Below are 72,089 nucleotides of genomic sequence, written 5' to 3' on the forward strand. Positions count from 1 at the left end.
AAAAAATTATTATTTTATGTAATAATAGCATTAAGATCTGGAATGAGACTAGACATAAGAATCTCAACAATCTCGAAAAAGACAAGTCAAGTAGAATCAATTCTAGTAAGGAAGAAATCGGGTGGGAGAAACCTAGAAACAGTTTCCTAAAGCTAAATTTTGACGGTTTGAGAATAGAAGGCAATAAGTTGTTTTAGGATATTGTATAAGAGATCATAATGGTAAAGTTGTTCTGTTACGAGCAAAAAAGTGCGGATCAAATAATATTCTTGTTGCGGAAGCTCTCGCTTTAAAATAATATATTTTAGCCACTAAACCCTTACGAATCTCAAAGTTTATTGTGGAGGTTGATAATTTATGTATTATTAACTCACTTCGTAGTACTTGGCAAATTCCTTGGGAAATCTCTAGTATTATCAAGGATGTGAAATTAGACAGTCATTTCTTCGATGAAATGATAATTAAATATTGCTTTCGTGAAACCAACAAAGTTGCTGACTTCATGGCTTCTATTGAACATTTATGTCGAACTCTTTTGAGGTGGTTTGAAAGCCAGTGACTTCAACTTACCTCACTCATTCGAAAGGATAAGATAGGTTGTTCCTATACCCTAAAGAATCAACCTGATTTTTTTACCTTATTAAAAAAACGATCAAATGAGGTAGAAATAGAATAATAAATTAATATTTTTATATGAGAAAAAAAAAAGTAATGGCATGGTCGCACACTCGCATGGATAGGACTTTCTCCAAAATAAAATTATACGATTCACTTTATCTTTTAATAATATTAATTAAAAGCAACTTTTCTTTTGTACATTAATCATGTAAAAAGTATATGTAAACATTTAGTAATACAAGTTTACTAGTGTATGATAGTATACATTTGTAATTGTATAAACGTATGTTTAGGGTGTGTTTGGATAGCAAATGTGGAGGGAAAGGGAGGGGAGAGAGAAGGAGGAAAGGGAAAGGGAGGGAGGGAGGGAGGGGATGGGGGAAGGAGGGAAGGGAAAGGGAGGGAGGGGGAGTGGGGTGTGGGTATTTGGATACAATTTCCTTCCAAATCTTACCTATTGTGGAGAGATTTTGATTTGCCTTATATTAGGCCGTATTAGGCCCGTCTTATGAGATTAGTCCATTTGTATTAGGGTTTTATCTATTCCCTCATTTGCATTGTATTTAAGTGATACATTCACTGCTTAATCAATACAACAATACATTTTCCCCTTCTTCTCTATAGCTTAACATGGTATCAGGTTCTTGGTTCGATTCGAAACCCTAAAAATAATAAAAACGCTTCCGCCTCTTCTCGCCTTCCCCACTTCGTCTCTTTCAAATGGCGCCACCAGAAAGCGAGAAGTCCACCTCCATTGATATCATGTCTCCTTTTTATCTTGGTAGTCATGATATCCCTAGCCTCGTACTTACGGATATTAAACTCGGACCCGATAATTACGAGGAATGGAGTCGTTCCATGAAGATGTCCCTCAAATCACGCTGGAAATTTGGTTTTTGTGACGGCTCCGTTGATAAGCCGACAGACAAGACTCTCCTCGGGCAATGGGAGGTTATCCATTGCACCGTTGTCCAGTGGATTATGCGCACCATCAATCCCTCGATCAAGCACGGCATTTCATATTTCGAAGATGCTCAGTCTCTCTGGGACGATCTAGCCGAGCGATTCTCCACTGTCGACGGTTCCAAAATTCAGGCTCTCAAATCCGATCTCCATGACTGCAAGCAAGCGAAAGGTATGTCCGTGACCACCTATTTTGGTAATTTAAAGGATTTATGGGATGCCCTAGCAAATCACGAACCCTCTTTCGCTTGTAAATGTGGACGATGTACTTGTGGCATTGCAAAAGACGCTCTTGCACGACAGGACACTGAGCGACTCCACAAGTTCTTGATGGGTCTTGACCGTTCCATCTATAGCACCCTTCGTTCTCAATTATTGTCGCTCGAAACCCTTCCCACTCTCAATCGCGCTTTTCAATTAACTTTATAAGAAGAGCGATTACAAGGTGGGACTGCTACTCTCGATGAACCCTCTGATTTGGCTGCATTTTCTGTCCGTTCACCATCGACAGCCGCTCCTACTGATTGGCGGGTCCTTCGTGATCTTGAGCGACAAGAGCGTCGCAAACTCACTTGTGGTTTTTGTACCGGTCCTGGGCATGATGTTACCAGTTGTTTTATAAAGGCACAAAAATTCCCCGACTGGTGGGGAGACCGCCCTCGGACTGTGGAACAGGTGCGTGCTCATGCACGAAGTAACACGGGGTCCTCTGCATCGACCTCGGCTCGCGTAAATGTTGCTGTCGCGGGTCCTTCGTCGAGCTCACAGGATCGCCTTTCTGGTATGTTTTATTCCACTTGGATAATTGATTCGGGGGCCTCTCACCACGTTACAGGCGATATTACATGGCTTACCAACACTTACACTATTTCGGCCTGCCCTATTACCCTTCCCAATGGTAGTCAGGTTTCGGCCACAATTGCAGGGACCGTGTATTTTTCGGAATCGTTAATTCTTACTCATGTCTATTATGTTCCTAGCCTTACGTGCAATCTTTTATCTGTCTCACAATTAGCTGCAGCTACAAATTATGTCTTGAATTTCACTCATAATTCATGCTATATTCAGGACCCTTCATTGAGGACGAGGATTGGAGCCGGTGAATTGCGAGACAGATTGTATTTTTTACGTGTGGTGGGTCGGCCAGCTGTTGTTCATGCCGTTACTGCTGCGGATTCTTTTCCGCTATGGCACAAGCGCTTGGGTCATCCCTCAAATAAAGTGGTGCATCTACTTCCTCAAGTTAGCCGTTTTAATGTAGTCGAATTTCCATGTGATGTTTGTCATGAAGCCAAACAAAGTCGTCATCATTTTCATTTAAGTGATAATAAAGCGTCGGATATTTTTACATTAATTCATTGTGATTTATGGGGTCCTTATAGAACTCCGTCCTCCTGTGGGGCAAAGTATTTTTTGACTATTGTCGATGATTATTCCGGAGCTGTGTGGGTTTACCTTTTGTTTGATAAAACGGAAGTCACTGCAACTTTTAAGAATTTTTTGGCTATGGTCCATACACAGTTTTCTAAAACTGTCAAGTTGGTACGTTCTGATAATGGCACTGAATTCAATGTGATGGCCGATTATTTTAGCACAAATGGCATTCTGTTTCAGACCTCTTGTGTAGGTACCCCTCAACAAAATGGGCGTGTGGAGCGGAAACATCGTCACATATTGAATGTTGCTCGCGCACTCCTATTTCAAGCTCATTTGCCAGTCTCTTTTTGGGGTGAGTGTATTTTGACTGCTTCTTACTTAATTAATCGCACTCCGTCACCGCTCCTCCAAAATAAAACTCCGTATGAGCATCTGTTTAACAAGCCTCCATCTTATGAGAATATCCGAATTTTTGGCTGTCTATGCTTTGTCCACAATCAAAACACTAAAGGCGACAAATTTGCTAAACGTAGCCGGAAGTGTATTTTTGTTGGCTACCCATATAATAATAAGGGTTGGAAGGTTTTTGATCTTGAAACGCGTAAAATTTCGGTTTCTCGTGACGTTTATTTCTATGAGAATACTTTTCCTCATGCTATTCGAGAAGTTCCTGCATTAGACAAAAGCGACCAACCTCTTGATATACCAATTTGTGACGATAATCCCTCACCCACCCCTGTCTCGCCTGTCGTGGTCACGGATACTGACCCTACCAGTGACACACTTGAGGCCGCGACATCAAATGCCACTGATGAGATTGAACAATCAGCTACCACGGTCACTAATGAACAACCTTCGGCTCACGAATTAGACCCTACTGCTTCTTCTTCATCTGCCGCGGGTACCGACACTACTGCTCTTGGCCGTGGACATCGCATTAAAATTCCTTCGACTCGGCTTTGTGGTTTTCTCACGGGCACCGCAGCTGACTCCACCACACCACCGTCTTCGCCTGACAGTTCATCGTCCTCTCCGTCCTGAAGGAAAAGGAGATCTATATACTCAACATATTCATATATGTTTTATTTTAATTTGTCATAAAATTAAATGGTGGATCTTATGCATGCAAACTAATAAACAATATAAAGAAGAAACCATCATCTTACATTGTGATTTTCGGATTTATGGACACAAGTGAGTTCACCTACTCACTTGTTCTTGAGCTTCCAAATATTGGATGAACAAGGTTCAAATTAGAACCTCTCCCAAAAGCATATACCCAAGGAAACTCATAATAACCAATATTATTTAGATCTAGTAATAATATTAGTTTTACTATAAAATTGACACAAAATAAATTGTATTTTTACTCTTGAAAATCTCGGTCAAGAGGGAGTATTTTTGAGATTTTATTTCTCTAGAAAAATCACATATTGTAGAGAGTATCTTTCTTACACTACTAAAAATGTTGTGTGTAAGGATGAATGAATAAATTGAAAAGAAAAACTCTTTTCTTTTCTCCTATGGTTGGCCGAAAAAATGCCTTGGGTAGTATGCCCAATGCATTTCACTTTTGCTCTTCACAAGAGGCTAGGCATGCAACTCTAGGGTTATCATTGTGTTTTATTTAGAATAAAATAAATTAAACAACACAAACCCTTAATGCCCTTCATATTTTCGGTTACCATGTAAAATGGTAGTCCATATTATCTTTGTCATTTGTTAATTGTAACATGTGTGACATGTTACTTGACTTATGAAATTGTGATGTATTTTTAACACATTAAAAATCAACATACTCATAAAATATGTCATTAACAAAATCGACTAGTAATTTGTAATTACTTGTACCAAAAGTGTTCCCGAATTATAAACTACAACATTCTGTATTTATAACAATTTATTCATTCCGTTTCAATTGTTTCTGTAAACAATAATTTCATCTAAGTAATGAAACAATTCGATTACTTAGACCGTGTCTCATTTAATCATATTTACAATAAGATACGTAAATTATACTCACAAAAATCATCCGTCAATTTTAAGCAATTTAATTAACTCGTATCGGTATACGATTAATTAAATAATCAATTAAGAGTATTTCCCTATAGGTATGACCTAAGGGGATCAACTGATCACCACCGTCGCACGAGAGTAATGTCAAACTCTAGTCAGCCAATCATTACCGATATGTGTGGACCAGTTGACTGTAAAATATTACATCCCACATGTATTCTTAAAATGAGATTTAATAGTGATATTTAAATCATGTGATCGCACTATTGTTGAGGACACATATTCCAACAATCTCCCACTTGTCCTCGACAAGTGTGCGTCACCAATTCTCTTGTCCTATTACTATCTCCCACTCAATGCAAGGTGTCTTTCGGGGTACTTGCAAGTGATCATATCGAGAGTGGTTTCCTCGATCTGGAGAATAACTGATTGACCGGAATTTTCTACCATAGAAACCTTCCGAGCGTGGCCACGCATTTCCAGTTCATTACTCCTCGAGTGGCCCTGAGATATTGTTTTAACCCTGACAAGGGGGTGGACAATTCCTATCGCACTTATTCCCTTCGACTAGCCACAACCATCATAACCCAAAATATGCCCATTTGACCCCATTTACGAAGGTCGTAGTAACATAAATCAAAGTTAATCTGAAACTGTGCCATCTTAGGCGAACAGTCTTTAGTCAAAAGAATCGACTCATTAGAATACTATAGTAGCTCCCGCCACGACCAGGCTATATAAATTTGCCAGAACTTTATAAGCGGTCCTTTGCCCGACAAAGTGTTCCTAACGATCGCCTATGTGATCGACTAGTCATCTCACATGACTGTATGGCACTGAACTTGCCATCAATCGCATCACACTCTAGTCACTTCGAGATGTCACCTCATACAAGTGACTATGGGCGAATACTATGTTAATCCGGGTTCACTTTAACGGGGTTCAATATCGTCATACAACCCGTTTGGATGTAACAAAGTATAAAAGGAGTTTTTCAGCTTAAAAACTCGAACGACAAATGTGATTATCACATATTAATAGTCAATACCTGATTACTATTTCATATTCTATAATCTAATTTGATCTTTTATGTAGTTATTAATCTCAATCCAATTGAAATGACATGACTCATCATGTTAAGCCTATGAAAAGGCTTTGGTTAGTAGGGTTTATCAACTTCTTGTACCTAACTCAACCTTACTACATACTCGTTTTCCTTTGTAATGTATACATTTGCATTACAAAACTTTTTGAGTACGTGTCGAGATCCAATCAAGACATAGGCCCTCTAGCCTTAGAATAGCTCCCACTGTTTTCACAGTGTGCGGGACTCATCCTTCTTGCACATCTCATGATTGCAAGTGTACTCAATTTGCGTTATAAATATCTCTCATTGTTCTTTATTGCCTAGAACGATTCTAGAAAATCTACTTCTTAATTAACATTGCCACAATGGTATCTTAACCATCCTAATTGTGTTTTGATTATGGTTTTGTCGGAAACCATGCGCAATCTCAATTGTCAATTGTCACTTGTGTAACACCCTTACACAAAATTGCATCATAAACACTTTGCATCATAGCCTTAATGCTTCTGCAAGCACTTAAGGGTAATCTTTATGGCTTACTTGGTAAAGATTACTTAAATTCGATTTTGAAAACAATTCATCATACTCAAGGTATATGAAGTGTTATACATCATTACTCATTTAATTGATCCGGCAGCGGAAGCAAATGGAATCAATCAAATATGTTCAATTTAATTGAACTAGTCATGAATCTTATCAACATAAGACTTGTTATTGACGCTAATATCATGTAGATTTATCTTCATAAATCTGGATATTAAAGATGTATTATATTACTCCAAAAGTCTTAAATCATTCTCAATGATCAATATGTCATCCACATATCGGTCTAAATAAAATTTCCGTAACTCCCACTAAACTCCATGTATAAACACAACTTCTCGACTTATCGAGAAAAGTTTTATAACATGATCAAAACATTGATTCCAACTCATTGATGTCCTACTTAAGACCATCTCTTAAGTTGCACATTATCTTAGGATTGCAAGAATCTATAAAACTCATGACATGTATTGAATACATTCCTTCTTTTGAAGAAGTGGGTTTTAGATTCACATGTTGTATGCGTATCCTCATAATGAAACACAATCCCTAAGAAGATCCAAATAGACTTAAGCATTTCAATTAGTGCAAAACACTTTGCCACCAATCTTGCTTTGAAATCTCTCTTTATTAGTGCAAAACCCTTTGTCACTAATCAAGCCTTTTTATTTCGGATTTTCATGGCTCTAAGCCTTGTATTGAGTTGTGACTTAAACACTCTTATGTAAGTCATATGTTCATTACTTTCTAGAAGTAATCAACTTGAATCAAACGATTTCTTTTGTAAGATATAAGCTCTTTACTTTCTTAAAAGTAGCATGAATTCATCATCTTTAACAAGTGACGAATTTAACCTCCTAGGTTTTGAAGAAACAATGTCTTACACAAAACGTCTCATGTAGCCAAGAAAGACCAGTTTCTTGCGACATAACATTCTCTGTGGCATTCTTTGTGGCTCTTGAATAATTTCTCCCACTCTGTCTTCTAAAATAAACTTGTATTTTAGAAAGACAGTTTCACGAGCCGCAAACCCGTCGTACTCGAAAAATGAGCATTTGTTTCTTGTGAAAACTTACAAACATGGTACCCTTACCATTTCATATCTCATATGATTCGATTTAGTGGAAAAATAATTTAGACAAAAATGATAAAATCCCCAAAAGGATCAAGTAACTCAAAGTAACTTGATTGAAGTCCAAACCATATCAAATAGCGTTTGATTTCTTATCCAACCACACATTATTCCATAATCCGTGCTAAGAGAGATTAACTTGTGATACTATATCACATTTCCTTTGTCTTATATCAAAGTCTTCACTTTGATAATCCCATCACGACTAAATCGTGATTCCTTGAACTCTTTAAACTTCTTCAAAGATTTTTCTATTTACCTTATTAAGTGAACACATTAGCGTCAACTTAAATCGTTGGTAAAAGAAAATGATTAACCTATTTTGGATCAATGATTTAAAACCTCGATCTCCTTTTCAACCAAAAAGCACGAGATATCTTGCTTTGAATACAAGATACGCATATACCATTAACAATCTAATGGTTTCAAGAGTACTCGATAACTCTTTGCGTTCATCATTCCAAAATTCAAGGTTTAATCTTGGGTTACCAATTTGAGTCTTGCATCATCTTCATGATATATCATTCTAGTTTGGTTTAGAATATAATCACCTTGATAATGGGCTAGCCATACATCAAATCGTGGTGTATAGGGTCACAAAAGTGAAACCTCTTTTGTATCTTAACAAGTTTGTATTCTTATTTAGAGTTTATGTACTTAATAGTCACAATTAAGTACAACTCCAAACCCAAAAACTAGATTTAGTACACAATGACTCTATCTCTCGACTTCACTGTTGCTAGTCGTCATATTCTAATCATCTTATGTGTCGAATACAATGATGAAAACCTCCACTGGTTTCTAATATTGACGAAGTGGTACTAGCAAAATTTATGTTTAATCAAATAAACATTTAAAGAAGAAGGTCCCATTAGATGTCCCACAACTAACTTGTTGATTCTTCAATAATTTGGGGTAGTTTCCTTTCTTGTGTCCAACATTTAAGACAATGGAAACTTTATCGGTCGGGATTGATAGGTTTAGTATCGCTATTCTCAACAACTTTACTTTTAACATTACCTTGTATCCATTCCATTATAATCTTTACTTCTTGAACCTCGTCCTCATCTTAACGGTTTAAGAGAATGCTCACACTTATTTCAATGAGTCTTTGCTTTGAGAAGCAAAATTGAATTCATGAAGATCACTCTTCATTTGTTCGTTTTAGTCTTAAAACTTTCATTGAAGTGGTTGCGTTATTTTGGTCAATTTTGATTTCCAACAAATCTAGTTACCAAAATTAGAAACAATTCATTGTAAGTAGATGTGTTAGTCAAGAATCAAAAACCTGTTTGATAATGAATAACTTTAATCTATACTCTTTACAAGAGATCCTTAGCAATGGTTCATTTGAGGTTTTAGAAGCAAATTCATATTTGTCTTTAGTTACGATGTTTTAAATGGAGATTTGTGTCAAAAATCGAAATGATATCGTATATGAATTGTGGTAAATAAATAGCACAATATGATAACGGAATAATGAAAACAAAACATTCATCGTTATATTAATACTTGTAAACAAGTATAGCATTTACATAGTGACCTCTACCCAACTATGATAAATGATTCCAAGATCCAAATTCATATTAACTTGGGCACGGTGTGGCCGATACATCCCTTATCAATATAACTCGGTGGATTAACTCTTTAATCGATTCTACTTTTAGAACTCTTGGTCGATAAAATTACATTAACATTTATCTTTAGCCCAAAACACATCCGACAAGGGCACGGTGTGGCCGATACATCCCTTATCAAAAACTTTTGTTGAGTTCAACCCAAATTTTGGATCATGGACATTCGAATAAATGTGTCCATGATCCAAATCCACATCAACTTGGGCACGGTGTGGCCGATACATCCCTTATCAACATGAATTCGGTGGATAGACATTTATCACCCACTTCCCATACGTAACAAGGTTTGTACCCCGGTGTGGCCGAGTGCACTCCCTCACGAAATAGGTTTTCATGGTTTCTACTATTTGGTAAGGCTAAGTCTCAATTGTTTATTTTAGCGAGAGGTCATGTCAATTTATTATCTATCACGTTTTAAGTGAACTAAAGCGGTGAACTACGATAATTATAATTGGCACGGTCGATATACTCGATTAAAAGATGATGCATGTTTTAGTTATGGCGATTTAGCGATGCATGCAACATATAAATAAAATGCAAAGCATAAATTAAATAAAATCCTAGTATGGCCTTCCTAAAATAGAAAATCTAATTAACTATTACATATTCGGAAACCAACTCCATTGGTCCCTTGAACTTCGGTTGTGGCACGTATCTCGAGGTAACACCGTCTTTATGTATCGCCATCTTGAAGAAATCCGTCTTTGGGAACTCCGAAATGAATAAAATTACATAATAAATTACATAATTTCCTATTATACATTTGTAACAAAAATAAAATAAATCTATTAAATTACAAAACGGTGATACGAGATCACAATAAAATTACAACCGAATCGATATTCCCATACATTTCGGGAAATACCAATTAAAAAACTAAGGCCATACTAAGTAAAAAATTACATAATTCAAAAATTACATAAATTAAAATTATGACAATCATAAAGAAAATGCAGCATTATAATATGTATGATCATGTCCAATTTTATGCTAAATCCCCTTTAATTAGCCAATATCTTATATTACTCGGTTTTTACGGATTTGCGTGATTTCAACATTTTATAATCACAAAAATTACATAAATTCATATTTATGTATAAGTTAATTACCCTAACCTCTTAGGACTCAAAATTTAGTCTTCACTAATTATTTGACCATAATTAACTCATATTTCTAAAATTGTTCATTAATGGACCCAAAAATATAATAAAAAGCTATAAACTTCAATTAAATCACAAAAATTTCAAATAAATTCGAAATTTGAAATTTAAATTCATGAACATTCTGAAAAAATACCATGACACTCATAATGTTCAAAAACTTAGGTTAAAAAATTTCGAAAGTTATCGGGAAAAACAATGTTGCGGTTTATCGGATTTATCAATAAAAATCATAAAAACATGAGAAAAATTATATTCGTCAACTTTTCAATTTTAGATCTGAAAAACATAATAAAATGCAACATGTGACGTTTTTCCTTAGTCATGAAGTATGTTTTAGCAATTATTCACTAATTAAGTCACTACTTATGCTATTTTTCATCAAAATTCCATAAATCATGCATGAAGACTTCATTATAGCCTATTATTTTACACACATTTTGTAAAATTGCATGTGACAACATACTAAATTTTTATGACCATATTCGAAATATTTCTCATATTAACCTATTTTTCATCTAAATCCGATTTTTATCATGAAAAATCCATTTTTCGAGCATAAGAACTCATAAAATTATGAAAATTTCCAGATCATCTAAAAATTATATATGTGAAAACATATCCAAAAACCACTGGAAAATTCGAAATTTAGCTAATTTTCGTCCAAAAATGACATTTTTATCATAAAAATCACATTTTAATGCCAATATTATATAAAATGAACAATAAAATCCATAAATTAACCAAAATATCCTAAATACATTTTAGGATCAGAAACTTTAACATGCAAAAATTAATTTTGTGATATATCATAATAACACAAATTATACAAGTTTTATATGTTAATCTTTATAACTCGGAAAAACTTTTAACCGATTTGCATGCAAACAACCAAGGCTCTTGATACCGATTGAAGGAAAAGGAGATCTATATACTCAACATATTCATATATGTTTTATTTTAATTTGTCATAAAATTAAATGGTGGATCTTATGCATGCAAACTAATAAACAATATAAAGAAGAAACCATCATCTTACATTGTGATTTTCGGATTTATGGGCACAAGTGAGTTCACCTACTCACTTGTTCTTGAGCTTCCAAATATTGGATGAACAAGGTTCAAATTAGAACCTCTCCCAAAAGCATATACCTAAGGAAACTCATAATAACCAATATTATTTAGATCTAGTAATAATATTAGTTTTACTATAAAATTGACACAAAATAAATTGTATTTTTACTCTTGAAAATCTCGGTCAAGAGGGAGTATTTTTGAGATTTTATTTCTCTAGAAAAATCACATATTGTAGAGAGTATCTTTCTTACACTACTAAAAATGTTGTGTGTAAAGATGAATGAATAAATTGAAAAGAAAAACTCTTTTCTTTTCTCCTATGGTTGGCCGAAAAAATGCCTTGGGTAGTATGCCCAATGCATTTCACTTTTGCTCTTCACAAGAGGCTAGGCATGCAACTCTAGGGTTATCATTGTGTTTTATTTAGAATAAAATAAATTAAACAACACAAACCCTTAATGCCCTTCATATTTTCGGTTACCATGTAAAATGGTAGTCCATATTATCTTTATCTTTGTCATTTGTCAATTGTAACATGTGTGACATGTTACTTGACTTATGAAATTGTGATGTATTTTTAACACATTAAAAATCAACATACTCATAAAATATGTCATTAACAAAATCGACTAGTAATTTGTAATTACTTGTACCAAAAGTGTTCCCGAATTATAAACTACAACATTCTGTATTTATAACAATTTATTCATTCCGTTTCAATTGTTTCTGTAAACAATAATTTCATCTAAGTAATGAAACAATTCGATTACTTAAACCGTGTCTCATTTAATCATATTTACAATAAGATACGTAAATTATACTCACAAAAATCATCCGTCAATTTTAAGCAATTTAATTAACTCGTATCGGTATACGATTAATTAAATAATCAATTAAGAGCATTTCCCTATAGGTATGACCTAAGGGGATCAACTGATCATCACCGTCGCACGACAGTAATGTCAAACTCTAGTCAGCCAATCATTACCGATATGTGTGGACCAGTTGACTGTAAAATATTACATCTCACATGTATTCTTAAAATGAGATTTAATAATGATATTTAAATCATGTGATCGCACTATTGTTGAGAACACATTTCCCAACACGTCCTCCTCCTCAGGTACACCTTATGCCTTATCTAATTATATTAATTGTGCTAAATTTTCCGTTCCACATCGACATTTCCTCGCAGCAATAACGGAAGGAATTGAACCTCCGTCTTTTCGTGTTGCTATTTCTGACCCAAAATGGTGTCAAGCAATGCAAGAGGAAATAACGGCTCTCGAGAATAATGGAACATGGGAGCTCGTTGATTTACCAGCGGATAAAAAAGCACTTGGTTGTAGATGGATGTACAAAATAAAATATAAGTCTGATGGCTCTCTTGAACGATATAAAGCACGTCTTGTCATTTTTGGGAATCATCAAAAAGAGGGGATTGATTATGGAGAAACTTTTGCTCCTGTGGTAAAGATGATCACTGTACGAACTCTTCTTGCTGTTGCAGCTGTTCGAAAATGGGAGCTGCATCAGATGGACGTCCATAATGCTTTTTTACATGGCGATTTATCCGAGGAAGTTTATATGCGCTTACCACCCGGCTTTAGCAAAGGCCACGAGGGCAAGGTTTGTCAATTGCGTAAATCCCTTTACGGGTTACGTCAGGCGCCGCGATGTTGGTTCGCTAAGCTTGGTCAGGCCCTTCGTGACTATGGTTTCATTCAATCATATTCTGATTATTCTCTGTTTAGTTTGGCCAAAGACCAGGTTTGCATTCATGTTTTAGTTTACGTTGATGATTTGGTTATTGCGGGTAATGACTCGGCTGCAATTCTTGCTTTTAAAGACTATCTCCATCGATGTTTCCATATGAAAGATTTGGGGAAGCTTAAATATTTTTTGGGAATCGAAGTGGCTCGTAATTCCGAAGGCATTTTTCTAACTCAACGTAAGTATACTCTCGATATTGTTACCGAAACTGGGTTACTTGGTGCCAAACCGGTCGCTACTCCTCTCGAGCAACACCATCGATTGGGTCTTGATGAAAGTGATCCCCTCTCCGACCCTGAGCCGTATCGTCGATTGGTCGGCCGCCTTGTGTATTTAGCAGTTACGCGACCTGATCTTGCCTATGTGGTCCACACTCTTTCCCAATTCCTTCAGTCCCCTCGTGCAAATCATATGGCTGATGCCCTCCGGGTTGTTCGATACTTAAAAGGCAACCCGGGTCAAGGGATTCTGTTACGCGTAGGTACTGATTTCACGGTGACTGGATGGTGCGATTCCGACTACGCTAGTTGTCCTCTAACGCGTAGGTCGGTCTCGAGTTGGATTGTCTTCTTTGGTGGTTCACCTGTCTCGTGGAAGACAAAGAAGCAACATACCGTTTCTCTTTCGTCCTCTGAAGCCGAATACTGTTCCATGGCTAATATCCTTTGCGAGTTGAAATGGCTTGTTGGTCTTCTTTCCCATCTTGGTGTTACGGTGCCACTTCCCATGCGGCTGTTTTGCGATAATCAATCTGCCCTTCACATCGCTCATAACCCCGTATATCACGAGCGTACGAAGCACATTGAGGTTGATTGTCACTACATTCGTGACGCTATTACATATGGACTTGTCCTTGCTTCTCATGTGGACACTCATTCTCAGTTAGCAGATATTTTTACTAAAGCCCTTGGTTCGGCGCAATTTCATTCTCTTCTCGGCAAACTGGGCGTTCTTGATCCCCACGCTCCAGTTTGAGGGAGGGTATTAGGCCGTATTAGGCCCGTCTTATGAGATTAGTCCATTTGTATTAGGGTTTTATCTATTCCCTCATTTGCATTGTATTTAAGTGATACATTCACTGCTTAATCAATACAACAATACATTTTCCCCTTCTTCTCTATAGCTTAACACCTTAGAGGGGGGAAAATGAATCTCTCCAAATCTCTCCCCCTTCATTTTTCTCCACTCTTATGTGCTATTCAAACAAGAGATTTTATATCCAATACTCTCCCTTCCTTTCTTTTCCCTCCAAATCCCTCAATTCAAACACAACCTTAGTGATACAAACTCATTTTTTATAACATATGGAGTAAAAAAAAATTCAAATATAACTGTACGAAGTACTAGTGTATGTACCTAAAGAGTGTAAAGACGGTACTTCCTCCGTTTTAATCATTTCTGTATATTTTGTTTTGGTACAGAGATCAAGGAAAGGGGAGGAAAATATTTGTAGTAGTTGTAGTTAGTGAATGACAAATGGACATAATGAATGTGATGATCAAATTACTCATAAAAAAACCTATCTATATATAGAAGAGTAAACAAATGAATCAAACACGATAAAATAAAATAGGTTAATAAATAATCGGGGACGGAGAAAGTATTACTTTGGGCTTTTGTTATTTCTATATAACTATATAATCTCAAATTTAAATTATATGAGGTGTGTGCATAGGAGATAGTGATGGATTTAGGGGGGGTGGGGAGGCTAGGAGGAGCGCTCGCCCCCGTTGTAAATGAAAATTTCGCAAGTTTTACTTAAAATTTTTGTTTTTTTTCCGAGTTTGTTTTATAGCATTACTTGTCCGCCTCCGTTAACCTCGAATTTTGGCTCCGGCACTGATGGTAGACAATAAAATTAAAAGTGATTGTTAGACAATTATTTACGTATAACTCAATAGATTTAAGCCGGGCGGCACATTTCTTATTGAGCTGTAGCTTTCCAACGTAGCTCCTTGACGATATAGTACCATGCATGCATGCAATGAATAATTGATTGATGACGTTCATCTTTTAATTTGTTTAAATTGCAGTACGTATTCCACTTGCATGCATGCTTGCATGCATTCATGCTATATATTACGTACTCCGTTAGACGCTGAAATTATGTACTCTTTCGAGGTTAAGCAATTAGTGTTATTTTTTCATAAACCACAACTAATCCTACACAATATAAAAGTATAAGCTTTAATTTCAACAATGAGGTCTACTACCTACATAGTAAAGGTTCTCATACTATTTATCTTGCTCTCTAATGTCTTTTATTGCTGCCAAGCCGTTGCTCGATATCGTTTCGAGGTTTGTGTATATATTAGTTTTAGATTTTCAAATTAATTATATCAATTGAGTTGGAACTGAAAATGATCGATAATATAACAAGCTTTTATTATCATGTGATTGGGAAATACCGAGTTTCAATACTATTAGATGACGGTATTTTACTTTTCAGATTAACTTAAAAGCTCAAATTGAATGAAAGTTTAAAAACCTCACTAAAATTCTCTATGATATTTATTTTTGATGAATTAGGTAAGAGAATCATCATTCAAGAGACTTTGTAAAACAAAGAGCATCCTGACGGTAAACGGGCAATTTCCGGGACCAACGTTACATGTTCATAGAGGAGATACAATTATCGTCGATGTTTTCAACAAAGGCCAATACAATGTCACCATCCATTGGTATACATGCATATATACCTTTTTTATCCTTATTAGTTATGTTGTCTTTATTCATGCAACGTACTCCATCCGTCCAAGTCAATAGTTTATATTTTCATAAAATAAGTTAAACGTAAATTATTCAACGAGACAGAGACGGGGGAGTAATTAATTATGTCAAGTCCAACTACATGTCATTACGAACATGAAATAGTTTCTCAATCGATCTTTTCATTGGGTACGTAACCCGATTGTCTGAATAAATAGGCATGGAATAGCAATGACAAGAAATCCATGGGGAGATGGACCGGAGTATATAACACAATGTCCGATACCGCCGGGAGGCAAGTTTAGTCAAAAGGTAATATTTTCGAAGGAAGAAGGAACACTTTGGTGGCATGCTCATAGCAATTGGACTCGAGCTACTGTTCATGGTGCCATTTTGGTCTACCCTAAGCATCGAACTGCTTATCCTTTTCCCAAGCCTCATTTAGAAATTCCCATTATCTTAGGTATTTTTTATTTATTTGTCAAAACAATTCATGTCCAATAGTATCTTCGTCTCAATCATTTATTTACATTTTGATTAAAATACCCATTATTAAGAATTTAAAAAAAAAAAGTAAATATATAAATAAATAGGACGACGGAGGGAGTATTACAAGGATTTTATTAGAACTTTCATGATTTATTAACGATTTTTGAACATACGTTTAAACGTTGATTGTTTGTACTCCCTTTGTTCGACAGTCCTAATCCACAATAGAGTATTTTAATAAAGATAAATAAATGGTTGAAATAAAAGGAGTAACTTTTACTGATTAATATAAGGAGTAATTGATTTTGATGTTGAATAAAATTAAATTTACGTGAATGGCAGGAGAATGGTGGAATGTTGATATACAAACACTCTTCTATGCATTCATTGGAAGTGGAGGTGACCCAAATAATTCTGATGCTTACCTAATCAATGGTCAACCGGGTGATTTGTATCCCTGCTCAAAACGTGGTATGATTTTATCGGAATTCTCTGTCACATTTTTGTGATATATCTTATATTCAATATCTTTCCATATAATATATAAGAATTAAACATTAAAAATAAATATTTATATATAATAAAAAGATGAGATGCTAGATGATTAAGATATTGAGACACAAGATAGGACATAAGAGTGGACGGAGGATCCGATCGTTCAAATGGCATAATCGGCTGAAATTTTACTGCAGTAGCAAAAATATAACCCTTATGTAAAATCGAGAAAATATTAAATTATACGGAGTATTAATATTAAGATTGAGTATTATTTATCTTTTACCGTAAAAAAATAAAATTATTCTCCGTTCAACTCGTTTAAGGTCGTCATAAGCAAACTAGTATATCCCCCGTGCTACAACACGGTAATTTTTAGATGTAATTGTTAGAAGTGTTTGCATTTAGAGTATTAGTTTCAACTCATTTTCAGTTTTTTGGGGATCATATTGATAATATTTCATATCAAAATAAATAAAATAGGAAGGTCAACACATTTAATCCGAATAAATTAATGAATTTTGAGAGTGAATGAGATAGTTCGTATGAGGTCTTGACTTACTTTGTCAACTTTATTTAGAAAATAAATATTATATTATTATATTCACTAAAGGCATAAATCTCGTGATATCATCAGATCAACACAAATATGTATTTTAATTAACTTTGTTATTCATATTTTAACTTAATACATACAAAGTTTAAGTTAGTGAAAAATAATTATGGTAAAAATTGCATAAGAAGCAGATTTGTGTAATTTTAGTGTGTAACTGATGGATGATAATTATGGAGATGATTACATAATAAATTAGGCAAGTTTTATGCCATGCGTAATCCATAGATTAAGGAGATGATTGCATAATAATTTGAGTGCTTAACAATGGAGATTGTATAATAATACCCTAAATTATCCTAATATAGTGGGATGTACGTTTAACTACAATTTAGTGGGATGTTATCCATTTTCATTCCCATTCCCAGTGATTTAATATCCAAATAAATAGGCCCATATGAGGATTATGCAATTTAGGCGGGAAAATTACTAAGAGTATTATTCTCTTAGTAGTAAGGGGGATTACAAGGAACGTTTTTTTTTTAAAACCTTGAAGTATGTACCATTCAACATCCTTGATAGATGAATATCTCAATCAAAGTCTTAAGATAATTATTGAGGTCTAACTATTATATTTGTTCCTATTATGCCCCCTCACTCGAATACCCACTGGACTTGAAGAGTGGTTAGTACACAGGCTACCCCAAACCATTGAAATTCCACTTTCTGAGTTATTGAAGGCTACAAGAATTTGAACCCATAACCTTCAATCACACGGCTGATACAAAGCCATTCAGAAATTTATTCCTATTAATCCGTTTTATTTGTTGATCTTCTTGAGAAATTTACCATTCAGAATATATCATAATTCTTTTTTTTTTTTACAATGCGTAGACACATTCAGATTACAAGTTGATCAAGGTAAACAATATCTACTACGCATAATCAACTCAGTGATGCAGCAAATCATGTTCTTTGGAATAGCAAACCATAATTTAACAATTGTTGGGTCAGATGGTAGTTACACAAAGCCATTCACAACTAGTTACATTGTTATATCTCCCGGTCAAACTATAGACGTACTTTTGAATGCGAATCAAGCTCCTACCCAATACTACATGGCTGCGTCTGCCTATGAACGCACCCCTAAACAATCATTTGATAACACCACAACCACCGGAATCATTCATTATAGTGGAAATCATCTTATGATTGACTCTCCGATGAAATTGCCTATTTTCCCCTTGTTTAATGATACCGGTGCAGTAGTGAGATTTACCAAATTGTTCAGGAGTTTGTCGAGTAAGGATTTTCCTGTCCGAGTCCCCTTAGACATTACAAAAAGGTTGTTTTACACATTATCGATGAATACTTTCCCGTGTGAGATGAATCATACTTGTCACGGACCCAATAAGACCCAACTCGCTACTAGTATCAATAATGTGTCCTTCGTATCCCCGAGGATTGATTTATTAGAAGCTTATTATCATACAATTACCGGTCAATTTACACCAAATTTCCCTAATAACCCTCCCTTGACGTTCAATTACTCGGCAACGATATTACCATTGGATTTTGAAACACCCGAACGAGGTACAAGGGTAAAAGTTCTGGATTATAATTCGACTGTGGAGATAGTTTTTCAGACGACTGGTTTGGTTTCCGGAGCAGACCATCCAATGCACCTTCACGGTTACAGTTTCTACGTTGTCGGGTTAGGATTAGGGATCTTTAACAAGGATACAGATCCTCTGAACTTTAATCTGGTTGATCCGCCATTACAAAACACCATTGTTGTTCCCTACAAGGGTTGGACAGCTATAAGATTCCGCGCTGATAATCCAGGTAAACCACTTCTATCTTTAAAAGTTACTCCGTATATATACCAAATAAAATGGAGAGCACAGATTACTTAGCATGTACTGTATTTATTTATTTGGTTATACAGGGGTTTGGTTCATGCATTGTCACTTGGAACGGCATGCAACATGGGGAATGGAGATGGCTTTCATCGTCAAAAATGGAGACACACCAGAGTCGTGTATGTTGGATCCTCCGTCCGATATGCCTAAATGTTAATGGATTTCACTCCATCACTTGTCTTGCTGCTGGATTGATGATAATGTGTAGACATTTATCAAGATTTGAATTCTTGTGAGCCAAAGAAATATCGATAGATGGGTGAAGACTGGAGGACTTGTGTAAACAGTTGATCATCTTAGTTGAATGCATAAATAACAGAGCAAAGGAAATCCCTGAGATTTTGCATAACCCATCTTATATCATCTGTCTCCGACAATAGTATTCCATTATTTCCCTCAACAGTCCATGAATGGTTCAATCGCAGTCGATCATGCTTAAAGGTGGTGTTAAAAGCGTATCACATTGAAGATTTGAAAAATTAGTACTTGCAGTAGAACAGATTAGTCTTCATTCTCTAAGCTGGTACAACTAATATGACTAATAAAAAGAAAAGTTCGTCGATTACAGTATAACACTTGTATGCCCGCAATCGTAAGGGGAATGCTCTGTATTAAGAGAAATATCATTGTCTCAAAATATAGATTCACTCAAAATTATCATATCATCACAAAGGATAAATTTCAAATTTATTCGAAAGAAATGAATAATAGTTCTTTAATCTAAAGAAATGATAATACAGATTACACATTAGGCTCCTAAGATACAAACCATAAAAAGAAAACATAGTAATATAGCATAGCCTATCATTGCACTGCACAATTACTACTATTAGCTAATTGGCTCAAACTGGTGCCTACGAAAAGGGATGCGAGCCAATGACACAAATCTTGGCTTTAGACTTTCCATGGCGACCTTCTACAGTATACACTAAAGAATGCTCCCTACTTGACTGACGACAGTAGCAATATTCAGGTCCATCATTGAAAACGAACAACATACATTTTGAATAATGAAATGCAGATTCTGCAAACACCCACTAGAAGTGCTGGAAAGAATAAGGACTAATTAACGACTCTTCTAATTCTCGGAAACCTCGATACACGGCTTCTGATTGGCTTTGTGGGAGTGGCAACCTTCGGACCTCAGTCATATACCTGTGTTTTTTCAAATTTGACAACATAGGTTAGTTATGGTCTAGAAAGTGCAAAAACATTTAATGCAATTTTATTAATGGGCTGCTAATCTGCTATTGACAATATTTCATTAGATAAAGTTCCTTGATTCAGCCATTTTTTAATGTGGAGATATCACTGGAAATGCCTTAGAAATGCAACTTCTACATCACTATGCACACAGTATAAACCTTTTGTCAGCTGGGAAAGAGACATCGGCAGCACAAGAGAGCTAATGATCGGAATAGAAAACTTAAATTTAATTCCAACAATACATCTATTGGTGCACAATCAGATTAATTAGTTTGTAGTCCTTTATGATGGATAGATAGTAGTTAGATACCCTAAATCCTAAAAAACAAAGCATCCTATTTATTTCATCTAGTCTTTGAAGTAAGATCCAAGCATTTCAAACAGGAAAGAAAACTATTGCCCATCAAAAGAAGTAATTTCAGCCCCACAACGCCAATTTGATCTTTAACATAGGAAGCCACCATAAACGCCTTTCGTGATCAGTGGTGGATATACGATATTTTTTCCCAGTAAGCTTGAGCACATAAATAATCATTTTTACGAGTAATTTGAGAGAAAATATATAATCATTTCAAGGAACAAAGGCACGTATCATTTCAAGGAACAAAGGCACGGAAAAGAACTAGTTGAAAGCTTACAATAAAAAATAGGATTATTTAACAAGAATACTCCAACCTATTGACCATCTTCTAAAAATACTCTAAACTTCAATTTAACTCATAATAAACTATAGTATTAGTCACCTCTTCTCATATTATACTCGGGTAACCGGCTACCTGCTTAGCAAGTCACTCCCTTATTATCCTTGCAAGTTACAAACCCACCCAAGACACTACCATTATCATCAATCATCAGCAAAGTACCCACACTGCCACACCACAACCGCCACTCCGACCACAATCACTTACGCGCAAATCACGCACTGCCTAAGCCCAGCTCTCGATCGTCATAATGGCACCACACACGACCAACCAAACCCCAAAATAATATTTACCCCCAAATTTATTTGGGGATCTAAGATTTTAAAATTTTAATTTAACTGTTGATGGAGGGGTACAAGACGACGGCAAAGAGGTAGGACTGTTGGAGGATGCACGAGGTCGCAATCGCGGTGGTCGACGGTAGGAAGGCGAGACACATCATTGTTTGATTTTCGCAATTTCGCGTTGTTGGATTTCGATCTTTAGTAAATATTAAGTATTAAACCATTATTGGCGCTTGCCTTTCCCCCCTTAAAAAAAATTGACAAATCTACACATCAACAATGTAAGAGGACGAAGAGGCTCTTCTGGATGTACTCCCAAATTGCCCCTTTATGCTCTTTTATACCTACCTTTTACTTGGTTGCTCTATTTTGTTACGTGTTGCAATTTAGTTTATTCCCTTAGTAATGATTTTAATTGGGTTATTGAGTTAGCAATTAGGAGGTTGTTTTGATTTTAATGGTTTTTCTCTTGTTAATTTAAGGTAAATTCGACAAGAACATGAATCAATGGAAAGAGAGGGGTATGTTCATTAATGGAAGATAATTGAAAGGAAAATGGAGGGAAATTAAACACGGCTGAAGTATATAAAGATGAAAATGGAGAAAAACTTGAAATAGAGAGGAGAGAGAGAAGGAGTTGGAGGTATGGAGCGAGGATGAAGATGAAATAAAATGAAAATGAGCCAAAGTGGGAACCGTAAATGGAGTTAACCTGTTGTTGCGGGTTAGAAAAAGCACAATTCTATTCAAAGATGAGGAGGGTAATAGTTGAGTATATTGTGAGTTATATTATAGTTTAGAGTAATTTGAGAAGACCACCAATAGTTTGGAGTATTCACGTTAAATAACCCTAAAAAATACTCCATAGTTTTTAGGACTAGCTGAAAGCTTACAATAAAAAATACTCCATAGTTTTTAAGACTATTTCTGGGAAAAATATTTATAATCATTTGTATATTTTTATTATGGGGTGAGGGGATGGGGGTAGTATGTAATCACTTGGAAGCAAAGGTCAAAAAATAGCTATATATCACAAAAATCAGAAAGCAAAGCGATAACATCTTGCCTAAACTCTCACCTCCCAATCTACCTGACGAGGCTAGACTCATGTAAATGTAAAAAAAAAAAAAAAGTTGGCGTGCGAGTTGATCCCTGTATATCAGGATCAAAAGCCCGTTTCAGGTTGAAAGCTTCGCTGGGCTACAATCACTTGGCGTAAAAATTATTTATCCAAAATTATTTATCAACTAATTATACGTTCCGTAATTGCCACAGTAGACAGATCAAACCCTCAGACAAATCCAACAACGCAGAACACTCCCCCAAGGAACTACTACAGAGAATAGGAACCTTCGAATTTTCAAAAGCAAAAAAAAAAAGTAATGCATCTTAATCGGGAATCACTTTGTAAGAAAGGACCGCACTCTGAATTCTGAAGTTTCAGGGGTAAAAAATGCAAATAAATTTAGATCAGTCCCCCACCAAAAAGAATGCAAAAAAAGGAGTGTAGCAACATAGTTCAAAGACATCACAGAGTGCATCACAGATTTATAGTATGCAAGCTCAGACTAAGAAACTTCTAGATATTTCCATATTTGAAAGATCGTGACAAACAGAGTGCATCACAGACTTATACAGAGTAATAACATGCAAGCTCAAATCAAGAAACTATTAAAATTTTACCTATTTGCTGCACTGGTAATCTTATCCCGTACCCCTTGATTAACTCCTGCTGCTTTGTCAGGTAAGAGTGTACCCAAAATTAGAGAAGCTCCAACAGCACTTGTACCAAATCTCTGTGCATATATGGACATTGCCCATTCCCGTAGTACGACAAGAACTGAGCGAAGAAGCCGTAGCCTCAGCACTGGTGAAGTTAAAATCGCACCGTTGGAGAGCAGATGGTCATATGAATTCAATACAGGTTCTGCCGCCCCTTTGCACGCTGAAAGGAGTGCTCTTGGAACATCCTCATCTCCAACACACTCGTCCCCGGAAGCACATCTCTCCTGAGAAGAGTAAAAGAAAAAATACTAATGAGAAGTGAAGAACCAAAGGTTCGGGCAACAAAGTATGGGGATAACTAAAAATACTCCCTTTGTCCTCACTCCCCACACATTGTATACATGTTCCATTTTAAGACAATCTCAGCCAGCATTTTAAGATTCCCTTCTAAGCACATTTTTGTGTGGTGGAGAATGAATTGAGACTCCCTATACCACTTACACGTGTTTATATTAAAAACATAAACACAACAAGAACCATCTGCAGGGACTGAGAGATGAGCAACAAGTTCTTGTAGAAAGAAATGACAATAGAGGGACATATATACCAGTGCAGCCTTCTCCAGATGAAGACATAATGTATCCAATGGCAACATAGCACCATCACCTGGGTACAGAACGGGACCCACCCTCTTCAGTACAGAACAAGCATCAGCAATACCACCCCTCGATAGAGACTGATCAATAAGTCGAGCCCAAATTTCTTTAACAACGTTGCTGTCCGCATCACCAGAGTGGTTTGCAAAGTAAAGCATTTCGAGACATACCTGACAAGAAGCAATCAAAACCTCACTTAAATTTGAGTAACCAATCTGAAGTTCAAATTTCAATGTCGCAAAACAACAGAAACTTTTGTGCTGTCCACGAGAACAAGATATTTTGGATGGCAAAAGACTGTATTTTACCCATTAGAAACTTAGAATGAAAGATATCAAGCTTTACAAGTTTTTATTGTGCTTATGCTTGTGCTTCACATTAAATTACTGACGAATAACTCCAGCAAATGTATAAAATGGCTAAAGCCAAGTATATGGAACATCAGTCAAAAAACAGCTGGGAACTTCAGAAATTGAATTGAGAATGAGACCAAGGCAAGGCAGTAACATGTCCTCACAAAGTGTAAGATGATCCCAAATGATCTACTCTTTAGTGACACTCAATTAACACTAATTGTCCAGACATAACACTCAAACTGAAATTCAAGAGGGCCAGCACATCCAAATAATTCTCATACAGGAGCATCAATTAAGGATAACAAACAGGAGCACAAGTTACAGAACCGAGATAATTCACTGTTTGGTGTAAGTGTGTAACTATTGTCCATTTGGCTACCACCAATCGCACTGTAGCATTTGCTTGGCATAATGATGAATACAAACAAGAAGTGATATTAAACCAATTGGTAAAGGTAACACATTTACATGCCTCTAGATAGACTTGTAAAAGAATGACGGGTTTAAAACACAGTGCACGTGGGTCCAGGATAAAGGCATCACATGCTCTAATGCAATGTAACATGTGGGAGCATCACATGCGTCACGCATGAGCCATCGTGTCATACATTTGCAGTCACGCATTAGTTTCTGATCCTCCAGAATAAAAAGTTTGCAGAACCCTTGCAAAAGATGTACTCTCTCCGTCTCAATGAAATGTTTAAATATGCTTTATACACGAAGACCAAGGTACGAGGAGAGGGGAATTGTTTTTTGAGAGTAAAACATACCCAAAAAAGGAAGGTGTAAACTATTGACCCGGACAGAGGGAGTATTATATATGAAAGAAATGTGTGGATACCATAACAGAAAGAGGAATGGAACCCAACCACCTCAACAGTTTCTCAGCAGCGCACTTCAACTCCTAACAACTAGGCAGTCGGAACTATTAAGTTATTACAACTTCTCACTGGTTACTGAAAGGATAAACCTTCTGCTCTCAATAGTATATAGACAGCATGTCACAAATATCTCAGGGTCTTCAGTCACAAACAAGGCACACTATCACTCACAACTTGGCAGGGAATAAAGAATACAATAAAAATAATATTCACTACAGGGTACATTACGAGGAAGGAATCCAACTTGGCAAGGGGATGTATGTACTCGAGTCCAAGTACGTACTCTTTCTATTCTTATTTTTGCATGCACTCTGACCCTTCAATCAATAATTTTCCAAAATTCAATTATGGGTAATCCATAAGTTTCTTCCCACTAATCGCAAAATATATAATATAAAGTTACTCCTCAATCATAAAATTTCTTCCCGCTTTGATTCTACTTTGTGTTCATTGAAGTTTTTGACCCCACATATTTCACCAACTTTCATTCCATCCACAAATTCTTTATGTTCCTTATGATGGTCAAAGGAAGATCATTAATGAACGGAGGAAATACAAAAATATAATCTTGTCAAATTTGAGGATGTAGTTTTTCATAACTTATTTTTTTGTCAAAAATGAAAGCCAAATATTTACTTTGATATGTCCGAACTTCAAATAAAAAGAGCTAGAGGGAGTATAGAGTAACTAGTCTATGCTTGAGGAGAGGGGCTATGGAGAATCAATGCAGCAGAAGAGAAATATGTATACCTCCCAAAGTTCAAAAGGAACTGCGTAGTCATTATAAAGCTGAGTGATACTCTTCAGCTCCAGAGATAACTCTTTCGCCTTCTCTCTTAAGCAGCTGGCCATATCAGCTTCACACCTCTCCGAAGAATCTTCATTTTGACCAGAATCAGATGTACCAGCTCGAGCTTCTAACCTTGAAGCTAGAGACTCGAGCTCTTCTTTGATTTTTATCTGGAAGCGCACCACAGCGAGCTTTCCCTCAAGCAAATCAAGAAGCCCTTCATCATACACACCCTTCGGAGTACTGCCTAAATTATCATTATTCATTACATTTTTCGCTTGCAGAACAGCATTATTTAGGTACTGATACCTGACGCAAACAAACACGGAGAAAAATTAAGACATAGAAACAGTAAAGGCTAGAGAAACCAGATCACAATTTCTCCTCTAGCTGATACAGCCAAGAATCCTACAAATTTTATCTCGGATATTAGAAGATCATTTGTGAATGTATGTAAACCCACGGGGCCACAGCTAACCTTTCCTCTAAACTAGGAACATCTCTTCCATCTATCGAACGTCTTTCTGCTAACCGCAACAGCACATGAGCTGCAAGGAGATGTTGACGCTTCATAACATAGTAGCGTGCCAGGAGATTTAAGTATTTTGATTGTGTTGATGGGGAAGCAACATGGACCTGCATGACAAACGTAGCAGCTGAGGAACACAACAAACAAAATTTGACCTTCACAACACGGTATGCTGTGAAACTATCAATTAGAATACATGATACTTGATGTTTGAAGTCTACAATTAATTGTTAAAGGCAGTGACAATAAATTAGTTGATCCATCCCATTTATATGGTCCCTGTTTGACTATGGTGGTAGTCAAACGACGTCAATGTTGACTAATATGTTCTCACAATATTCAATAGTTACATTTATTTTTGAAATGATAATATGAAACTATTTGTTATGATAACTCGAATATAACAAACTTCACATTGTATCTCTCTATTTATACTTGGAAAATATTAATGGTCAAGGTTGGCATCTGTCGACCACGATCAAATGGGGACAATAAATTGGAGGATGCATGTAGTAATACTGATAGCTCTAGAAAGTGACGACAAATTCGAGCAGAAACATCGAAGATACCTCATTTCGAGGTTCTGATACAGCACGTTGCAAAAACGGAACCAGGTCGGGACCTGCAAACTCCAAAAGCTCGTTTTCCAATCCCATGTCGATCATAATTCGGTAGAGATATTCATGAAATATTCTATCAGATGATTGGACAGCAAGCTGAACAATCTGGCATATATATTTCTTTCGAGAGGACTGGTCAAGAAGAGACCTAGCAGGCTGCGGTGTGGGAGAACCAATATCTCTTGGCAATACTTCTCCTTTCAGATTACGCAAAGCAACAGCAATGATTTCATAACACTGTTCACGTTGAGCAAGGGCACGTTCTCGAACAGATTGATCTACTTGTTCATTAATAGCATTCCCACCAGGGTCAAGAGCTTGAGCCTTTTGCAGTGGCAACCGAACAACAGCTTCATAGAACCTAGCATTTCATGGCATTAATAGCAAGGATTCATGTCACTTGGGAGACGACAGATATCAAAATAGAGTTTCATATGCTAATTACCTCAGGTCTTCAAACTTTCTACATATAGTGCGCAAGTCAGCTGACTCCGGGACTTGACTCAAAAAGTTAAAGGCTTCTCTTGCAAGATTTTCCCTCTCTTCTATATTAGAAGATACAGCAGCTCTCTCAAGACATTCCACAGCCAAATAAAATTTGTAATCACTCTCCTTAAAATAACTTGGGCAACCCTCCCGTAGTTTTCCACTTATGTCGTCTACAGTTCCCCTACCATCACGGCCAGTATAGTACTGTAATAAAAACAGATCAACAAGGTAAGAAATGATTAATGCATATAATATCAAGAAATTAAAATCAAGGGCACCCATAGAATTTTCCAATGTGCGCTACCTCCATTAAGGCAGATATAAGCCTGGTTGCTAACATGTCACCCTCCTCAGAACAAACTAGTTCGTAGAAAGTCATCTTTGTTAACTTTGATTTTACATTGGAATCAAAACTTTGAACAAGATGTGCCACGTGGTGCTGAGAAAGAAGTTGAAGCAAAAAAAGTGCTTCACTGGATCTGAGCAGCAATTGCCGAAGGCATTCCGTCGCTCTTACCTGCACCAAGGTGAATATCAGAAAATATGCGAGGACGATAACAAACTTGTAAGTTCATAAGTTATAGATTCATCAACCTCCATGGCAGCAAGTTCAGCGGGACTATATGGTAGCCGTTGTCTTTTACTAGACCCAACACCATCAACAGTCTCTACGTTCCAAGAATACCCTCCAAATAAATTTCCCATTATGTTCCTGTCACGAACTCCCAGAGTTTGACCTCCTGAGTACAGAATTGAGCCGGTCAAGTCTCCAAGGCCAGCAACACGAGCGTAAAGCCCTCTTCTCTGATTCTTCCGGGATCTAAAAAATTTCTCCAATGAACGAAGTTTATTTTCAAGAACTTCCATGGCCCCAACAGACAGTCTGCACACTATAATACCACTTCCATTGTCATCAGAAGAATTTGTACCAACTTTGTCAACCATAACAGAAAAGTTCCACACCGGAACAAGCAATCTTGCCGAACACAAGCATAGACCTTCATGAGCACCAGAGAAAACAGGTTCAGCCTCCTGAACAACTTGCCCCATGCTAAAGCCCCCCACAGCCGTTCTCGTATTCGATAATCCACTGCTTCCTTCAAGCTGTGGCATTCCAACAAATCTAGGGTCCTCATATGCCTCTGCCGCTTTATCTGCTACAATATTGCCGATAAAATTTTCATAATCAGCTATTCTTGCCGCCAGCATTAGACACATTGCAGCAGCTTCGCCTGCTCCAAAACGATTGAAGAAGTCTTCTAAAGCAGCTCTTGGGGAGTTTGATTCCAATAGTCGTCTAAGAATATCAATGGGTCTATTGAAAACTAGCTCCATCATACCCATGGTACTAAATATAACAACCCTTCTTCTGGGCATTATATGCTGCAAGGAAAGGTCCCCAATAGCCCACAACTTTGCAGAGGCTTTTTCCATAGACTCACCTGTCCTACCCAAACCAAGGAATTCAACCTCCGAATAAAGAGACTGCAACATAAGCGCCGTGTCCGGTAGGGGTAGAACATCAGCCACAAATAACATTCTACCGTCCACTGGTAAAGAAGACACAGATTCCCGTAAAGGACGATTGCTTCGTGCAAATGTTCCCATGTTTCCTGCCACAGATGACTGAGCAGTATAATCCTTATTTACAATAATAAGAGATGATGCAGAGGGCGGTGAGGAATCCGAAAGAACAAGAGTTCCAGATGAGTAATATGCTGTTTCAACTTTAAGTGAGAAATCATCACTCTGAGTGTGACCTGCAAGAGGCATAGAACCATAACCAAGAGTACCACTTACTCCTGAGGGAGGAGAAGGTCTAACTGAAACAACTTTCAAGCAGGTTGGTTTCTGATGACGATCGTTAATGCCCACATCACCAGTAGTAAAGTAAATTCTTCTTCCATCAGATAGAACAGCAACAAGCTGAAGCCATTTTGATTCCAATGAAGATACAGGTGATATACATACTACAGATGGCTTTGATGATCCACCGGCTCTTACACCACTACCAATAGCATACGAGTCTTTTTGACTGATGAAATTTTTTTCCTCAGCCACCTTTTTCAGTACACCTCCATTTTGTCCTAACTCGAATACCTGAATCTTCATAGCTTCAGTTCTAGCATATAGTATGTGCCTTTCATTGTCAAAAACCATCTCAATTACTGGATCAACAGCTCCAAATCTGAAGACGTTAGGCACAACCCACCTGGACACGTAAAGTGATGCATTTATACAAAAAATAAACAATTCCAAAACTCTTCTATTAATCATATTACAGCATATGAAGGGAAGAAGGATCTTTAAAAAAAAAAAGTAAAATCAAAACAGTAATTGACATAGTACAATCAAAACTAAACAAAAATACCTCGAAAGTGTGCTACCTAGACCTGAAGTCAGGCAGACTTTACGACAACGCTTTTGCCAGACCGATCCTGAAGTATACTGCAGCTCATACATGTGACCATCACGGCCAGCCAGGAAAATGCGGCCTTTGTCGGTGCAAGTAATACAAGTCATTGTAACTCCATCTGATGGTACTGTATACTCGGGCAATGGCTGCAACGAAAGCTCTGCATATGGATCTTTTCCATCAGGTGTTCCTGAACAGCATACTCCTACAAGGATCAACTGAAAAGCAATTTCTTAGCAAGTCAAACAAACAATACAACTAAAAAATGTAGGATAGATGGAGGAAACTGATCCATAGGAAACACAGCTCTTGAAGACCACTAAAGATGAAAGCAAAGCAGGAGATCAAGAATCCTCAAGTGATCCAGCATGCAGGTCAAGTGTTTTGAGTCAAACAAAAAACTTGTTAATTGTTGCTAAATCATGATATCTCATAGACATCCATCACCACTAATACAATGCACCATTCACAACTACGATGAGTTAATTACTCACTGCTGCCAACCAGTTTCCTAACATATCTAAATATTTAAATCCATTTCACGAGCAAATATTACACATCCAATCTACAAACAAGGTTAGGATGTCAAAGACCAAACCCCAATTTCTCAACGCATTATCCTGATAAACTATATGAAACATGTCGAAGAGTAGCTTGAGGTCAAGGTATTAAATATGGGCAACAAAAGCACATTGTTACACCACATCACGACTGAGGGCTTTAAAGGTTGCCACAACCGCACTGTGAGGTGTTAGACTGATATCAGCGCTTTTATAATGCAACAAATGCGGCCACAATGATCTTCGAAACCTATACAAAAGTAGGGACAACTAACTGTACAGGGAAAAAAAAAGTCACATTCACATATTACAAAACGTCTCTTGGTTTAATTGTTAATGAAATTAGAGTACCTCTGCAGGGGTTGCCAAAACCAATAGATGCTGAATAGCCTCAACAAACACACCAGGTTTAGATTTAGCCAGGCCAACAGCACAGATAGCTTGTTCTTCCGCACTGTATTCAGGACATTGCCCATCCCTACAGACAAATAAGACAAACTAAAGCCAAGCTCACAGAAACAGAAAGAAGTAACAAGTAGTGCAAATACAAGATAAGGACACTTTTTTTTGAAAGAAATAAAAAAAAAATAGAAAAATTGATGATATTTTTCTCCTCTTCACCAAGTGCAACATAAATACAGCCCACGTGGCCGACATCTTCAGCTTTAAAACATATCAAACAGGACTAAATTTGGTTGAACCATGGGGTTTTAAAAAAATTGCAACCTCAAACAATAATCCACAAGACCATGTGGCCCATTATCAAATTTACATGGTTACAGATTGTTTAAAAATAAGAATCATGGATACACAGTAGAAAAGATCAATAAGATGTTGTGCACGTTTAATAAAATTTAGGCTGGGTTGCTTTTAAGCATCAAGTATTAACACAACATGACACCAGTATAGTAGGAGCCCTGATAAAATCAACCCATACACAACTGATAAATCAATATCACATGACTACACCATGCCTTTTGAGTTTCCAACAATAACAAACCAAGTGCACAGAGCATTTCCATTATATAAACACAGCCAATCACCGGATCTCCAAGTTAAATTAAGGTAATAAAAACAATATAAGCTAGAAAGGTGACTTCCATTGAAACTTCGTAAACTTGGTTCTTGTTTCCACATATTTCAATGCAAACAGAAGAAAGCATTGATTGACAAAAAGGTAAGCAGCACCGTCAACTAGACAAACATTAGTCATGAAACAAGCAATAACCCTTCTATACTTACCACTTGTCAAATCGCCAAAGAAACAAAGAGTTGTCAACTGATGCCCATGCCCTGCGTATCTCAGGGAAAATTCCACATAAAGCAGTTCCTTCACCACCGCCAGCATTATATCTTTCTATAAGAACAGTGGGTAACTCCCAACTATCTACCACTTCAACAAGTGGAGGCCACTGAAATGGAAATAAACAGCTCTAGGTCAGCGGAAGTTTATCAAGTACAGATAGGAAAATTAAAACACAAAATGGCTCCAAACTGGGAGCACAAAAACAATTATATATCATAAAGTTCTAGTAAGTCAGATGAAGAAAACCTGGTTCTGAATGTCAGCAAGTAGGGAATCACTACAGTTAATTTTACAGTCATTTTGAAGCGATGAACTTACTAATTTTTTAAGTTAGGGATTAAACTAACCTTACCCATCAAAAAAGGGAAAGGTACAATCTAGGTTGAACCGTGAAAGTTTATTGTAATTACAATTTAGCACAATATTTAAAAGCGCTAGTCGATAAAGAGTAACTGAGATACAGGCGTACAGCTCCGCAGCAATTTCCGTTTTATTACAATTAACCAAGCTAACAGAATACATCCATTGTCACCTCTCCCTTTTCTGCCCCACGTTATAGCAAGGAAAGGATGCAAGACATTGTAAAACCAGCACCACAAAAAACAACGATGCCCTAACCAACAAAGAGTCTGAGATCCGCAAAGCTCAAAGATGAACAATCAAAAGCAGCCGCGAGAAGATAAATCTAGAATATGGACATTAACCCCCAGCAGTAGTAGGAAACAGTCAGCGCAAATGGATAAATATAAGAGAGAATGCGAAGTTGTTTCAAGTAGACAAATTCCATCTTATTCTGCCCAAAGGCTGTTATTTTCTGAATCTGCCTGTGGACTAATGCTAACCTGAATCTGAAGTGACCTCGAACAATTGTTCCAAATAGAGACACACATTTCCTTCCAATAGAGGCAAACATTGGCTTCCTATGGAGAATGTTATATATAAGCCTTTATCAATTAGCAGGCTGGTGTGCCTGATACATCTCATTGGCTACCATCGGGTTGACCTTCCAAACTTAATAAAAGTGATAATGAACCAGCTTCTGGTTACATAGTCCACGGGATCAGATTATTTTGCTGAGCTGAGAGAAGCCACATGCACAACAATTTCGCAAGTCTTTTCTAAACAATAACAGCACCCATCTGGACACACAATTTGTTCAGCAGTTAAACTCTTGAAAGAGTTCAAACCCCATAACAAATTAGATACAAACAATGAAAAAACTACAACCCCCATTCAGTTGTCATTATCAAGATTACCTCGCCATAACCCATAATAATCAACTTCTGTACCAAGATCTACAAAGCATATCTATTTCCCAACTCCATACAAATAATTTGGTTCAACTTACTGCAGACGAACTAAAGATACCCCCCTAAACCTCAATTTCCCTCAAACAAATCAAAATGCAAACTCGCTAAGATAAATTAAATTCAGAGTTTATCCGAATGCCAACAAATTAGGGTAAACATTTCACACGAAATCAAAACCTAAACAAGCTCTCCGGCTTACTTCAACAGCATGATATATCTGAACTAGAAAATTCAACCAATCAATCAACAAATCCTTCCAGACAGCAAAGAAATTTTTTTAGCTTCCCTCTCCAAACACCAAATTCGAGTTTACCCGAATATCAGAAAATTAGGGTTAACACTGCACTCTAAATCCCCCCCCCCTAATCAAAATCCAATCTTTCTATAACTTTATACAAGGACAGCTGAAATCAATTACCGTAACTCCTCTACTTCAAAAGCTTCACGCAATTAAATTTATAAAACAATTCATCCTCAGCACGGTTACTTCAATTCTAGCCAATTTCGCAAAAATAACGAACAATTTACGCAACAAAACACAAATTAATCAAAAACACTAAAACAACAACTAATGCAACTAACTAGAGAAGCTTAAAAAAGACGACCTCTTTAGGGGGAGTGGTGTAGGGATGACTGGATGATCTAGCAGCATTTAAGGCGTCATCAAGATCGAGTCGATTCGATAATTCATTACTAATGCGGTCGCTTACGACGAGCCCCGCGTGTGTAACATCACGCATGACAACCTCGTCCTCCTTCGCCGCTGCTGCCGCCGATAACATCATTACTGGTTTCAAAAGGCGATGTTTCAGATTTGAATTGCCCCTTTATATGAAGAGCTCCAACCAAAACCTAATCGAAAATTTTCAATTAGGGTTTGTTCATAGGACGTGAAATTGGGAATTTGCGTTGTTCCGGCGCTAACGGGAGGAGAGTGTGTTTGTTTAAGTGGGAGGGAAAGAGCGCGGTAGATGTTTAGAAATCTAAGTTTTGGGGTTTTAGGGTCGTTTTATTAACTCCTTTTTTAAATTCACTACGAATTTTATTTTTTTATATACATCTTTATAACTTTATTGTCATCACTTTTTTCCTCTCCCCCAATATTTGATTTTTTCTTCCATCTCCCTTCCTTCACCTCTCTTCACCAGCAACCCATCCTCCGGCGACCATTATCCCCCGACTACGACTACCCTAGTCATGTACCCTCATTTATCGCACTTCCTTCTCCCACAGTGAACTTTCTGATGTAAATAAAGGTACAGACACGTGACAATGTGAGATCATGTAGATAACTCGTTTCTGCACCTTCCGGCAATCACCCAGTGATGATTGGGCCGCATGTTTAATCACACAAAGCGATTTATGACATTTCGTAAGTTCGTCGACAAGTGATAGCTCAAACAGTCGAGTCAACCTCATGGTCGTCATCTACGCGCCGATACGGTCATTTTGACAGTAATTAGAGTACATTTGGAGTCCGGGTCAAACACCGTTTCCATTTTTCTAAAACCGTCTAAAGTCAATTCTGAATGTTCTAGAATATTCTAGAGTTTTATTCCTAAATTTTATCTTTTATGATTAAATCTCGAAAAATATATCTTTACGGAATAAGGAAGCATACATCTTCCCTACTTCCTATTTTAACCGCGGCAATCTTTCTTGATGAGGAGGAAACAACCCGAGAGAAAACGCAGCAGGAGTTGCGCCTCTTGAAAAGGTCACAGTTCCTACTGCGCCCTTTCTTGGGTTGTTTTTCTTCAGTTTCCAGAATCTTTCCGGATTTCTTTCCTAATCCAACTTTTTCCTAAATTCTTCCTCGTGATTAGTATAAATAGAGGCCTTCGTCTCACATATTTTTCACGCGAGTGTCCGCCCTTCTCTTCTCCCTTTGCATTCTAAGACCACATTCTTATTTTTCGACGCTTACGTGCTTGCTCTACGTGACCACGTAAGCTCAGATCATTTTGAGTACCAGTCACGTTGCAGACCGACCAATTGGACCAATTGGACCAACTCCACCAAATCAATCTAATCAATTTGTTTTAAATCCTTTTTTAAGTGCACTTTCAATCATACAATGAGTCGAGCAATCACTAACGACAACTTAGTTAATATCGTATCGTCAAACATGTGAGTCTTAGGGTGTAAATCCCAATTTTATTTCTTTTATTTTTTTTTTGTATATAATTATGTAAGAATTTATGTCACAAGCATGCTCAAAACCGTTTTCAAAATCGCCTTTTAAAACCTTTTGACGGAAACAGCAAAGATCTGGCGTGGGGAAGAATCGCATCAACTGATGGGCCTCCTGGAAAGATCGCAGCATCCGTTGCGCCTCTTCCAGAGGCTGCCTTCAGTTGTTGCACTTCTTCTTCTTCCTCGGGTTTTCGCTTCTTTCGCCTTTTATCTTTTATCTTCTTTTTTTCTTATTTCGTCTAGTATTTTCAAATTAGTTTTTATTACTTAATCTTATCAAATCCTTTTCGACATAAATCCCTTAAAGCCAATATTCGCGGGTTTTCGTCATTTATTCAAACCCGGATATAAAGGATTCTATTTCTCCATATCGAGTCGTTTGAATTCGTCTTTGTACATGCTTTTAGTTTGTTTTCCAGTGTTAATTTCAACATTCACCTCATTTAGTTTCATTCAAAGTTTCGATTTGTAAATCCAACATTGTAAGTCATCGTAATCTTTAATTCGTTGTATAATTCATTTTAATTTGTTCCAAACTTACTTATGGCAACCTTCAATATGCATATAACATGCTAAATCACTTTCACTCGAGTCGTATATCAATAATCAATGTAAATCAACCAACGAACAATAACTATTCAACGAGTCTGACTTTCACAGTCAGAACCCAGCTCGAGAACAGTCGCATGAACTGATGCGCCTCTTCCAGAGGACGCAGTTCTTGCAATATCATGTTGCGTCTATTCTGGGCTGACTTCTGCCTCTGAACTCGTCTCTTTTTGACGTAGGCTTTCTATTAGGCTTATAATCAATTATTATTCATATTATCACTCTTAATTCGACATGTTTTCATATTTATTTATCAATTTCTTTTTTTTTTCCTTTTCTTTCTAAATCCTTTTGAGCATATTTATGACATAAGTTCAAGTTAATCTATTTAATCCATTGTAATTCATCGTATTTTCATATCTCTCTTGTATGATTTACTTCCTTGGCATATTCATATATAACAAATCTAAATTCCAACTTTGACCCCCAATTGAGTGCTAAAATTGCTTGTCAACCGATATAGTATATATTGACATGCTAGGTTTAAAACATGTTTGTTCCATAACATGCATTAAAATTGACAATAACTTCTCTAACCATTATAGAGGCCGTTATCGAGGCGAGCGAGATTAGGTGTTCAAATAGAGAGCTTCCTAATACGTACCCTCACCTCTTACTCAAGATCTCGGTGAACATCCGTGTTCATTGGCATCACGAGAGTCATTCTGGACATAGAATGCTAAGGGTAACGAATTTCTTAGTGTTCATGTCACTACTTTATGTCTTGACATGACGCGAAGTATTTAAACGGTTCCAATTTTCCATAAAAATTGGTGGCGACTCCACAAACGCAGGCTTGTCAAAACTTTCACCGATTTCAATGTCTTTAAAATCGGTAACGGCCCATGACGTGCTTTGGCTCGCGTCGTAGTTCCATGGGAGAAGTGTTGCCGCCTCGAAACCAACGTGTGGGTGCGCGTGGCTCGGGTGGCTGTGTACACACATCACAAAATTAACTTTTTATAATGTGCGGCTACAATGGTAATGTGAATTTAATGACAATATGGTTATTCGATTGTGCTATGTTGTTCAATCAGCGTTTTATGAAATAGATTGTCCACTTGCTTAAGCCAAATGGGTGATATGTTGTTCAAGCGAAAGATTTGTGTTCTATTGTTTAATCTATTGATGTCGCACCACCCTCTATCCACCACGGACGATCCTAAACCACTATGCACTATCCAGAACTAGGGATGTCAATGGATCGGGTTCGGGTCGGGTGATGCTTCATTCGCACCCATCCATCACATTAAAAATTTCATCCAACCCATCCATCATCCGCGAAACGTATCATCCATCACCCGTCCATCCATCATCCGCGGATGAAATGGGTGGATCGAGTGATAAATGGATGGTTATATAATTATGTTATAAGCCTAAAAAAGTATTGAATTTTATTTTACCCAAAAATATGTAAGGTAAATTAGTTTTAGACTATGTACTTTAAAAATCTTGTAACTTAATGTTTGCTCGAATAGTATATAAAGTAAGTAGATTAGTATTGATTATCTTAAATTTTATATAAATATGTATTTTTTTTTCGAGAAAGGAAGAATATCGGGTGGCGGATGGACGATGGGTTGGATTTAGCTTCATCCATCATCCATTTATTTCACCCATCATCCATTTATTTCAGGTTTTCATCCGTCCATTTAAATCGGGTGGATGGATATTTAGCGAGTGCGGGTGAGATTGACATCCCTATCCAGAACCACCATCCACCGTTCTAACCACCACGCCTTCCACCAATAATAACCCCTAATTGATAAACAAGTGAAAATTTTAATTTTACCAATTGATAACTCTAATAATCTCGACAAAACATATCAGTAATTGTTAAACAACAAAATTATTTCACTAATTGAAAAATTATAATCCATTATTCAAGTTCTTAGAACACAAATTCCTATTATAAACCGGAGATATCTGTCTATAGTTATAGACGGGCCAAATATCCACTCACTTTAAGCATAAGACAAGCAACAAGTTGCATAGTGGGCCCAAAAATGTCAGCACTTTAACCATATTTGACCCATCTTTTCCTTTATACGGACATATCCGTCTATAGTGAGACTAATTGTTCTTATTAGATTTGATTTTAGGAAAAAGGTACATATAAGACTTAAATTGTATTTGTTTAGGAGAAGGGTATGTTATGGAAAGTTTGATGAAAAAGTGAATGTGAAAAAGTAATTCCGTATATAATCAATCAATATATCAATATCAATATCTATCTATCTATCTATCTATCTATCTATCTATCTATCTATCTATCTATCTATCTATCTATCTATCTATCTATCTAGCTAGCTAGCTATATTTTTAAAGGAAGCCTTTTCAAGCAATTACAGAGAGTCGAAGTTTTACGAAGCACTTTTGAGTCGAAATTTCATAAAATATTATAAAGAAATACATTATTTTATTTGGTGCTATTTATATACATAAATTTTGTCATTGTAGTTGGTCCAAACTTCAATTCCACGGTGGTCAATATATTTTGCTAATAGTATTTGAGTTTCGATTGGTTTTGTGTACTTTAACTTATATATATATATATATATATATATATATATATATATATATATATATATATATATATATATATATATATATATATATATATATAGAGAGAGAGAGAGAGAGAGAGAGAGAGAGCGAAGAGATCAACTAAGACCATTATATCATATTAAGTCCATAAGGCCTAATGTGGGCTGTTGGATCAAGCAAACCAATGGCCAAGATTGTGCAGTAAAACCCCACTCAACTAATGCTTTAGAATTACCTCTCTCCTCTTACCACTAACCCATGCATACTATAGTGTAATGTCCATCAGTCTCTCATAATTTCCCTCCTCAACTTCCACGTTATTCAAAACAACTTGCGGTTTTTTTTCCCTCTATTTCCTGTTCCTGTCATTTCGTCTTCCTTTTGTTTTCTTCACATTGCTGATAAACTCCATCTTCCACTACCAATTAATCCCAGCTCAACCGACCCCATTTTTCATCACTACCAATTAATTCCAACTCATCAGACGCCATTTTCATCACTACAAATTAATTCCAAGTTGCCTGCAAAGTCGTCTGTCTCCATTTTTTTATAAGGTATTTTTTCCATTCCTTATTTGGTGATTTGTACTTTGTTTTTTGTTAATTATTGCCTTTGTTAAACTATCATAAAAAGAGTTCATTTGATTTTTTAATTTTCAATTATGGGTTTGCTGATGTTGATTTGTTCAATTGTTAATTATGGTTGTGCAGATCAAATACGAGTTCATTTGATAATTAACAATGGTTTTTGCCAAGAAAAATGCCAAGAAAACTTCCAAGAAATCTGAATCAAAGGTAAAAAATCTCGTCTTGTTGGTATAAGTCTTATAGAATGATGTATAACTTCAATTAAATATATGCATAATTCTAATCCCAATTGTTTTGTCATCTACAGATGGATGTTGTAGAAAGTATTGACAAGGGACTTGATATCCGGGTTAAAAGTCTCGATTTTTATTTATACGTTACTAGTTGTATAACTCTGGGTACTAGATGTATAACTTTAGTACTCAATATGTATAACTCTGGTTAATAGATGTATAACTCTGGTTACTAGATGTATAGCTTTAGTACTCAATATGTATAACTCTGGTTAGTAGATGTATAACTCTGGTTACTAGATGTATAACTTTAGTACTCAATATGTATAACTCTGGTTACTAGATGTATAACTCTGGTTACTAGATGTATAGCTCTTCTGAGTCTGTGACCAACTCTTCTTTCATAATGTCAAACTCTAATTGTTATATGTATAACTCTACTTCTAATTAGTTTCTATGCCTAGAGTTATACAATATATGCGTAGAGTTATACATTTTATACCTGGATTTATACAATATATAGCTAGAGTTATACAGTACATGACTAGAGTTATACAATATATGCTTTGGAGTTATACATTAGATTCCTGGAGTTATACCTAGAGTTTTACCCGGAGTTATTCCGGAGTTATACATTATCGTATATGCTTACGTTATACATTTTATGGCCGAGTTATACATTCTATGGCTAGAGTTATACATTATATGACTTTAGTTTTCAGAATGTCTAACTTTTGTTATTATATGTATAACTGTACTGTTACTCTGTATAGCTAACTTTCCTGATTATCTCATCTTTTAAATGGTTAAGAGTTATACATTATATGGACTTTAAAAAATTTGACTTTTTGTTATAACTGCAGTCATTTGTTGTATAACTCTGATTACATGTTGAATAACTGTCTTTGTCATAATGTATAAATCGGAGTTATACAATATATGCCTAGAGTTGTACATTTTATTTTCGGAGTTATACAATATATGCCTAGAGTTATACAGAATATGCCTAGAGTTATACAGTATATACTTGAAATTATACATTTTAATAATAGAGTTATACATTCATGGCTAGAGTTACACATTATATAACTTTAGTTTCAGATTGTCTAACTTTTGTTATTATATGTATAACTCTACTGTTATTCTGTATAACTCTCCTGATTATCTCTTCTTTTGAATGGTGAAAAGAATTTTGGATTTTATAGAAATTTGATTTAACAGAATTTTGGTTATACATAATCTGAATCCCTATTTGTTTGTCATTTCTGAGATGGATGATGCACCAAATCGAGAAGGAGTCGATTCCCAGGTTCAAAGTTTGACTTTTTAATAATCTGTTGTCATTTTTGTATAACTTTGATTACATTTTGAATAACTTCATTGTCGAGAATGTATAACTCTTGATATTTTCTCGATTAACTCTATTATCAGAATGTATAACTTTACTTATATTTTGTATAACTCTGACTATCTATTGTATAACTTTAATTCACAGTATGTCTATTTCTTTGTTCCAAATATCTCTAATTGCAACTACAGTATGTCTAATTTTGTGTGTTGTCCTTACTTTTCCTCAGATCGTTGAGGCCAAGCCAAGGGTAAAGAGGGTGCATGAAATCACGGTTTCGTGTCGACCTCAAAGGCTTGTCTCTCTCATTGAAAAGCTTAATGAGGATCAGGTGTCCGCTGTTAAGAAAATTGGGTTCGGTGGCCTTTGGAGCTTAAGATTAGCAGCTTCCCACTTGCACACGTTCGCCTGTTCTTGGAGTCCTTCTCTGATGGGTCATATGTGTTCAGGGCTTATCGGAAGAAGGAGTTTATGATCAGTAAGCATGACGTGCATGATTGTTTCTTGATACCTTTTGAACCCAACCGTCTCCCATTGGTACCTACTGGTTCGCAGAAGGGGTCCAACGATCCCGAAAATAAGGAGCTGAAGGACAAATGGCGGCAAGCTTACGGGGTGGGCAAAGCAAATAGTTCAATAAGTTTAGGGAAAGTTCACAAGCAACTTATGGAGTACGAGGAGGCGGACGATCATTTCTGCCGGCTATTTGTTTTGTTCTCTATGTCTTTATTCCTTGCACCCACCCCAAACAACGGGATAGATTTGAAGCTGTTAAGGCCTGTAGAAGATCCTAAAGCCATTCCGCATTTTGACTGGTGCTCTTATATTTTGGAAATGATGGTGAAAGCGGGGACAGACTGTAAAAAGGGGGTAACGATGTTGGGTTGATGTATCCCCTTCCTCATGATTAGCTACTTTCAGCGATATGATTACAAGGGTAAGCCGTGCCCCCACGATCTACCTTTGATTAAGCATTGGGATGAAACTTCGCTTGTAGATAGGGTAAAATTTGAGGTGGATCAAGGGGGATTGGGTACTTTAACTTTGTCTAAGACCAGGTATCCGAGGTGCCTTCAAGATCCCTCTTATAGAAGGAGTTTGGACAAGATCGCCCTCGGCGACCCGCGTGAACCAAAAACTATTGTTGCTATCGGGCCCCCACCCCCTCTCTCCGCTCAACTTCTCGAGAAGAAGTTCATTCGATCGAACTACCCGGGTGTTGAGAATGACCAGGAATTGAAAGCTAGGGCGGTCGATGTAAGTTCAAACTATTATATATTTTTGCAGATTGATTAAATTTCAAATTGAACGTACCCATCTATTATAATATAACTAACTTACTGTACTTCTTTAATGCAGCGTACTCACGAGCTTTATCTACAGATGCAAAGGAACGCTATTGTATTCTATTCATGGTACGCAGATGCAACCGCAAGGTTCAAAGCTGTAACTAGTGATCCGACGGGCCCAAATCCTAGTCAGGCCTCTCAAGAATTATTTGAGGGTGAAAAGATTCAAAAGTACGTCACTGAAGCAGAACAGATTGCAGAAAGGCTGAAGGTTTCTGTTGGTAACGCCCCTGCATTTGGAGAGGTAGTTAGTGAGCCCTCCAAAAAAATAGACGGAATCGATGCATCTACGCGTCAAATAAGTAAAGTTCTGTCTAGTCTCGCCAATGATGGGGGTGGCAGGGGTGGTAACCCTCGTGTTGAGCCGCGTCGAGAGTCGGTCAAAGCCGACACGCCAATGAAATCAGTTGCAGTTTCGTGGTCAAAGATTATGGAGGAAGTGGGAGGTGATACAGTAGTCGATAATCTGTTGTCAGATGCTAGCCCAGGGTTAGAGGATCAAGTTGCGTGCACCCCCGTCCAAACTGTCAGAGAGCTGTTGTTGGAGGCGAATTACACCGAGGAGGAAATTGAGCAAGCTTACGGCCGGTCAGAGGATGCTGAAACTCGGCTCGGAGTAGGTGATGAGGTGCATGAGCACGTTCATGGGGAGGAATTGAAAGAAAATGTTCTAAATGTTGAAAGATTGTCAGACATTGACCATGAAAGATTGTCAGACATTGTAGACCAAGCTGACGGACGGTCAAAGGATGCTGAAACTCGGCCCGGGGTAGGTGATGAGGTGCATGAGCAAGTTCATGGGGAGGAATTGGAAGAAAATGTTGAAAGATTGTCAGACAAACAACCGTCAGATAAGGAGATGGAAAAATCTACGGTCCCATCATTGCCAATGGATACACAAGAATTGATGGAGTGTATGTTTTTCTCCTTTGAAATCAAGGAAGCTTTATGTGGACTTCCAGCGTACGGGAGTGGTCCTAGTGGCGAGGTAAGTTTGTTAATTTGTGCTAAATACTTGTTATACATTCGTTTTTTTTAATTGGTCGTGTATAACTCTAAGTTGATAAAGTATAACTTTGTTGAAACTTATGATGAGGCCTTGTAACTGTAGCGCCTATTTGTATAACTTTATCTTTCAATCTGTGCAACTGCAACGGCCGTTTGGTACAACTTTTAACCATATGTGTATAACTCTAACTCAAATATGTATAACTCTTATAGCATATTTTTAATACTTCACACATGTGTATAACTCTTGCCCTTCTATGTATAACTGTAATTCATTGGGTCAGAACTCGTGACCTCTTTGAATCACTTTTAGAGTTATACCTGTAACTTTTTTGATACAAAAGCATGGTGTTTAATTTCATTATTTTTCATTCAGGCCACTGTTCAAAAGGATGTAATTGAGAATGTTGAACAACATTCTAACAACGGGGGTGAAATTGTAGTTGTTGTCGAGGGTGTGGAGGTCACCCCGGGGGATCCTGCAACGGAATGGAGTGGAAATCAAATCCCTCTGACTTTCATGAGCACGGCAGATGTGAATGAGGCATTTGCCGGGGTTGATGAGCGAACGATTAGTGCGGCCAAAGAAGGTGTGGTAGCTGAAATCGCTGGTGCTAGGGTTGAGCCGGTTGCACCACCCCCACCCTCTATGTATGTGCCGCGATGTGACATGATCCACCATCCTTTCTTACTCTATTCAACTGCCCCCCTTCCGTGTATGGACATTGTACCTGAGAACCTAGGTTGTTCTCAGGATTGCGGGGCACCCGAACCTGACCAGCACGTATGCTCACAGTTGTTGCGATTTAACAAGGAACTCTTCAGGACGGTGTTCAGGGTTAGGAAGGATGTAATGGATTATGTCTTTGATCCATTCCACGTCCATAATAAAGAGTAAGTAAAAGATAAGTTTTACCTATATTTTAATACGACAGTGAAACAGGCCATGAATCTTTTCCCTTGCTGCGTGTCTGATTTTGCTAATCCTTTGTAGTGAACAATTGGTCACATATGCCTGTCCAAACTGCATAACATGTATTGATCTCCAGACGTTGATGCCCGGGTCTCAGATTATGGCCAATGTCATCGACTACTGGTCTGTACTACTCAATCAGCTTACGCACGCGAACACCGCAGCTGTTGCAAGTTCGCGCTGTTTCTTTGGCCTAGGTCACACTGTAAGTGTGCTTGAACTCTGCAAGTTATTTTGTGACAAAATGTACGTAACTTGTGATATAAGCTGCCAACCCACGTCTATCATTTTTATAGGACCTAGCAGTTGCAATTTGGCAAGGCAGGAAAAAAAACTTGGTTGTTGATCATTCTGAAGGCTTTTGTGCCTCGTGGGACATGTGGCAAGAGTCGTGTTCTAGTCCATTCCAACTGGACTCTGATATGGTGAGCTCAGATATCAATATAGAGACATTTCCATACTGGAATTATACATTATTTGCCTAGAGTTTTACAGTATATGCTTAGAGTTGTACAATATATGCTTAGAGTTGTACAATATATGCTTTGGAGTTATACATTAGAGGCCTGGAGTTATACCTGGAGTTATACATTACAGTTTATGCTTAGAGTTGTACAATATATGCTTTGGAGTTATACATTAGAGGCCTGGAGTTATACCTAGAGTAATACCTCGAGTTACGCAATGCTTACAGTTACACATTTTATGGCTAGAGTTATAAATTATATAACTTTAGCTTTCAGAATGACTAGAGTTATACATTGTAGGGCTGAAGTTATACATTATTTGCCTAGAGTTATACAATATATGCTTAGAGTTTTGATGAGTGGCTAACTTCACTCCATAACTCTAGTCATAGAATGTATAACTTTAACCATAGAATGTATAGCTCTATGCACATAATGTACAACTGCAAGAATATACTGTATAACTCTAGAAATTGAATGCACAACTCTAGACATATAATGTATAACTCTAACCATAGAATGTATAATTTCAATAATGCACAATATGTATGCCTCTAATCTGCTAATTATGTTTTATAACTCTTAGACTTTTGGTGCATGTTTGTAGGTTTTCGTCCCGGTAAGCACTGGGGATCAAGATCATTACTCTTGCATTTGCATAAATTTACTCTCTGAGCAGATTGAGTACCTTGATAATCGTTCTTACGAGGACGATCTTCTGAAATTACCATATGGAGGGATTGCGCATATTGTAGGGTAATATCCGTATAAAACCCATAATTTGAAGGATTATAACGCAAATTTAATACGTGATTTATAGTCATAAACGAAAACAACAATGAAACGATAAAGATCAAGGATTAACCTTCGGTCCTAGTGCAAATTGGCAATGAGAGATCAAAGTAGATCTCCTCCTAAATGATGCACCCAAGATCGTCTGAGAAATGCCCTTGTGCTAGAATGAATCCTCTAATTGCCTTGCAATATTGAGAGGATTATTTTTGTGAGTTTTTCTTTAGATGAGAGATCTAGGTTTAGAGAGGAAAAATGTCTCTCAAAACCCTAAAATTTTTATCAAAATGAATTAGGTTTCAAAAGAGAGAAAAAACTCTCTTTTGTCCTCACTTGGCCGGCCATGGGCTCCCTTGGGAAGTGGGCTTCCACTTCCTTTTAGTTTTAGCTCATGGTCCGGTTCGCAAATGCTAAAACGTATACGACGGGTTTTCTAATTATAAATTGTCATCGGTTATCGGTAATTAAAACATTAACTAATAACGCGGATTAGTTGAAATGTTAATACATGTCCGACAAAGACAATATTGTATAATTAATTTATTCAATTTACGTTAATCAAATATAAATCGTTTATATTCAATTTTACGAATTAATTGCTTAATTCGCCTTAGCCGTTATTATTTAATCCGTATTAAATAAAATATCTCAACATCGCATTTTTGACTAATTACTAGTCAAATAACTCGGACTAACTGGTTAGTCAAATTTGGCATCTACATGACTGTATTTTCATACCGTCACATCTCTCAAACGTATCCTATAGGTGTGACTTTTAGGGACCAGTTGATCACCGCCATCTGTATGACAATAACGTCAAACTTATCTAGCAAGCCAACCGTTATTGATAAACGTGGACCAACTGATTATAATACAAAAGTATACCCTTTGATCCTTTTAGAGATTTATAAGTCCTTGCACTAACTGTAAAGGACACCAGCCCCAACAAGCTCCCACTTGTCCGTACAAGTGTATGTGCAATGACGTTATCCGCACTAACCGGAGGACACAAGCTCCAACAAACTCCCACTTGTCCGTACAAGTGTATGTGCGATAACCGATTCTCATATTCATTTAAAATTTCTCCCACTCAATGTAAAACAATTTGCAGATCCGGATCCGCAAAGGTCGTATTTTACAATCGATCTGGATCTAGAGTGGTTTCCCCGACTAGAGAGTAACTTAACTGATAAAACGAATCCGTATCCGAGCATGGCCATGCATTTCGATTCTGACTCCTCGAGTGGCCCCGAGAAATATCGAGTACCGATAAAGGCTGAATATTTCCTTCAACTCGAACTCCTTCCGATCTAAGCACAGCATGAAATGACCCAGAAAAAATCTACTTGGCCCCCTGTTACGGATGACCGTGAGAAAGAAACCAAAGTCACCCAAAATCTGCCTTAGTCTCAAGAGACAGTCGATAGTCAAAAGAATCGACTCTTAGGATCACCATGGAAGTCCTATCCACGACCGGGCACCGAATGTTATAAAACATTTAGGACTCCACGTCGATGTCACAAATGTGTCCTACGAGATATCCGTATAACTCGCCTCTGTGATTGGTCAGTCAACCTGTTGACTTATGGCTCGTTGAACCCACCATCAACCAACGTCACAAAATAATTACCTTGAGTTATCAGCTCACGTGGGCAATTAAGGACCAAAAATATAATGTTTGTTCAGTTCACTTTGTGGTGTTCAAAATTTGTCGTACAAATCCACATGAAAAACAAAATATATAAAATATCAAAACGATGATGTCGTATAGAGTACAAAAGAGGATGAATCTAATCCATAAAAGAGTACTACAACTTAGGAACACGTTTAATTCCCATGGAATTAACATGCCCTTCATGCTTATCTTGTCGTAATGGTTTAGTGAGAGGATCTGCTATGTTATCATCTGTAGCAATCTTTTCTATCACTACTTCCTTTTGCTCCACGTAATCTCGGATTAGATGAGCTTTCCGTTGTACATGTCTAGACTTGTTGCTAGACTTTGGCTCCTTAGCTTGGAAGATGGCACCTCTATTGTCGCAATAGATGGTGATCGGGTCATTCGAACTAGGCACTACAGATAGTCCATGTGAGAATTGACGCATCCATATCGCTTCCTTTGTAGCTTCAGACGCGGCATAGTACTCGGACTCAGTCGTAGAATCTGTTTAATGATTTGTTTGGAACTCTTCTAGCCGATCTGCAGCGCCATTAAGAGTAAAAACGAATCCGGACCGAGATTTCAAGTCATCACGATCCGTTTGGAAGCTAGCATCTCGAACCGGTTGCGCATAGCTTTTGTTCGCCTCCATAAGTCAATGCCCAATCTTTAGTCCTCCGTAGGTACTTAAGAATGTTCTTGACAGCCATCCAATGTGATTCACCCGGATCTTTGTTAGAATCGACTTGTCATACTCAATGCATATGCCACGTCCGGACGTGTGCATATCATGGCATACATGATTGATCCTATAGCCGAGGCATAAGGAATCCGTGTCATGCGCTCTTTCTCTTCCGGTGTCTCTGTTGGATCGAGACTTGCTCAAATGCACCCCGGAGCCATAGGAAGAAACCCCTTCTTGGAGTTAGTCATGCTGAATCTCTCTAGGACTTTGTCTATGTAAGACTCCTGACTGAGAGATAACATCCGTCGTGATCTATCTCGATAGATACGGATGCCTAGAATTCTTTGTGCCTCTCCTAGATCTTTCATCTGGAAATGGTTTTTCAACCATACTTTCACCGAAGTTAAGAGAGGTATGTCATTCCTAATCAGGAGTATGTCATCGACATACAATATTAGGAAGACAATCTTGCTCCCACTCGACTTGATATAAAGACATGGTTCCTCGACCGATCGAGTAAATCCATTTTCTTTAATCACTTGGTCGAAGCGATGATTCCAACTCCGAGATGCTTGCTTAAGTCCATAAATGGAACGCTTAAGCTTGCACACTTTCTTAGGATGTTCTGGATCGACGAAACCTTCGGGTTGTACCATGTACAACTCTTCCTCCAAAAAGCCGTTTAAGAAGGCGGTTTTCACATCCATTTGCCAAATTTCATAGTCATGAAAAGCGGCAATCGCTAAGATAATCCGAATGGAACGCAACATGACTACGGGTGCAAAAATTTCATCGTAGTGCAAACCTGGCACTTGGGTGAAACCTTTAGCAACTAGTCGTGCTTTATAGATGTCTTGTTGGCCTTCCACAGAATGCTTTATCTTGTAAAGCCATTTGCATTGAAGGGGACGAACCTTAGCAGGTAAGTCAACAAGATCCCATACGTTGTTCTCATACATAGAGTCCATCTCGGATTGCATGGCCTCAAGCCATAGCTTTGAGTCGGAACTAGTCATGGCACCTTTATAGGTTGCGGGTTCACTACTCGTTAAGAGTAGAACGTCATCTATGTCATGTTCCTCGACCATACCAATGTATCTGTCAGAAGGAATAGAGACTCTACCCGACCTCCTAGGTTCCTCGGGAATATTCACGCAGCCGGGATTGAAGGAATTGGTTCCTCCAATGGTTGCTCGGTATTTGGTTCTGGAATCTCCGACAGGTCGAAGGTTCTATCACTCTTTGCATTCTCGAGAAATTCCTTCTCTAAGAATGTTGCACTAGCCGCAACAAAAACACGTTGTTCGGTTGGCGAATAAAAGTAATGACCAAGTGTTCCCTTGGGATAACCTATAAAGTATGTCTTGACCGATCGCAGGCCGAGCTTATCCTCGTGTCTCCACTTGACATAAGCCTCGCAGCCCCAAACCCGTATAAAGGACAAGTTAGGGACCGTTCCCTTCCATAGTTCATATGGAGTCTTGTCAATGACTTTAGACGGATTTGGTTAAGTATTAGAGCGGCCGACAAAAGAGCATAACCCCACAATGAGTCAGGCAACACGGTGTGACTCATCATGGATCGAACCATATCAAGTAGTGTTCGATTTCTCCGTTCGGACACACCATTCAATTGAGGTGTTCCAGGTGGAGTTAACTGTAGGGCAATCCCACAGTCTTTTAGGTGTTGATCAAACTCGTGAGAAAGATACTCGCCACCACGATCCGAACGTAGTGTTTTAATCTTTCTACCCAATAGGTTCAGACCTATTCTCGGTATTCTTTGAATTTCTCAAAGGATTCACTTTTGTGCTTCATTAAGTAGACATAGCCATATCTACTTAAATCGTCCGTGAAAGTGATGAAATACCTATAGCCTTCTCGTGCGGTGATTGACATAGGACCACATACATCCGTGTGTATGAGTCCTAATAGGTCAGCAGCGCGCATTCCAACACCTTTGAAGGAAATTCGAGTCATCTTACCGATGAGACATGATTCACACGTGCCAAATGATTGAAAATCAAAGGCCGAGATAGCTCCATTCTTGATGAGCTGTTTAACGCGTTTCTCATTAATGTGTCCCATACGGCAGTGCCATAGATACGTTTGATCTTTGTCACCAACCTTTAACCTTTTATTCGTTACGTGTAATATTTCGGTGGTCTGATCTAAAACATAAATTCCGTTCATGGAGACTGCCTTGCCATAAATCATATCGTGTAATGAGAAAATGCAAGAATTATTCTCTATTACAAATGAAAAACCAAGTTTGTCAAGTGCAGAAACTGAAATAATGTTTTTAGAAAGACTGGGTACATAATAGCAGTTATATAAAGATAACTCAAATCCGCTAGGAAGCTGGATCACATATGTTCCCCTCGAGACGGTAGCCACTCGTGCTCCATTCCCAACACGCAGGTCCACCTCACCCTTTACGAGGGGTTCGATGTTTCGGAGCCCCTGCACATGATTACACAGATGAGAACCACAACCAGTATCAAGTACCCAAGTTCCGTAACTTGCGTGGTTAATCTCAATCATATGAATAAAAGTAGAAGGAGAAGACATACCAACAGGTTTAACGCGACCTGCTTTTATGTCCTCATGATAAACAGGACATGTACGCCTCCAATGCCCAGTCTTGTGGCAATGATGGCATTCCATGTTTTCGGTCTTGCTCTTTGTCGCGCCTGATGAGTTACTTGCCTCACCAGGCCCACTCTTACCTGATCCCGACTTCTTAAACTTCGGTTTACCTACTGCTAGGCCTGGCTGAACTTTACCCTTACCCTTGCCCTTGTTTGTCACAACGAGAACATCCTGTTTAAGGCTCCCACTAAACTTCATGTCCTTCTCGGTCTGTACGAGAAGGGAGTGTAGTGCGTGAGGACTTTTCTTCAAATCATTCATATAGTAATTGGCTCTAAAGAGCGCAAAGCCATCGTGGAGTGAATGAAGCATGCGGTCAATAACAATGTTCTCGTTGATCTTACAATCAAGCGTCTCCAGCTTCTCGACATTCTCAATCATGCTGAGAATGTGTGGGCTAACCGGTTGGCCCTTCTGGAGTCTCGCATCAAAGAAGCGACTGGTAAGCTCATAGGTCACGATTCTCGGTGCTTTTGAGAATTCCTTAGTGAGCGTAGTGAAAATCTTGTTTGCACTTTGGGCTATGAAGCGTTTCTGCAAATTGGATTCCATTGCAAAAATAAGTACGTTCTTTACCGCACCCGCTTCCATGGCGAAATCGTTATACTTGTCGATCTCGTTTATTTCAGCCGTGGGGCCTGGGTTTGGTGGGATGGGCTCAATAAGATATTTGAGCTTCCCGCAATGGCGCATTCCGTAATGCCGCCTCCCGATCCGTGAAGTTTGATCCATCATTCTTCAGTCGAGTAGACTGATTCATCTGATCCATGAAGATCCGAAGCCAGGACTCACGGTCCAATGTGACACTTGGCATTGGGTCGTCATCACGGCCAGCCATTATGTTATTAGCAGTTTAAATGATCGTGTTCTACACTGAAAAAGGAAGAAAACAAAAACGAAATAAGCAACTCATCGAGGTGATTTAAGTCTATTTAAAATTCATTTTAACGTGTAGACTCATTGCACTTGCATAATTGATCTCCCTCAAGAATAATACAAGTGATCCCAAGACTCAATTTCCGTAAATTGGTAAGCCAACTGTTTAGCTAATTCTTCCGTAAGAATTCTTGGTCGATAGATTTCCGTAAATCCTATCTATAGTCCACCATGATCACAGGATCGTACGAGTGACCATAATGTTGAGATAAAATAGGTCAATCGGTTCCAACTTACCCGACGTAGAAGGGGTCATATTATGCCTACCGACGAAGAAGGGACTCATTGGAGTTTGACCTATAAAGACCGTTCTCAATTTTTGTTTATACGAGGAAGATCCCATCAACTAAATTATAATTCATATTAAGTGAACGAATAACTAGCGTCTGCGTGAATGAATTAATTTGGGTGATGGCTTAAAGTCATGTGACATAAGAATGTCAGAGAAAACTAACTCGTGACCTCTATATGTGTCAGTTTTCATGCAATAAATTAGGTGGTTTGGTTTTTAGGCGGAATATGATGCATATTATCGTTACGAAAAATAAATAAAAGAATGCAATACGTAAAAAAAAATTCCTAGTGTGGCCTATCCTAATAAAAAGAACATAAAACAACTTTGGAATCCACCGTTGGACCCGAGAAGCTTGTCTTGATGTTCCATCTTGAACCATGTAGCGGGAGTGAGCATCCGGTCTCCATCTTTAGTCTTCTCAAAATTACAATTAAAATTTACAAAATATAAACCTATTTACATTCTAAATAAAAACTGTAATTAAAAGAAATAAAAGGGAGATACGAGATCTCAAAATACAACCAAGACCGTGTTCCATCATTACGGTAACACGTTCTACTAAGGCCACACTAAGTTACAACCGTTTGCAAAAATAAATAAATACGTAATTAAAAGCATTCAAAATGATCAAAAACGATAAATAAAATGCATCAACTAAATTAAATTTATTCGTGACATAATTCCGTAATTATGTTAAATTATCCAAACCACCAAAGATAATTAAAATTATGTGACAAAACCGCTTCATCAACTTAATTTTAATTCATGATAATCCGTTACTTTAAATCGTTTTAAAGTAACTAAATGGTACGTGAGTGAACCGTTTCACTATCAAGCGAAATGCACAAAATTCATATTGTACACTAGTTTTGGCCGGAAAAAAACTTAAAATTTTTTTTTTCTTCACGTCTGATTACGTGAACAGTACCACGAATTTTTTTTTTTTTTTTTTTTTTTTTATAAAAGTTGCTGAAACCGAGAGCAACAAAAACAAAAAAAAAACGGCTCAAATCGTGAGCAACAAGGATCAAAACAAACGATTTGATAAAACTCAATTGCAATTTAATCTAATCTGTATAGAATTCAAACTACAATTGATACATCTTTAACATATTGCAATAATTATCGATTAAAATTACAACATGTAAAAACGATTGAAAACAAGAGATCGAACGATCTAACAAAAATGTGTGGCACGCAAATCAATGCAAAAAACAGGAAAAACAGGCCGTGAACATGAAGGCCACACGGTTTTCCAAAAAATTTTTGGCCGAGACAAAAAAATTAGTGCCGCACGAAATTTTATGCAAACATTTTGATAGATCTTTAACATATTGCGATGAATATCGATTACAAAACAATATGCAAAGATCAAAATGAAAACAAGACAAACGACAACCAACACCGTGTAAACATGACACGGTTCCCAACACAAAAAAACGCAGCATATAAAAAAAATGCCGAGATAAAAAAAAATTGTTGCCGCAAGGAATTTAATCAAAAACATCGATTCAAAATTCGTTTGATGAAAATCACATAGAAAAATTTACGTGGCCTCTCTCTGATACCACTTGTAGGGTAATATCCGTATAGAACCCATAATTTGAAGGATTATAACGCAAATTTAATACGTGATTTATAGTCATAAACGAAAACAACAATGAAACGATAAAGATCAAGGATTAACCTTCGGTCCTAGTGCAAATTGGCAATGAGAGATCAAAGTAGATCTCCTCCTAAATGATGCACCCAAGATCGTCTGAGAAATGCCCTTGTGCTAGAATGAATCCTCTAATTGCCTTGCAATATTGAGAGGATTATTTTTGTGAGTTTTTCTTTAGATGAGAGATCTAGGTTTAGAGAGGAAAAATGTCTCTCAAAACCCTAAATTTTTTATCAAAAGGAATTAGGTTTCAAAAGAGAGAAAAAAACTCTCTTTTGTCCTCACTTGGCCGGCCATGGGCTCCCTTGGGAAGTGGGCTTCCACTTCCTTTTAGTTTTAGCTCATGGTCCGGTTCGCAAATGCTAAAACGTATACGACGGGTTTTCTAATTATAAATTATCATCGGTTATCGGTAATTAAAACATTAACTAATAACGCGGATTAGTTGAAATGTTAATACATGTCCGACAAAGACAATATTGTATAATTAATTTATTCAATATACGTTAATCAAATATAAATCGTTTATATTCAATTTTACGAATTAATTGCTTAATTCGCCTTAGCCGTTATTATTTAATCCGTATTAAATAAAATATCTCAACATCACATTTTTGACTAATTACTAGTCAAATAACTCGGACTAACTGGTTAGTCAAATTTGGCATCTACATGACTGTATTTTCATACCGTCACATCTCTCAAACGTATCCTATAGGTGTGACTTTTAGGGACCAGTTGATCACCGCCATCTGTATGACAATAACGTCAAACTTATCTAGCAAGCCAACCGTTATTGATAAACGTGGACCAACTGATTATGATACAAAAGTATACCCTTTGATCCTTTTAGAGATTTATAAGTCCTTGCACTAACTGTAAAGGACACCAGCCCCAACACATATTACTGTAAGTCTTATAAAACTGGTGACTAGATTAATTTTCAGCTCCATTGTTTTGTTAATTGGTCTTCCCCTTTGAAACGCCTTGCCTAACTTCTGCCAGGCTGATGCAATGGGAAAGTATATGGCCTGCAAAGGGCTCGACAAAGGGAAGAAAGTTGAAGGGTTTCCTTTTGTCAGCATTAAATTCAACTGGCAGGGATCAGGGTATACTGACAATAATTATGGTCTTTACGTCATGGTTCATATGTTGCTGTACCGTGGAGAGCCATTCGAGTGTACCATAGGGACAAAGGACAGCAATGACCTCATGCGAGCGGAAGTTGCTGCCACCCTTGTCCTCAGTGACATTAACGTGGATAGGGAAGCTGTGTTATCTAGGGTAACAACTTTTAAGGAGCTTAAAGACCGGGAAATGGAGGAGCTGCGTGAGGCACAAAGGTTAGCCGGCAACACAAGTGGAAGGAAGAGAGGTGTTGGAATTGCCGGAGAGAACAGTTCTGCTAAACGCCCTTGCTCTAAAGTCAGTTCAACCTATCAGACTCAACCTTCCAAAGTAACCCAGGGCCGGACGCCGTCTAGTCGGGCCCTCTCAGCTGTTAATAGCCGCTCCCGGGGTAAGGGCAATGGCCTTGGTTGCACCACATATTGTGGGGAACCAGACGCCGACCTTACAGTTGTCGCCAAGATGCTGAAGTTGAACAAGGCATTAATTAGGGATATCCCGGTGTATCGCAAACAAGTGGCTGATTACGTTTTCCTTGATGATTACAAATTTCCAAATGGGTAAGCTATCTAAAATCCTAATGTTTTATCATATTAAGTTTTATCAATATAGAGACATTTCCATACTGGAATTGTACATTATTTGCCTAGAGTTTTGCAGTATATGCTTAGAGTTGTACAATATATACTTTGGGGTTATACATTAGAGGCCTGGAGTTATACCTAGAGTAATACCTGGAGTTATATGTTTCATCACTGAAGTTATACATATCGTTAATGGAGTTACACTGTCCTAATATGCAGTTATGACTTTCATAACTGAAGTTATGCAGTCATATTAATTGAAGTTATCTTCCCATTTAGTAGACGTTATAGCCTGACTAACACCTGCTGTCTCAACCATAGTGAACTACTTGTGAACTATTCCCGGCACGCAACAATTAATAGGCTGCAAATGTTGTCCATGCTCCCTGAGACGCCAATGGATGATTCAGTGATTGAGTGTTGGTCCTTGTTGCTTAATCGTTTGGAGGGAGAGGAGTGCGCGATTTTCCGTTCGTCTTTCTTCGGTATCCGTCATATGGTATGGTCGTAATCAATCCTTTAATATGCTATAGGAGTTTCACATACCCTCTTTTAGAGTTACACTTTGAGGGTATGATATTTAAAACTTTCACAGTGGAAATTAAGACTAAACTTATACATACCCTCTATGGAGTTACCCATTTTGTTTTGAGAAGTTATTAACAGCCAGTATGAACTTAGGCATACTTCAATATGCTATAAGAGTTACTGTGCAACTCCTATGCACAAGCCCTATAACTCCTCTGGTATCCTCACACATATACTTCTACTTGAACAGGAAATAATCTTGAGCCTTGTACGAAACCCTGTCCTACAAACACCGGACACCGAAAGGTTGTACAATATGTGGGACGTCTTCAGAATCGACAGTGGCAAAGATTTCAGCTTGAAGGCTGATTTAATCTTCGTACCCATTAAGATTGAAGCCCATTATGCATGTGCATGTATCAACTTTAATTCTAGGACGATTGATCTTCTTGACAATAAGTACTACTCAAGTCCGGGCCAGTCGGAGATATGCAAAGCGTGTCACGTAATTGTAAGTGGAATTAAATTGTAATTACGTTCAACTCAAAGTGTAGTCACCGCTTTACAATTTCACTTTATGACGTTTCTAACTTTGTGCCAGGCGAGCCTCATGAGCGACTATCTGGAGTCTAGGGACGAGGACAAGGAGAGAGGGAAAAACTTACCGGAGTTCCAGTTTCGCCAGATCCAGTTTGCTTGGCATAAGCAAACAATCAACGACACCGAGTCTGACTTGTTCACCATGATGCACATGTTAATGTACGAGGGTGATAGTTTTGGTCACGTTGATCTTGAGAGGAAGGTGAACCGTCGATATTTGGTAATCCAGCTGTAACGCCCCGTAAATTTCGGACCGTTAATATATTTCGAAAATAATTAATTAATCAAGTAAAATTTGACAATAATGTATTTAAAGTAAAAATAATTCAAAGAAATATAATTTTATTATATTTTGAAGAAAAGTATTTATTTTGATAGTTTTGAAATGTTTAAAAATAGTTTAAACCGTGTAAAATCTTTTATTTCGAAATAAGGGCGCATCGGGGGGAAAATAACAATTCGTTTGAACGTTGGGTAAACGAATTTGGAAATGGGTCGTATGAATACTCAATTTTATTGTAATCTTGTGTTTAAAGACTTTGGTCTTGACGGAATTTGCATTTGACTTACGGATTTAATTATTATTGAAACAAGTCAAACCCGACTCGTAAAAATCCCGCACCTCCTTTCCTCCTTTCCTTCTTCCCTTACGCGGACCACACCCCCCTTTTCTTTTATTTTTCTGATTTCCTCTATCTTCTTCTTCTTCCTTAAGTTCCAAACTCCATTTTTATATAAAAACTCAAGCAAAATCGTCACAATTTCTTCGTTACTAGTCCGTTTTTCGCATAATTTACCTTTCCGGAATCCCCTCGCCGAGATCTACAACTTAGTATGTTCTAATTTCAGTTTTCATTAAGTTGTTTTAAGACCAATTTTCGGTATTTTCGGTTTTATAAGCTTATTATTGTGTTTTAATCGTTTATTTAGGTGAAGGATTGGAAGACGAGTTTGGGGACTCGTATATTGTAGAGGATAGCGGCTAGTGTCGTTAGGGTTTGGGTTTTCAAGGTGTTAATTGCTCTTTTTCTAGCTTAAGGTAACATATTTCGAGTTACTCGACGGATTATAAATCACAATCTTTGTTGTTTTGGATGTTTTGTGATTTTTGGTTTAAGTAATAATTTTCACATGTTAAAATATGGTTGCATGCATGCTTAATTTAGGCTTTTTGGTTAGTTTAAGTTAGGATATTAGAGATGGAACGATTAATTAATGATTAGATGATGATAAAACGAGTTAAAATGAAGAAAAAACGGAAAATTAAGAGGTATAGGGTGACGGGCAGCAGGCCGGCAGGCCGTGGCAAGCCCGTGGCAGGCCCACCGCTAGCCCACGGTTGGCCCGGGTCGGTCCGTGCTTGTTTCGCGGGTTTTCGTACAATCTTGGTCTTTTCGGGTTAATTAATATTAGAATAGTGTAAGTAACAAAAGGGTAGAAATTTGAATTGAAGCATACTAGTAACAAAAATTATGTTAAGGGAAAAATTGTGCTTATATTAATAGTTACCACATGTTAGGATAGTTTACAAAATGAATTTGTAAATAATAGGCTCAGAATGAATTGTATAGGGATAATTGTAATGCTTTGTTGATTGTGCCGAAACCCGAGCCTTAGTCCCTTTGACTGATGCGATGTCAGTTAATTGAGTGATTGGTCAGCCGCAATTTGACCGTATCTCGTCAGTGAGGTCTGGGGTTGCGGGTAAAAATTCGGTTGAATGATTTAGATAATCGGCCTTTTTCTTGTTTTAGGCCATTTATCAAGCTTTAGTTCACATGTATAGCTTATTGAATTTAATAGCTTCTTATTTTGTAGTAATGGCCCTAGTTTCCCCTAAAGCCTTAAATATTGTTATAATTGCTAGGATTGGAAATTAGTATTGAATACTTATTGAGGAACTGTTGGTTTATCTGCTGAATAGACAATATTATATAGCCTTTTACATGATAGAATGTTAGAATTCATGTTGGTAAGTGGGACTTTTTGCCCTCTTATGGTTAAGTGGGTGTCTTAATTGACTTGTGTGGTGAGTCGTGTGTGGTGTGGGCTAAAGTATTCAAGCGGGACTAGTGGGACTAGGTCCTAGGTGAGTATTTCGGCCTTCATCATAGATAGGTCTTTATAGTCTCTGACGAGTATATGTTCACCGCTTGATAGCCTTTGTGTTCCTGACTAGTGGATTTATATCCAAGTTGGGGCATGACCTCGGTACTTATTTTGATAGTAAGTGGTCGGCTTAAGTACTAGCCAACCCTTCGGTGGTGTCCTTAGGGTACTCACTTCACTTTGTTTTAAAAAAGTTGTGGGTCTTGGGTGCGGTGGTGTGTATCCGCATGTCTAGGTCTGCGAAGATTTTAGGCTAGGGTTGTGTTGTCTCTTGGCCATGTTTTCTTAATAGTAACCGCTGAGCCAAGATACCGGTTCGATTACCTTCCCTACCTCGTGGTATAGACTCGAGTTACAAAGTGACTATTGACGGGACTAAGAACTTATACCTGTCTTTGATATATTGCCCTTTCTTGTTTGATGATTCTATGAATCATAGAAGGTGAGATGCAAGCCGGCTATGGTTGATAGAGTTTGGATTACAATTTGTTATATGATTCACATGATAGTTTAGTTTGGTCAGTTTAGGGGTCATTTGTTAGAATACATGACAAGTAAATGGTTTATCAAATTGTTTACATGTTACATTACATGTTACATTAATTTTGACGATTCGTGGCTGGGAGGACTCGAAGTTACTCCCCACTGAATTGTGGCTTTCGTGTTTGTATAAAATGCGATTGAGAGGTTGTTGATGCTTTGTTGGGGTCACGAGGAGAGCTAGCGAGCAAGGAACCTTGGACCTAGTTTTTGGCTATTCTATTAGTAACCCTTTTAACCTTTGGTTTGTATATTATTTGAAGGGACATATGTCTCCCTTTTCTATTTTGGGTTGTATCATTCTACTTTCTATTTAGCTATGGCATAGTAGTTCATCAGCTTTTGCAGGGTTTTGGCACCCGCTTCTGGGAATGTTGGACTTCTTGAGTTGGATTGGTTGTGAATGGTTTAGTTAGAATTTTTTTTGAAATTGCAGGTTTTTGGATAGTTGAACCATTTATAAACATATCCTACCAGTTTTTCTGTAGAATTTACGTATTTAATTAAGGCTAGATTTAAGGGTGTCACACCAGCTGGCAGCGACGCTTGTCCTAGCTGACATGAACATCATCGGGCAAGGAGTTCTGACCAAGGTCAACGGTTTCATTGGCGAGAAAGACCAGATCCTGAAGCAAGTAGAAGCTAGACGAAAAGCAGCGCGGAGAGCAGATAAAAAAACTGCGAAAAAATAGAATGTATTTCCTTTGATTTTGTATTCTCTGTTTTTGCAACTCTAGTATGTTGTCAAGAAACTACTTAACAACTTAGACAACTTTTTGGAATAGATTGTTATTATATCATCTTGGTCAGTCATAATTAAAATCCAAGTTTTACAGATAAGAATTAGAGTTATACACTCTGTGAAGTAAAGTTATACAAATTATGTACAAGAGTTATACAACTTATGACTGCAGTTATGAAAAAAAGGAAAAATTTATGAGACAACTATGAGTTATACAAAAAATATCAAGAGTTATACAAATTGTGTAAAAGAGTTATACAACACATGACTGCAGTTATGAAAAAAGGCAAAATTTATTAGACAGTTATGAGTTTTGCAAAAAATAACAAGAGTTATACAAATTGTGTACAATAGTTATACACTCTGTGAGGTACATTTATCCATATATGGGTAAGAGTTTTTCTTAAACCCACTGAAGTTATAATTCGTTCTTTATCCAACTTTTAAATATTGGATTTTTTGCCATGAACAGAAGTCATCAAAATTGTGTAAATAGTTATACAACATTAGCTTGAAATTTCACACTCATAGATCAAGTTATACAACTGGAAGGTGCATTCCCATTCAAAATAGACAAAAGCTAGCTACTGAATACCCCTTCCGTCTCACCAGATTTTTTTACCTTTTAAAGAAAAAAAGATTGTAAATAATTTGTTGAGACGGAGGTATTTTTCTCTCGCCTACTACTACAAAGATGTTAAGTTTCTTTCTTCTTCTTCTTCTTCTTCTTCTTCTTCTTCTTCTTCTTCTTCTTCTTCTTCTTCTTCTTCTTCTTCTTCTTCTTCTTCTTCTTCTTCTTCAGATTCCGATGAAGACGGTGGATGCTCAGAGAATGGGTTAGGGCAGTTCCGCTTATCGTGGTGGGCCATTTGTTTACAGTTATTACACATGCGCTTTGGCTTACAAGCCAAGGCAATGGCTTTAGCCTTAGCTGACACCATTCTTTTACCGCTGCCTTTGTTTTTGGATTGTTTTGGTGGAAGTATTGTTACCTCGTCACTGGCGGGGCAACCAAGGATTTGCTCGAATTCCTGCTGCTTAGTTAAATCTTTCTTGTACGGTAAAAGTTTCTCCTTGAACTCTCTAATTAAGGAGCTTAAGTTCACAACTTCAGTCACACTCGTGCCACGAAGTAAACCAATTGTTGCATGAACTTCTTACCACAACTTCACCATCGCAACTTCTTTTCCATCAGCGATGCTATTTGAATCCGTTTGTTCACCATCACATTCTGATAATCTGTATTTCAATGCATCTTTTCTCCATCTTGTAGAAACGTAATCATCTGGAATTGTCTTCTTGCCGTTAGCCGACAAAATCCATACTATATGTCGGCACAGAAATCCCATCCTTTCAAACATCATACAATTTTGCCGTGTAGCCGTGTCCCCGTAATCAAATTAAATTATGCCGTTAGTAGTCTTATACATATAATAATAAGAGTTAAACATTATCAAGGTAGAGTTATACATATGGCAACAAGAGTCATACATTTAAAGCTAAAGTTATTCAAAATATAATCGAGTTATACTACAAATAACTCATAGATTCGGTGAAAAATTGAATAACCTCTAATGTTATTACGAAAATAGAGTTATACATATGGCAACAAGAGTTATACATTCTAAAAGCTAAAGTTATTCAAAATGTAATCAGAGTTATACTACAAATAATCTAGATTCGAGTGAAAAATTGAATAACTTCTAATGTTATTCGAAAGTAGAGTTATACATATGGCAACAAGAGTTATACATTTTGCAAGTAGAGTTATACATATAATAAGAAGAGTTATACATTCAGAAAATTTAAGTTATTCAAAATGTTGTCGATTTATCGTGAGATAACTCTGATTCGGTGAACAATTGTATAACTTCTATGTTCGACAATGTAACTTTGGCACTATATCTAGCAACTTGAGTCAACTACCACATAAAGTTTATGCCAAAATGTTTTACCAGGTTGTACTCTACGGTGAAACTTTTCTCTCGATTGAATCCTTAACGACAGTCGGTCACTTCAAGTCCATCGACTTCAAAGATAGCCCCGGTATTACATGTATCGATTGAGGAAATGACCTCTAGTTGGAATTCCTTGAAAACCTCACGGGTATAAACATTTGACGCATATTCCTCTATGTGTAAATGCGTCCCTCTTGCTGGTGTTGAGTGTCGGTTTTCATGGTCAAGTCTCTTCTGCGTATACCGTTGATGGTCCATAGCGCTTTCAAAACGCATCCAAAACTCCACTAACGTACCTGACTTTTGCTCGAACTTCTTAAAAAAACTAATGCTCTCTGATCTCTGGGTTGTCCTCATTACACCACCCATGTTCAAGTCCCTGCAATGAGCCATCACCCATTGGCTCCTTTTATCGTACGCTTCTGAAAACCACTCTTCGTTCACAAGACCATGCGCTTCCATTATCTCTGCCCACCTACAGTCAAAGTCATCTGCTTCTAGGTTGTCGTCCCATATAATGTTGTTCAATTTCTCAAGGAACTCCTTATAATCCTCCCTTGTCACCCCGAACTTCGATGGCACCTTGTTCATTATATGCCACATGCAAAATCGGTGGCGGGCAGTCTTGAAGGCAAGGGGTACGGCCTTAATAATGCCCGCATCCTGATCTGTGATAATGTACTTGGGTTCCTTTCCACCCATAGCATTCAAAAACCTGTTGAAAACCCACTAGAAGGATTCATGGTCTTCATGGGCAATCAATGCCCCACATAATGTCACTGATCGCTTATGGTGATCTATGCCAGTGAATGGCGTGAAAATCATATCGTACTTGTTTGTTGAGTACGTTGGGTCGTACGACACTGCATCTCCAAAAACGGAGTAGTTCCTTCTAGCGGTTCTGTCAGCCCATATTGCCCTTCGAAGGCTGTTATTCTTGTCAACTTCATAATCAAAATAAAATCCCTGCCTATTTTGTGCCATATTCTTGAACCGGTCTATGAACAATTGACCGTCCCATTTATGGATGAAGCACTTCACATCTCGGTGGAAGTTCTTAAATCAGTTAAGGATGCACCAATGTTCTCGAATCCGTTTACGAGTTCCTTACACATGTTGTACGTCCTAGTTGCTCCTATCCTCAACTGCAGTGGACAACAAATCCTGATCAGTGCTGATTAATAATCAAGGATTTCTCAACTATAACTCTTTCACCTTTTCATATAACTTCATGAAACATATGCATAACTCCATTGATTGATTGTGCAACTTCTTATTATTTATAACTCTTACATATGCGAATATGCATAACTCTAACAACTTTCTATATAACTCTAAGGCTGTTAAAATTTTTTCTAGAATTTTAAAAAATATTCAGAAGTTTCACAATCAATTACTCGAGGTTTACATAACTCTATCATCTCGGTGTATAACTTTAGAAGTTTGCCATTCAATTAGTAGAGGTTTGATTAATAGTAAACTAACCCTTGAGTTGTACATTATCAAGTACTTGCGAAAATCTTCTATGTTCCGCGACATCTTTTGAAACTGACGATCCTCACTGGATACAAGCTCGTGATTATGCCCCATGTGGAATCGGTCAATTACTAATACTCCATTCTTCATAAATAGCCTGACATGTGCTTTACACCCTACCCTCTTGACTGTATATTTCCTCTGTTTCGCAGTTCTTATCCCCATTGCATTTCTTCTTCCCTAATCCTGGTCTCATTTTTTTTAATTATTGCCTCTCCTTTTGGGACATATGTGAACCCCCCTCATTGTTGCAAACCAAAGAACTTCGACTTGATTTCACCGTCGCGCCATTTTTCGTCGAGTACTTCCGAACATCAAACCCGGACGCCAATGCATAAATTTTATAGAATGTCACCGCCTCGCCGATTTCAAAAATTGTTGCCCTACACAAGGTGTAAACTCATTTGCCAAATGCTTACAATTCTCGTTTCCGCTTCCTTACGACCATCTGAGCAGAATCAAACATCCATGAAATGATTAAGACTGTATAACTGTAGGCACAGACTGTATAACTCTGGGCACAGACAGTATAACTCTGGCCACAAACTGTATAACTGTAGGCATATAATGTATAACTCTTACCATATAATGTATAACTATAGTCACAGACTGTATAACTCTAGCATACAATGTATAACTCTAGGCATATACTGTATAACTCTAGCATACAATGTATAACTCTAGGCACAGACTGTATAACTCTAGTTTTACAATGTATAACTCTAGGCACAGACTGTATAACTCTCGTCACAGTTTGTATAACTCTAGTCATACAATGTATAACTCTAGGCACAGACTGTATAACTCTAGTCACAGTCTGTATAACTTTAGTCATACAATGTATAACTCTAGGCATATAATGTATAACTCTTACCATATAATGTATAACTCTAGACACAGTCTGTATATGCTAAGAGTTATACATTATATATGTAGAGTTATACATTGTAGACTGTATTACTTTAGGTTCAGTATGTATAACTCTAGTCATACAATGTATAACTCTTACCCATATATGGATAACTGTACTTCACAGAGTGTATAACTCTTTTTATTTTTTGTATAACTCCTAGCTGTCTAATAATTTTTGCCTTTTTTCATATCTGCAGTCATGTGTTGTATAACTCCTGTACAGGTTGTCTAACTCTAGTCATACAATGTATAACTCTAGGCACAGACTGTATAACTCTAGTCACAGTTTGTATAATTCTAGTCATACAATGTATAACTCTACGCACAGACTGTATAACTGTAGTCACAGTCTGTATAACTCTAGTCATACATTGTATAACTCTAGGCACAGACTTTATAACTCTAGTCATACAATGTATAACTCTAGGCATATAATGTATAACTCTTACCATATAATGTATAACTCTAGACACAATCTGTATATGCTAAGAGTTATACATTACATATCTAGAGTTATACATTGTAGACTGTATTACTTTAGGTTCAGTATGTATAACTCTAGTCATACAATGTATAACTCTTACCCATATATGGATAACTGTATTTCACAGAGTGTATAACTCTTTATATTTTTTGTATAACTCCTGTTCAAAATTTGTATAACTCTATTCATAAAATGTATAACTCTAGGCATATAATGTATAACTCAAGACACAGTCTGTATAACTCTACTCATACAATGTATAACTCTAGATATATAATGTATAACTCTTAGCATACAATGTATAACTCTAGGCATATAATGTACAACCCTCCACATCCTATAACTTCACTTAATGAATGTATAACTTAAGCTATAATATGAATAACTATATCAAAATTCGTTGCTTAGTAAGAGTTTTTATGCAAAATCTAGGGTTAGAATTACTCTGTTTACCTGAAGCTGCAGGAAATTGTCAAAGAGTTTTACAAAAAACCAGTGGAGTTATAACACGATGAATATAAGAACTGCATGAGTACACTGTATTATTGAAGTTATACATATACAGGTCAGAGTTTCACTTAAACCCACTGAAGTTATAATTCGTTCATTATCAAGCTTTTAAATTTCCATCATTTTTTGCCATGAACTACAAGCTACCAAAATGAAAGAACAAATCTGATGAACACCTTGAAAGTACAACACCATTAAGAATAATGAACACGAATGAAATAACTACAAGCTACAATAATGAACATCAATCCAAAATTACATATAACACTTTATTCTTGAACATCAAGCTACAACAATAACCTAAACACAAATAAGAAAGCAAATAACCACCATCGACGACAACTTCAATCTGCATATGATCCATTTGAGAAACACTGACTGTCATTTTGAGCTTCTTTCTCTGATGAACAATGACGATTTATTTATCTTCAACAAAGCTAATGAATTTTAACGGATGAACAATGAAGTAGTTTATCTGATAACAATTTATTTATCTGATGATCAATGAAGTAGTTTTACAGTTGGGATGAAATTTCTCTTATTTTTTTGTTGATTTATATTGGATTTTACAGGATTTAGGATCCTTTGTATGGTGATTTTTATGGGTTTTGCTTGTTGAGAGGTTTTGAATGGTGAATGAAGAGGGAAAGCATGCAAAATGATATATTTGTGTTTGTTTAATGGTTTTGTCCATGGATTTTGTCTTGGAGGAAGTACACAAAACAGTGACAGTGGACCCTCTCTCAATCAACAAGCATTTCCTTTTTTTTTGCTCTAAAAAAGGCCCCCTCTCTCCTTATCTCATCCATTCAATCCCTTCATCCAAGGATTCTTATAAGGACTTAGGGCCTTATATGGTATAAAGGCCTTATAAGAACCCCTCCCCTCTCTCTCTCTCTCTCTATATATATATATATATATATATATATATATATATATAGAGAGAGAGAGAGAGAGAGAGAGAGAGAGAGAAGAGAGAGAGAGAGAGAGAGAGAGAGAGTGAGCATCCCATGAGTCTATCATCTTAGATGAGTCTAGCATATCAATAAGAACCGTTGGATCTTATTGATCCAACCGTCCTGATTATGACACGTGTCTTAATTTAAAAAAAACAAAGTAGGCGCGCTGATATAATAAGAACGACACATTCATTATTCCTCATAAATTTTCACTTCCTTTTCTCTCTCTAAAACGTCTGTCTCTCCCTCTAAAAACCGCTTCACGTTCTTTTTCTTTGGCAGTTAATTCACTAAACCATAATTTTTTTCCGTAAATTTTATTACATCAAGCAAAATTGCACTAATCAGGTGAAGATCATTATTATATTTACTCAGAACAATCGTTTCGAAGATGACGAAGAGGTATAAAATCGCTCTATTTCATTATATTGTTTTTAAACTTATTTCGCCACTGCATGTTGTTGCTGTTGCTATTATTGTTGTTATTGTTGTTGTTTTTAGTGTTGATTATACTCTTTTTTCTTCAAATAATCATCGACTTAGGGTTTCTATTTTGCTCAAAGCAGGAAATTGATTTTTCCGCGAAAAATTAGGTTATTATTGTTGTTGTTGTTGTTATTGTTAGTCTTGATTATAGTGATTTGAAGCATTTATTAATTGATCGAAGAAAGAAATTGATTTTTCAGTAAAAAATTAGGTTATTACTGTTGTTGTTGTTAGTCTCGATTATAGTGATTTGAAGCGTTTATTAATTGATCGAAGAAAGAAATTGAGTTTTCAGTAAAAAAAATTAGGTTATTACAGTTCTTGTTGTTAATGTTGCTGTTGTAATTGATTTAGACTAACTGTTTTGCTCGAAGTGAGTAACTGATTTTCTGCGTTCTAGTTTTTCGCTTCAAAATTACGGTTAATGATTTGTAATAAATGAGTAATTAATGTGTGTTACCGTTCTGCTTTCGATTGATTTATTTGTTCGCCGTGTTGAGTTATTTGTGATTTGCAGGGAATGTTCATTTTCCTGAAGTTAATAATATTTACGAACAAATCTACTGATAACAATATTATCGTAAAAGCTGTCATAGTAAAAGTGTATCCCCTATCGTTTTAAAGAGCAACAATTGCTTTTGTAATGTTGTTCTTTGTAGTTTTATATCAAAACAATTGTTTGACAATCGTAACACCTTTGTCTCATTCTGTGAGGATACTATCATTCTTATTCCATTCCACATTCTTTCTCAGACTCGTCCACCATCATTCCTCTTCAGTTTAATAGATGTAATTGTTTTAGTTTTAATGTTATTCTGTTTTGGTTTTTTGATAAACAATCTCAGGAAAGCAGAGGTAGTACCTGAAAAATCTGGCCAGTCAGTAAGAAGGCCAAAGTGGAAGCATCGAGAAAAGACAGTGAGCAAAAAAGCGCCGACACGAAGCCTTCCAAATCGTCGGCCACGAGAAAAATGTCGAAGCATCTCATCGATCAAGTATGTCCCCGTAACTCTTCGTCGTGTTGAGTGATTTGAATGAAATGTCCCTTTTCCGAAATTAATAATATTTTTCTCAACAGATCTACATTAACAATATTCTTTGTAACACTATCGAGTAAAAGTCTATCCCCTATCCTTTTCAAGAGCAAAGAATTGCTTATAATGTGATATTCTTTGTAGTTTTATATCAAAACAATTGTTTGACAATCTTTGTAACACTGTCTCATTCTCGAGAATACTATCATTCTTGTTCCATTCCACATTCTTTGTCACACTCGTCCACCATCATTCGCTCGGTTTAATATTTGTAATTGTTTTAGTTTTAATGTTATTCTGTTTTGGTTTTTTGATAAACAATGTCGGGAAAGCGAGACGTAGTAATCGAGAAATCTGCCGTCGTAAGAAGGCTAAAGTGGAAGCTTCGGAAAAGATGCGGCGAGCAAAAAGCGCCGACACGAAGCCTTCCAAAATGCCAGCACCGAAAAACGTTGAAACATCTCATGCGGATCAGTATGTCCCTATGACTCTTCGTTGTGTTGAGTTGTTAGTGATTTGCATGAAATGTCCCTTTTCCTGAAGTTTATAATATTTCTCAACAGATATACATTAACAATGTTACTGTAACACTGATACAGTAACAACGTATACTATCCCCTATCCTTTTAAAGAGCAGCATCATTACCTATCAGTGTAGTAGCTGTAATTGATTTACTTTTAATCTTATTCGATTTTGATTTTTGGAAAAACAATGTCGGAAAGCGGAGGTGCCCGAGAAATCATTGCGATGAAGAAGGCAAAAGTAGCAAGATCGAGAAGACACCTAGAAAAAAGGTGCCGACACAGAAGCCATCAAAACCAACAGCACAGAAGGAAGTCGAAGCATCTCATGCATCTGAGTATGTGTCTAAAAATCTTTGCTCGACCGCAAGTCACTACTATTAGGGTTTATGATATATTGTCTCATTGTTACAGTAAAACAGAATCAATTGATCTTTAAAAAATTATTCGACCGCCATTATTCGTATTCCATTTGTCATTTCTTCAACGACTTGACTACCATCATTCCTTTTCAATTTAATAGTTGTCTGTTATATTGTTATTGTAAACTTCTGATTTTAATTTTTGAAAATAACAATGTCAGGAAAGAAGAGGTACCTGAGAAATCAGCTCCCACTAAGAAGGCTAAAGTGGCCGCATCAGAGAAGACACAGAGCAAAAAGGTGCCGACAGAGAACGTGCCAAAGCCGACTAAGAAGATGCGGACCGAAAAGCTGTCAAATCCTACAGCTGAAAAGGCGACGAAGGTGCCTACAGAGAGTCTACGCCAGGCAACACATGCTCCTTCAAAAAAGGTGCCAGTGAAGGAAAGTAAGGTGCCTATTGAAAAGGTGCTTAAGCCACCAAGCAGCGAAGTACCAAAGGAGCGGTGCGAAGGTTCCAATCGACAAAGAAAAAAAAAGAAACCAATGTGCCGAGGAAGAAGGCAGCAGAAAAGCCGTCCCATGATGTGCCAGTGTTGTCGAAGGAGCAATCGGTGCCCATTGAGAAGCAAGCAAGTGCACCTCCTCAAAAGGCAGCAAATAGTTGCCAACGTCAAAGGCAGCGACTAAGCAATCAAAATCGGTTACAAAGGAGACAAAAGAAGAGGTGCCCAAAAAAGTTACTGTAACAAAGGGTTAGACCCCGAAGGCAGCAATGGCCAAATCTGCAGAGTTGGTGACAGAAGAGGTGGCAAAGAAGGTGCCCAAACAAAAGACGGCGGAGAAGTTTGTAGCAAAAAAGAAAGTTTCAGCGGCAAAATAGCCAACACCAGAAAAGGTAGTAAGCAAGAAAGAGAGCGTGAAGGTGTCTGTAAAAAAGAAACCGACAAACGTAGTGCCAAAACAGAAACAAAGAAACCAGTACGAGTAACAAAAAAGAGACCTAGAGATAAGCCCATGTCATCTGAAGAAGAAAGTGATAGAGATTATGAGGTTTCGGATGACTCGAGCGTCAGCTCCAAAATGTCGAAGAGGGCTAAAACAGAGAAGAGACCAGCCAAGATGGTGGTGAAGGCTGAAAAAGAAGAGGTCTTAAAAAAGTATGTGTCTTTCTAGTGGCCAAAACTTGTATGTTTAAAGTTTCGATTTGAGTGTTAAAGATAACACCTATCTTTGTAACATTTTTATGTTGTTTGATTGCTCTTTAATGATGTCTTTGTAACATTGTCGATTATACTTGTTTGTTAATTGATCTTAGAAGGAAATAAATTTTCCATTAAAAAATTAGGTTGTTGCTGTTCTTGTTGTTATTGTTGTTGTTTGTGTCGATTATATTGATTCGTAATAAATTTAGCCTAACTGTTTTGCTCGAAGTGAGTAATTGATTTTTTGCGTTCTAGTTTTTCGCTTCAAAATTAGGGTTAATAATTTGTAATAAATGAGCAATTAATGTGTGTTACCGTTCTCCTTTCTACTGATTTATTTGTTCGTCGTGTTGAGTTTTTTAAAGTTTCAGTGTTACAATAACACCTTTACTGTATCCTTGTTTTGTTGCTTTCTTACTGCTGGTTTGTTGGCATAAAATAGTGTCACACTGTTTAAGCAGTGGTGCTAATTTACACTTCCTTATTACAGGCCGGATAAATACCCAACTAAGTGCAGGGCCTAGTCGTTGGTCGATGTTATGAGCAAGTTTTCCGTAAAGCAAAAGAAAGCCATTAAAGAAATTGGTTTTGGAGGACTATTGAAGATGAATATATCAGTAGTCCCTTAGGGCTAACAGACTTGCTTGTTGAGGCTTTTGATTACGACAGTTTCAAGGTTCATATTCTTGAAACGAGAGGAGTTTGTCTTTGTCACGAGTATGATGTTCATGACCTATTTTTTTACCGCGGTGAAGGGTAATAATGTGGTCTTGACCGCGAATCGATCGCGGATCAGTGAGGACACTGAGTTAAAAAACAAATGGAGAAGGAAGTTCAACATCTCTACAGCACAGAACATCAAGCTAGATTTGGTGACTAGTTGGTTTAAGAATAACAAGGGCGCCTGCGGTGATGAGTTCAAGCAGGTGTTCGTTCTTTATGCGCTCTCCACTTTTTAGCGCCCGACTCCAAATTATTCTCGTTGATTTCAGGCTGTTGAAGGCTGTGGATGATGTTGAAAAAATAAAAGGTTTTAATTGGTCAAAGTATGTCTTTGAGAAGGTAGCTGAGGGTGTCAAGGGGTTGAAGACAGGAACGGTTAAGTGTCTTTGTGGGTGTATTGTGGTGCTCTTTGTTGGCCTACATTCACCGGTTTGAGTTCCATGGCGAGGTACAACCAACTCGACTTACCTCGATACATCATTGGGCAGATGAAAGTCTTTCAAAAAGAGTCAAAGACGAAGGAAAGATTGGCTGTCTAGGAGCGATGAGATGTCGAAATGTCTATCCTATTTGTCTTGGCAAGGGATCCCCATTTGAAGGTAATGTGGCATCGGTGTAATATCGTCATCTTTGTAATATGGTCACCGTAATATCGTTTCTTGTAATGGCTTTACTGTAATAACATTATCTGTTACCTTACTATATTGTTAATTATTAATATTAATTACTAATTACTAATATGTTTCGATAAATAGGATGGGCAGAATCGATGAGGGTGAGGATGACGAGGCAGTTTTTCTTAAGAGTAGTGAGGGAAGGGAGTACATCTTGATGGAGAAGCTTCTTGTCATTGAAACAGATGCCGAGTTGAAGGAAAAAGCTGTTGATGTGAGTTGTTTTTATTAATTTAATTGTCCGCAATTATTTACAACTCCCAAATCGGTATCTAATTCGTTTCTTTTCTGCCTGGTTTATTGACTTAGGAGACCGACCTGATGTTGCTGATGTATAGAAGGGATTCCAACCTTGTTCACGAGAGATTTTCTCGATCGAAGGTTTTCGAATCAAAGCGTAAAAGAAATCACCACTAAAACCACGAATACCTTAAATATGGCGAAGATGTTGTGCGAAAGGTGAATCGTTGAAGAGGAGGGCGAATGACTTCCGGTATATACAAGGTCCAAAGTCGAGAGGAAGTTGGAACCATTTCCAACAGAGAAAAGTCCTAGGACGGTTAAGTCGAATCCCTGGTAAAGGAGGTATTGAGCGAGTTTAAGTGAGCAACATCATGAAGAAGATGATGAAGAGGATGAGGAGGTTCATGACGAGGACATGCAAGATGAGATGGAGGGTGGAGTGGAAAGTGATGATGAGGACGGAACTGATGATGGCAACGATGATGACGGGACTGATGATGGAGAGGATGATGATGAGGACGGGGATGACGATGGCGGCGATGTTGAGAGTCGTCTTAAAAACAAGAGGCTTCAAGAGGGTGGCACGGACATAGATAACGATGAAGAAAGTGCCGATGAGGAGGAAGACGATGAACAGGATGAAAAGGAAAAGGAGGATGAAGAGGAAGAAGACAAAGAGGAGGATGTAAAGGATGTTGAAAGCCAATCTGGTGAAGGTAATAGATCGAGTAACAGTGTTACTGTTATTACTTTTAGTTATAGTTTTACAATAACATTGTTACTGTAATATGTTATATATATTAATAGTTAGTAATATAATATTCAATTACTTACTTCTGATGCAGATGAAGAGGATGATGCAGATGAAGAC

At 37.3% G+C, this 72,089-nt stretch overlaps 2 protein-coding genes across 2 annotated transcripts; one reads left to right on the forward strand and one right to left on the reverse strand.

The window, feature by feature from the left end:
* The first annotated feature begins 15,582 nt into the window (after positions 1-15,582).
* Positions 15,583-19,909, forward strand: LOC141587986 (laccase-14-like). Its single transcript, XM_074409446.1, has 6 exons — positions 15,583-15,681; positions 15,913-16,064; positions 16,311-16,555; positions 16,924-17,052; positions 18,524-19,474; positions 19,578-19,909. The coding sequence occupies exons 1-6, from the start codon at positions 15,583-15,585 to the stop codon at positions 19,706-19,708; spliced, it is 1,707 nt and encodes a 568-aa protein (XP_074265547.1). The 3' UTR covers positions 19,709-19,909.
* A 268-nt stretch (positions 19,910-20,177) lies between these two features.
* Positions 20,178-34,415, reverse strand: LOC141586732 (nuclear pore complex protein NUP155). The gene is made up of 13 exons (XM_074408041.1): positions 33,986-34,415; positions 32,007-32,176; positions 31,116-31,242; positions 30,160-30,422; positions 28,383-30,000; positions 28,093-28,305; positions 27,745-27,992; positions 27,249-27,660; positions 26,629-26,786; positions 26,111-26,459; positions 24,075-24,293; positions 23,426-23,751; positions 20,178-20,706 (listed from the first exon to the last, which is right to left on the reverse strand). The coding sequence occupies exons 1-13, from the start codon at positions 34,163-34,165 to the stop codon at positions 20,589-20,591; spliced, it is 4,401 nt and encodes a 1,466-aa protein (XP_074264142.1). The 5' UTR covers positions 34,166-34,415; the 3' UTR covers positions 20,178-20,588.
* Between the last annotated feature and the right edge of the window lie 37,674 nt (positions 34,416-72,089).

Source organism: Silene latifolia, chromosome 6, assembly GCF_048544455.1.
Source record: "Silene latifolia isolate original U9 population chromosome 6, ASM4854445v1, whole genome shotgun sequence".
In the NCBI taxonomy this organism is placed as follows: Eukaryota; Viridiplantae; Streptophyta; class Magnoliopsida; order Caryophyllales; family Caryophyllaceae; genus Silene; species Silene latifolia.

What these genes read in the sequence shown, in the direction of transcription:
- LOC141587986 (XM_074409446.1), top strand. Translation starts at nt 15,583, where the DNA reads ATGAGGTCTACTACCTACATAGTAAAGGTTCTCATACTATTTATCTTG. An exon ending in GTATCCCTGCTCAAAACGTG is followed by an intron (nt 17,053 to 18,523) that starts GTATGATTTTAT and finishes TACAATGCGTAG; the next exon opens with ACACATTCAGATTACAAGTT. An exon ending in ATTCCGCGCTGATAATCCAG is followed by an intron (nt 19,475 to 19,577) that starts GTAAACCACTTC and finishes TTGGTTATACAG; the next exon opens with GGGTTTGGTTCATGCATTGT.
- LOC141586732 (XM_074408041.1), bottom strand. Translation starts at nt 34,165, where the DNA reads ATGATGTTATCGGCGGCAGCAGCGGCGAAGGAGGACGAGGTTGTCATG. An exon ending in TTTTGGCAACCCCTGCAGAG is followed by an intron (nt 30,423 to 31,115) that starts GTACTCTAATTT and finishes ATTGCTTTTCAG; the next exon opens with TTGATCCTTGTAGGAGTATG. An exon ending in CTAGGTAGCACACTTTCGAG is followed by an intron (nt 30,001 to 30,159) that starts GTATTTTTGTTT and finishes TTACGTGTCCAG; the next exon opens with GTGGGTTGTGCCTAACGTCT.